At 42.9% G+C, this 71,096-nt stretch overlaps 4 protein-coding genes across 5 annotated transcripts; 1 reads left to right on the top strand and 3 right to left on the bottom strand.

The window, feature by feature from the left end:
* The first annotated feature begins 41,009 nt into the window (after positions 1–41,009).
* Positions 41,010–51,412, top strand: smarcad1a (SNF2 related chromatin remodeling ATPase with DExD box 1a). 2 transcript variants are annotated; one of them, XM_072681866.1, is made up of 23 exons: positions 41,010–41,425; positions 42,007–42,106; positions 42,258–42,384; positions 43,245–43,311; positions 43,449–43,525; positions 43,644–43,760; positions 43,842–43,923; positions 44,652–45,118; positions 45,907–46,103; positions 46,206–46,296; positions 46,746–46,845; positions 46,944–47,003; positions 47,182–47,257; positions 47,475–47,610; positions 47,716–47,847; positions 48,328–48,423; positions 48,550–48,667; positions 48,870–48,985; positions 49,240–49,428; positions 49,540–49,658; positions 49,747–49,929; positions 50,644–50,747; positions 50,877–51,412. In XM_072681866.1, the coding sequence occupies exons 1-23, from the start codon at positions 41,320–41,322 to the stop codon at positions 50,936–50,938; spliced, it is 2,922 nt and encodes a 973-aa protein (XP_072537967.1). In that variant the 5' UTR covers positions 41,010–41,319; the 3' UTR covers positions 50,939–51,412. The 2 variants fall into 2 exon arrangements, with proteins under 2 accessions (XP_072537967.1, XP_072537965.1); XM_072681864.1 differs by having other exon boundaries at positions 41,010–41,458.
* Positions 50,418–54,361, bottom strand: prf1.5 (perforin 1.5). Its single transcript, XM_072681867.1, has 3 exons — positions 54,174–54,361; positions 53,287–53,830; positions 50,418–53,048 (listed from the first exon to the last, which is right to left on the bottom strand). Exons 2-3 carry the CDS (start codon positions 53,820–53,822, stop codon positions 52,025–52,027), a joined length of 1,560 nt encoding a protein of 519 aa, XP_072537968.1. The 5' UTR covers positions 53,823–53,830; positions 54,174–54,361; the 3' UTR covers positions 50,418–52,024.
* A 1,368-nt stretch (positions 54,362–55,729) lies between these two features.
* On the bottom strand, positions 55,730–59,633 carry LOC140557087 (macrophage-expressed gene 1 protein-like). Its single transcript, XM_072681222.1, has 3 exons — positions 59,184–59,633; positions 56,437–57,292; positions 55,730–56,388 (listed from the first exon to the last, which is right to left on the bottom strand). Exons 1-3 carry the CDS (start codon positions 59,631–59,633, stop codon positions 55,730–55,732), a joined length of 1,965 nt encoding a protein of 654 aa, XP_072537323.1.
* Positions 59,634–66,261: 6,628 nt separating this feature from the next.
* On the bottom strand, positions 66,262–69,573 carry LOC140556854 (macrophage-expressed gene 1 protein-like). The gene is made up of 2 exons (XM_072680952.1): positions 69,056–69,573; positions 66,262–68,121 (listed from the first exon to the last, which is right to left on the bottom strand). Exons 1-2 carry the CDS (start codon positions 69,503–69,505, stop codon positions 66,412–66,414), a joined length of 2,160 nt encoding a protein of 719 aa, XP_072537053.1. The 5' UTR covers positions 69,506–69,573; the 3' UTR covers positions 66,262–66,411.
* Positions 69,574–71,096: the final 1,523 nt, after the last annotated feature.

The following is a 71,096-nucleotide window of genomic DNA, read 5'->3' as shown; positions in this document are numbered from 1 at the left end:
CGTCCTCCTAAGTCTAGTTTCCTCATGGCCTTTGACTCACATGGGAATGCCTCGTGTCTTTGTAGCGCATCGAAGGTCACCTGCTCCGCGTAGCGTCCGGCCGCTTCACCAAGCGCTCCACCCCCAAAACGTCTGGAGACGTTCAGGTAACTTTAGCACGTTCTAGTCAGAACTGATCTGCATGTTCTTGTAGAACGTACCTCAGAAAGCCAACATGCTACAGTTCTCCCCAGCTATGAGATGTGATGCATAGAGTGTGTGTTGTTTGTTTTACAGGAGCTCCACACGTATCAGGACCTGGTCATCGGCGATGACGGGTGGACCTCCTTTTCCAACACGTGGTCTGAGGACACCCCCTGCCAGCCAGAGCCTCAGCAGGAGTCCAGCACTTCTGACTGGCCTCAGTCCGGACCAGCTCCTGAGGTAAAACTAAACACGCTAGTGTTATGAGGCGTCGTCGTACCGTTCCCAATTCTGTTCAGCATTAATTAAAGTGGAATATTTGGTCTTACAGGCGACCGGATGCAGCGCTGCAGCGAGGGAGGTGCCCGCTTTGCAGTAAGTGTCACGGCCGCTTAAGTTCTGTACACTGTAAACGGAATTGAGGTGTTTGTGTTGATTCTGAAATGGGAGATTTGCTCCTTTTCCACAGCGCCTTCTCAACCATTCAGGGGATCAGGAACTTCCCCCTGAAGCTGAATGCCCTGCGTCTGGCCTTCACTGTAAGTGGCAACCCATGAAAGTACTTTTTTTACATCTTAAGGTCTTCAGTTTTGTCTCCAGTTCTTTCTTCTCTAACAACCCGTTCTCCATTCCTGTAGTTCCTCCTGAGCGACGCGGAGCGCCGAGAGTACGTCTGTGAGACCGGCAAGACAGTTCTTGGCGACCTGGCAGCTCTCAACGACAGGGTAACTAGATGACCACGATCTAAAACCCATGAAACACTTGAAACGCTGTGATGATGAATGAAAATGAATGAATGTGATTCTAAACATCTCTCTATTCTTCCTGCAGAATGTGGTCGTCTTCCTGCTGGCGTACGACCGACTGCTTGCGTTGGCTCAGGATCCTTCTTGCCATCGAGGGATTGAAGAGGAGCTGGCGCAGATTGGGGTGAGTTTCATTAACCAGGCTTGAGTCAAAACCTTTGTGCCTCTTAGAAAAATGGATCGTTCTTCTGACGCTGGCGTTTCCTCCTACTCTCAGATTCAGCACTTCAACTTCATAGACATCGTCTATGAGGTGGTGATGCTTGGTCTTCAGGGTGGAGGGAGACCTCCGATCTGTCCGGTAAGAGACGTTTTCAGTGTTCTAGATATTAGAGCCTACACAGAACTAAGCAGCCTTTCTCACATCTTGACCATTTCTCACACTGTTGCAGACGGCTGGGGGATTTCTGGATCATCTCATGGCCGTGATTTCCTCTTTCTCTGCTACCACCGAGCAGAGCAGTGCCGGGTCTCAGCATGTACCAGCTCCTGGTCCAGGTAACCCTCAGAATCCTTCACAACACAAGAGAGAACCTCACAGCTTCTCCTCCAGACATTCAAAGCAAAAATGGTGTATATTTACGGGGTTGTTTGCCTCCTTTAACGACAGCCTCTTCTTCTGTTTGCTTTCAGAACGCACTGATGCGCTTCCTGGGGGCCATCTTTGCTCTGGAGGAGTGTGTGTACGAGGACCCCGTGTCTGTGGCCGCAGCCGTGTGGGAGTTGGTCGGGAGCTACGTCAACCAGCTCCTGGACAGCCTGGAGGCTTTGGACTAAGTGACCGTTTTCTTTTATTTCCTTTAACCCCTCCCTTTCTTCCCTATTAAATCAATTGTACTGCTATTCATTATTTTAAATGAATTTACAGCTCATTTAACCCCCTTTTATCTTAGACCTCCCCCCTTTTAATATAGTTTTAATACAATAAATGTGTTTTATATTTTTTAGGAAATTTTTTTTGTATGGTTAATATTAATGTTTAATTAGTATAAGTGTATGTATTCATTAATAAATTCTCTAATATATGGTGATATATTAGATTAATATATAAGGTAGTGTTTGTGCGTTTAATTAAATAAGGTAAGGTTCTTTTTTTATTTATTTTCTATAATTCAGTGTTATTTGTAATTGTAGGATCCGTGAATTTGTACGTTTTGCTGTTTCTCTCCACTCTTTTTGTGTTTCTTTGCAGGTGCCCTGACTCTACGGGACTGACTGGCGTCCAGCGCATCCCCCCCAAAAAATACTGTGAGTCATTTTATTTAATTCATTTCCATGTATATTTGTTCTATTTATTTGTCAGTATTAGATAATTTTGTCTGTAGATGGTTAAATTCAGTCCTTCTGACCCCACGTTTCTGTTTCCTTCCTTTATATGACGTGCGTCTGCATTATGGAGCTTCAATCAGTCGGTCCAGTCTGACTCTGCAGGAATGAATGGCCTCCACCACACCCTCCCGTAAGTAAAGGGTCCATTTCTGTATCTGTTTATTGTCAGTATTAGAGAACTCTGTGTAGATAAGAAGGTCTAATACAGTACGTCTAACTCCACATTTCTTTCCCTTTTCTATTTGTATGTCGGTGTGATGGAGCCTCCATACTGCAGTACTGGGAAAGGAATCTTATTCCACAACGATTAGCTCAAACCAGTCAGTCCAGTAGTGCTTCAACTCTGCTGGACTGACTGGCCTCCTCCACACCCTCCCGTAAGTAAACGATTTATTTCTATGTCTGTTTATTTTCATTATTAGAGAACTCTGTGTAGATAAGAAGGTCTAATACAGTCCATCTAACCCCACATTTCTGTCTTTTCCTTTTCTATCTCTGTACATCGGTGTGATGGAGCCCCAGGACTGCAGCTGACACTGATCCAGACTGCAGGAAGGTTTTAGGATTACCACTTGTTCCACCATCTGTTAGCTGAGGCCAGTCAGTCCAGTAGTGCTTCAACTCTGCTGGACTAACTGGCCTCCACCCCACCTTCCCGTAAGTAAATAGTCCATTTCTGTGTCTGTTTATTGTCAGTATTAGAGAACTCTCTGTAGATTAGAACATACAATACAGTCCATCTAACCCCACATTTCTGTTTTCGTCCTCTATATGATGCGTGTCTGCATTATGGAGCCTCAATCGCCTCTGCTCGACTGACTGGCCTCCACCACTCCCTCCTGTAAGTAAATGATTAATTTGTGTAGAGAACTGTGTTTAGATGAGAAGGTTAAATCCAGTCCATCTAACCCCACATATATTTCTTTCACTTTTCTGTCTGTGTACATCCGTGTGACGGAGCCTCAACACTACAGCTGATTCTGGTCTAGGCTACTGGAAGGTTTTGAGACCACCACTGAGAGACAACACAACAGTAGGTCCACACTTCATTAACATGTTCTGATCAGAGTATTTGCAAGGATTTCCATTCACCATATGATCTCACACATTAGTGTTGATGATCTATTGTCCAGTGATGATGTCTATTGTATTGCACCATCTGTCAGTATTAGAGAAATGAAAGCTCTAGTGAAAGTTCTATGAGGAGACTCCAATGCAGTATCACCGTTCTTCAGCCAGTCATCAGTCGCCACTTGTGTTAAAAAGATCACTAATCACACTTTTTTTTTGCTGCTTTCAGAAGTGATGTCTCGTCTCTCTGTGTACATGGTGGCTTTGTCTTAGCTTGGTTTTTCCCCCGTCTCGGAATTCTGACTGATTCTGGTGACGATTGCGCTCCCCCTTCTCCTGCTCTGTCCGTCTGGCAAAGTTCTCGTCTGCTTGCCCAGGCCCCGCCTTGGTCCGCGTGGACGGCAAATCAGATCTTGGAGCTTCTGGCAGCTCGTGGCGTTCTGGTGTGCCCCGGATTGTCTCTCGAGGATCTGTGGCTCCTGGCGTCTAACGCTCTGGGTAGACTTCTTGCTCCGGACATTGCTGGGGCGCCCTCTGGTGCTGAACCTTCCACCTTAAATTTGATAATATAAAAAAAAATGTCCATCATTGTTGAGAACAGATGCTGCACCAAATAAATATTTAAAAGCAACTAATAAACATGGTCATCGTTGTTCATCTTGCACATGAATAAAACAATTACCTGGAATATTTGATATAAAAAAAAATGCATGTATTAATATTTAGAATTGATCTGGTATGAAATTAAAGGACTCGTGAACAATCCTTTGCAGTCCAGATCACAAAACTAACTGTGTGAGTCTTGAGCCAGTATGTCCACATGGGGGCGCTACTGCATTACAATTGCCTTACAGTTTGTTTCAAATTAAACCAGCTTTGAAACCACCTTTAGGATTTACCCGAAACCACGCGTACATGCATCATCACTGTCACACACAACACCCTCTCACCTTTCAATAGAAGCCAATGAAGTAAGACTTTATTCCAGGTCATTTTGGAGTGTTTCTATTGGTCCATTCATCATGAGAGTTTAGTTCAGAGTAAAAATCTAATGTTTTCTCCTATCTATTTTTCTCTTTTTGATAGAAAACAGGAAAATAGAAATGGTCAATTCTCTCATAACTTAATGAAATGTATTTGCGTTGACTTCCACTTACAGCTCGTCATGTCGTGCTAGGCCAGACACAGAGGGACGAACACTCCGAGATGGATTCACAGCAAATCGTTTATTAACAAAACTCAAGGAAACACAAACGGGCAAAACAAGGCAAATGAAGCAGCAGCTACAGGCACAGATGAGAACACAACACAAACGAACCTGAGACTGGGGGTTTAGCTGGGGGGCAGCTACTGAACAAAAACGGCTAGGCCGACCAAACCTGGAACCGCAGCGCGCTGCCGTGAGCGTGGGTCGCCAGTAAATCCTGGCCGTGAGCGAGCCTCGCTGAAGACTTGATAGGCAGGGTGACCTGCTCCTGAACGTGAACTCCGAGCAGAAGCTGACCTCAACAGTACGAGGAACCTCTCGTGAAACCTCGAGGACCCAAACGACACAATTCTCGGTGCCGAATGGCGGTGTCGAGGCCTCTTAAATCCCAGGTATAACTCATGCACATGAAACGAGACACACTGAATCAAACATGAACAAATGAACATGACTCATGAACCGATACCAAACAAATGAACGTAATCAAGGCGGAAGTCCTTATTTGGGCTTGTGGGCAGCGGCTCGGAAGCGTGGACGTCTCCATTCAACTTGTAATGAAGGAATTTGATGTTTTCAAGAGCGTTTCAGGGTTTAAGATGAACTGGTCTTAATGGCACTATATAAACAGTGTGAAAGTGCTGCTATCCCTTCAGTAATGTCAGTTAAGTATACATTCACCTATACATTGATATTTATCCTGTTCTCTATAAATCAGCCAGAGAAAACTATTGTACACTAAGTAGGATCTGGAAAGATGACCGTAGCTTCGTCTGCAAACTTCAGGAGTTTAACAGACGGGCCATTTGAGATGCAGTCATCGGTGTAGCGAGAGAAGAGCAGCGGGGAGAGAACGCATCCTCGAGGAGCACCAATGTTGACAGTCTGTGTGCAGAACATGACTTTCCCCCAACTGCACCTGCTGCTTCCTGGAAGCTGGTGATCCACCGACACGTGGCAGGTGAAACAGTGAGCTGGGAGAGTCTGGAAGACAGAATGTCCGGGACAATGGTGTTGAACGGCGAGCCGAAGAATTCTTGCATGTGTCCCCGGGCGGTCGAGATGTTGCAGGAAGTAACGCAGACCCATGTTGACCGCATCATCCGCTGACCTGTTTGCTCGACATGCAAACTGTAGGGGGTCCAGCAGGTGTCCTGTGACATCCTTTAAGTGGGACAGCACCAGGCGTTCAAAGGATTTCATGACCACAGATGTTAGAGCGACAGGCCTGTAGTCATTCAGTCCAGAGATGGAGGATTTCTCGGGGACTGGGATGATGGTGGAGCGCTTGAAGCAGGAAGAACCTTCACACGGCTCCACAGTGATCTGTTGAAAAGGTTTGTGAAGATTGGAGGCAGTTGTGCAGCCTGATGCTTTCCTGGTCTTTTGTCTCTGGAAGAGTCGGCTCACGTCTACTTCACATACCTTCAGAGCAGCTTGAGTGGTCGGGGGTGGGGGGGTTGATGGAGGTGTGATGCTGGTTGTAGATTCTGTTGCAGAGTTATGAAGAGGAGTAAATGTGTCCCTCTCAAACCTACAATAGAAGTCGTTCAGGTCGTCAGCCAGGCCTTTGTTTGCCACAGCAGGGGGGGGCGGGGGGGTCTTCTGTAATTAGTAAGGTGTTGAAGACCTCAATGATCCAGGGTCGTTGGCTGAAAGCTGTTTTTTCAGCTAGCCACTCTGATCTCCTCTGTCAGTGTGTTCCTGGCCTTTTTATCCGCTAGATGAACAGACGGGAGAGCGCTTCTGAATCCTCGCTGTCGGAGCTTTAGGTCCACTCGTCCCCCGCCTGCGTCTCCTGCGCGCTCTCCACAGAGCCGCCGCTCCTCCAACAGTTCTCTCCAAACAACTTTCTGCGTTCTCGAAAACTGGCGAAAACCTTTGAGATGTGGACGGTCTTATGTTAAGCAGTGGTTCTCTGGTGTAAAAAAAAGAGGGGTTCAGTTGCATAAAGTAAAAACATACACATTACTAGAGAGCTCCGTGCCGAGGCAGCCACTCGCGGCGCCATCTTGATGAAGTTCAACAATTCATCAAAACACGCTCCCACCTAAACAACAACAACAACAACAACAACAACGTGGATTTCTTCAATTTCTCCTTCAGCATCTTTTAGCTGTGTTTGCACAGGTTCAGGTCTGTACACAAGCAGAAGCTCCATGGACGCGCCGGTCATTAACAGTTGGGACGGTGCTGCAGAATCTGAGTCACAGTTTCATCCAGATCTTTGTCGCTCATTGGAGTTCATAGACTGTGGACTCTAATCTACACACAAACAGAGTCAACGTGACACACAAACATGACCACAGTACAAATCAACCACCATCACAAGAGGTCAGCTGCTCGATCACCAGCTGAACTGCAACGAGAGCTTCATGAGGACTTTAAATCTGTGCTGTCTGGAACAGAAAACAAATACTCTGCCTTTTTAAACCTCCTGCAAAACGGCTGTTGAGTCCTGCAGAAATGACACGAATCGAACAGGTCACCCTATCTGAGGTCTTCATATATGTGTACGTGTGAGCTTGAATCTGAACCTAAGCAAACAAGGTCTAAGAGTTTCAGCTCAAGTCAGTTTATGGCCCAACATCAAAACCCCACAAATCTCCCTCAACCGGCAAGACGATGTTCAGCAAGACAACAGCCTCTACCCCCAACTTTCAGGAAGAGCAACGCAGTCCAGTAGTTCAGCCCATTTGAGAACAGTGGTTTTGGAGGTGGTGAATCACACGTACATCTTCTACCAGCGGTGTTTCTGTCTCTACCTGTGATGTGGCGACCGTACCGGAACACCTGGAGACTGGAACACACTGTCCTCACTACCTGATCTAGAAAGAAGAGCTGCAGAGAGTTTGTTGAGTAGAAATGAACTTACTTATTCCGTACGGGCTCATCCTCCGGAGCACTGTTGTCTCGGACACTCCGAACGACTGCGCTCTGTCTCCAGCGGTGTGGCCCAAAAGGAGGTGAGCCTCGATTCTGTTCGGAGGGCAAATGGAGGATGGATGTCCAGCGTCGGCTTCGTGAGCTGAACTACAGCACCCATTACTCCTTCCAGACCAAACAGGAGGTAGTCGTTTGGCGCGTGAAAATCCTCGATCTTAAATCGTCCGCAGTGGCTCGTCAGAAACGGCATCGGTAACTCAGGACTGCTTCGAATGAAGGAACGTCCACAACTCGCCGCTTGTCGCTGGTTAAGGGCACCGCTAGCAATGCGCCAGCACGCAGCCGTTGTAGACTAAGTAGTAGTGGAGTGGAGACGATCGCAACTCCCTAACCAATCCTGCTTCAGAGTGAGTGTAGGACCGCCCACCTCGTTAACACAGAGACGCAGAAATCCATAAACGAACGAACGAATGAAGGAATGTGAAGATATAGAAATAAATACTGTATGTTGAAATTCACAAATTGATAAATCAAGATACGTGGAAATATGAATAAACAAATGTTGAAATGTGGAAATACAAAAATAAATAAATTCTAAAATGTGGAAAAGAAATAAATGTTGAAATAAATAAATAATTGTAGATAAACCGAAACAGCCCAAAGAAAAAGTAACGTATGGGCATATAAAAATAGGTTTAAGACATTTATTTAAATGCCAAAAATGTATTTATTTATTTGTTTTTTTATTGTTAATTATTTATTTGTGCATTTTGTAACCTTTTAAATGATGTATTAGTTTTTTTAATTTTATTTTTCACATTACTTAATTTAACGTTAAACATTTATTTATTAGAATATTTATTTGTTCATTTACTTATTTATCCCTTTAATTATTTATTTGAACATTTATTTATTTCTCCTTTAAAGGCTATTTCTCGTCCTCCGTATCGGTCTGCAATGGCAGGCAGGTGAAACGGGGGGAAGGAGCTATTATGACGTCGTCCGATTGAAAGTCTGTGAAACAGCAGTGCGCTGCTGTACAGCACGAGCGTCGGACGAGCTCGAGGAAGTGAAGAAGGAAAAGGACAGACCACGTCCTTTTCACACATCCTTCATCTTCCTCAGCGCGGATACGGAGACTCAGGGAAGTATTGGTGCTAATTTGGACACATTTCTGTTACGTGATAATGATTTTTTAATATTTTTTTTACAGGCAGGTGGAACGGAGGGAAGGAGCCATTATGGCTTCGTCCGATTGGAAGAACAGACCAAGTTCTTTTCAGTCTTCCTCAGTGCGGATACGGAGAGTCGGGGAGGTATTGGTGCTGATTTGAACACATTTCTGTTGTAGTGGTGGTGAGTATTTCATGTTTTTTACAGGCAGGTGGAACGGAGGGAGGGAGCCATTATGGCTTCGTCCCATTGGAAGTCTGTGAAACACAGCAGTGCACTGAAATCAGTTGGTGTGATAAGGTAGAGCAAGAGAGTAGGAAGACCTAGAGGAAGTGAAAAAGGAAAAGAACAGACCACGTTCTTTTCACACATCGCCAGTCTTCCTCAGTGCGGATACGGAGACTCAGGGAAGTATAGGTGCTGATTTGAACACATTTCTGTTGAAGTGATGATGAATATTTAATGTGTTTTACAGGCAGGTGGAACGGAGGGAAGGAGCTGTTATGGCATCGTCCCATTTGAAGCCTGTGAAACACATCGTTTATCTTCCTCAGTGCGGATACAGAGAGTCAGGGAAGTATTGGTGCTAATTTTGAACACATTTCTGTTGAAGTGATGATCTGTTTTTAATGTGCATTGTACAGAAGCGTCGTACCATGCAGGACAAGCCCACTGTCCCTCCCCTGTGTGGAAATCGGCAGAGAGGGGAGATGAAGAACCAAAAGGAAGTGGGACATTTTGGACCTTGCTGTCACTGATCCTGGTGAGAACCAAGCTGGTTAAGGTGGTCGGACAGCTTAGCTCTTGAAAAGCGTAGGGTATGTTTTTGTTTGAGTTTGATGGTTTAACTGCTCTACAAGCATGATCAACCCGACTGTGCTGCTTGACAACGCTGGTTGACCAGCATAACCAAGCTTATTTACAGCATGACCACGCTGCTTGTGTAGCATTTGGTCATGTGGGTCATGATGGACCAATATGGTCTAACAGCATGGCCAAACTGGTCGCCCAGCATTGCCAGTTTGACCAAGCTGGTTGACCAACATGTCCAAGCTGCAGTTTGCATTTGATTTTGGTCATGCTTGGCCACGATGGTCTGTTTGACCAGTAAGACCAATCTGGTCGACCAGCAGTCTGGCAATGCTTGGCCATGATGTTTATGCTAGTCAGCATGACCAGCCTGCCCAAGCTGGTCAAACAGCATTTTGGCAATGCTTGGCCATGATGTTCATGCTAGTCAGCAAGACCAAGCTGGTCAAAGGGCATGACCCGCATGAACAGTCTGGTCGACGAGAATGAGCACGCTCGTCGACCAGCATGACCAGCAAGACCAAACTGGTTGACCAGCATTTTGGCAATGCTTGGCCATGATGTTCATGCTAGTCAGCCTGCCCAAGCTGGTCAAACGGCATGACCCGCATGAACAGTCTGGTCGACGAGAATGAGCACGCTCGTCGACCAGCATGACCAGCAAGACCAAACTGGTCGACCAGCATTTTGGCAATGCTTGGCCATGATGTTCATGCAAGTCAGCAAGACCAAGCTGGTCAAATGGCATGACCCGTATGAACAGTCTGGTCGACGAGAATGAGCACGCTCGTCGACCAGCATGACCAGCACGACCAAACTGGTTGACCAGCATTTTGGCAATGCTTGGCCATGATGTTCATGCTAGTCAGCAAGACCAAGCTGGTCAAAGGGCATGACCCGCACGAACAGTCTGGTCGACGAGAATGAGCACGCTCGTCGACCAGCATGACCAGCAAGACCAAACTGGTTGACCAGCATTTTGGCAATGCTTGGCCATGATGTTCATGCTAGTCAGCCTGCCCAAGCTGGTCAAACGGCATGACCCGCATGAACAGTCTGGTCGACGAGAATGAGCACGCTCGTCGACCAGCATGACCAGCACGACCAAACTGGTTGACCAGCATTTTGGCAATGCTTGGCCATGATGTTCATGCTAGTCAGCAAGACCAAGCTGGTCAAATGGCATGACCCGCATGAACAGTCTGGTCGACGAGAATGAGCACGCTCGTCGACCAGCATGACCAGCAAGACCAAACTGGTTGACCAGCATTTTGGCAATGCTTGGCCATGATGTTCATGCTAGTCAGCCTGCCCAAGCTGGTCAAACAGCATGACCCGCATGAACAGTCTGGTCGACGAGAATGAGCACGCTCGTCGACCAGCATGACCAGCAAGACCAAACTGGTCGACCAGCATTTTGGCAATGCTTGGCCATGATGTTCATGCTAGTCAGCCTGACCAAGCCGGTCAAACAGCATGACCCGCATGAACAGTCTGGTCGACGAGAATGAGCACGCTCGTCGACCAGCATGACCAGCATTACAAAGCAGGTTGACCAGCATGACGAAGCTGTATGTCGCATTGGGTTTTGGTCATGCTTGGTCATGCAGCAAGACCAATCTGGACCATGCTGGTTTACTAGCATCACCAAACCATCCAAACCAGCATAACAAACTCTACCCTTATCAAGATCAAGGTCAAGGTTTTCTCAATCATTCATAAAAGATCTTGGCCAGAGGAGGATGGGTCCCCTCTTTTGAGTCTTGGTTCCTCCCAAGGTTTCTTCCTCCAGCATTGAGGGAGTTTTTCCTTGCCACTGTTGCCTTTGGCTTGCTCACTGGGGGTTTTATGTTTGATTTGAGGAGCTGGTTAACCAGCTAGCTTACAAGCATAGGGGATGCTTTCTCCTCGATGACCAGCTTTTCAACCACCTTGACCATCATCAGGAACTGCAGCAACTGTTCAGTCCCCCAGCGGTAGAAGATCGCCACCTAGCGGTTTGTTTTTAAGAAGGCAAAAATTAAAGCCCTTTGTCCTTAAGAGTAACTTTCTTCATTATTCATCATACAGAACTTTATCCATACATGAACTGTAGCATCAAATAGCCAAACACTGAGAAAACAGCACAGTGGAAGAGAAACAAGGAAGAGACAAGGGATTGTGACTAGAGACAAATATAATGTGGGAACAAAAAATAAATGAATAAAAATATCAAATTGAAAAAGTATGAAACATGTAAAATTGAAAGACGTGATGCTGCCTCTTCCTTCTGACACCAGTCTTATCAAATTAAATGATCTCCTCCACGAGGGGCAACTTTAATATTTTTTATTGAACTATTTGAAAAACTCAAAAGTCAGCAAGTAGTGATCCACATGCAGCAAACAATAAAAAGACGCAAGATGAAATGACAACGCAGACGGAGCCCTGAAGACCCTCATGGCTGTGTGTGGAGTTCTGCAAGTCGTTTACAGCTGTCTGACAATTTGGGCTCGTTACAAAACGGCGAGGTTCGTTCAGGTTTCTGTGTCAGATGGTGCAACTTCCAAAGTTCATGGATTACATTTGTAAAAATTTTATTTGAGGAAAGATTGCACTTTCATTTGTTGCTGGAAATTTCAATATTTCCACCCATTCACATACATTAGAAGTGGGATGGTGTCTGGTTACCATGTACATCAGAGGAAATAAGTCATTCTCCATGTAAATCTATTTCTAAAGGTGCTACTGACGTGAAACTCTCATCGGACGTCGGGCAACCACCCATCCAATCTAAACACGCAAATAAAGCCATAGCCATAGATGTCCATATATGAAATGAACACAGAGGAAGAGTATTGAACACGCTTACTGAAATGTATTTAGTACTCTGTACTAAAGCCACACCATGATGTTCCCACCGCCAACCTTCACTGTTGCTATGGTGTTTGTGGGGTGATATGCAGTGACCTTTGACCTCCAAACAAGGTTTGTATTATGTCATCCAAAGAGTTGAATTTTGGTCTCATCTGACCAGACTATGTCCTCCCAGTATGTCGCAGACTTGTCTAAATCTTGTTGAGCAAACTTTAAATGTGCTTCCACCTGCTTTCTCTTCACTCTTCTTCAGATCTCGCGCCCTGAGCGTGCACACAGGCCGTGGCGGTTGAGTGCGTTACTTATTGTTTTCTTTGAAACAGTTGTACCTGCTGATTCCAGGTCTTTCTGTAGCCCTGCACAGGTGGTCCTTGGACAACCCTTCTGATATGAATTCTTTTCAATCTGTCTGAAATCTTGCAGGGGATCACCAGGTCATAGCCGGTGAAATATAATAATCCACTCCTGGATTATGGCCCCAACAGTGCTGACTGGAATCTTCAATGGTTTAGACATTCTTCTGTAACCAATGTCATCTGTCTGTTTACAACAATGAGGTCTTGAGAGAGCTCACTGGTTTTCCCCATCAGATGAAACATCAGAGATGTTTCTTGTGTGGCAGGATTGCTCTCCAATTACTGATAGATTTCAGCTGCTGTCATCTCTTTCCTTATGTGTTCAATACTTTTTCCCTGGATCATTTCTTATCATTACACATATCTTAATTTATGGACAGCAATGTTTATATCAGCAGCACCTTTACAAATATATATATATGGTGTCCGATTACCATATACGTCAGTCACGTCAGATCTATAGGAAGTCGGACCGTGTCCAAATATCATATGTCTTAATTTATGTCAATTGGGTTTCAAGTGGGTTTGTAACCCAAATACAAAATATTAATGTCCAAGTCAGATCTATTACATATGAGATGGATTAAAATGAGCTGAAAATGTACGGGGGGGGGTTGGAGATTTGTTTTTAAAACAAAACTTTAGACATGCCACTTGCAATATATTTGACATAGGTAATATATATATTGGAAATGGTATGGTGTAAATCAGTATCTTTTGGCTGATGTCCATTTTTAATATAATGGTAATTTTGCTTTAATAGCAGCTTAGTCCTGCCCCCATTTTTTCCCAAACTCACACCCTGTGCTAAGGAGACTCAGACTTAGATAGGCCTGCTTTTAGTCTTTTCCTGTCTTGCACCAATGCAAAGATCATACAATCCTATTTTCAATATATTCCAGTCAAGAAAATAAGGGATTTGGGCTGTATAAATACATATATTGCTTACAAATATTGGAAACGGGATCCCTCTTCTGGCCACCAGAGGTCGTTCTCGCTCGTTCTGACTCAGAATAGTGTGCCAGTAGTGGCAGTATCCTAGTGTCTGGTTCATCAAGCATTACTGGGTTTCTCTTTTGCCTAAACTGTGGATTCTTTTGCCCTTTTTGATACTTTTGTCTTGGTTTTCTGTCTTTTTGGTGTTGGAACCTTTTTCTGTCCATCACTTTGGCCTTTGGATTTCTATGTTTTAATAAACTGCTTAAACTTGCACATGGATCCTTTTCAAGTCCCCGAGAACCGGTTGTCTCATATATTGGACATGGGATCTCACTTGTATTTTAAACAGATGTATTAAAGCTGGGTCAACAATATTAAGTGTAAGACGGTGCACAAAAGCCAGTACATGAAAGATCAATCATTCGATATGGAATGGTGTCCTACAGTAAATCTACTGCTGAATATATGGCGAAATATGATTATGAAGGCATAGAAATCTAAGAGGTTTTTGTCAATTTGTCAATTTAAGGGGTTCATTCAAGTCCTCTGATAGCCACCATGTAGCGTGCAACCTCATCATTTTCCCCACACACACACACGCGACGATGCCATCCACTTCGACGGCTCAGGACTTCAAGACTGCTGCTGCAAGATTGATGGTGGCCGACCTCAGATATGTGTATATGTACCAGAGCAGAGCTTATTACCATAAAAGGAAAACCAGCAGGTTATATATTATTATATATATTGTGATATAATGTGATACTGTGAGCAAGGTGATATATTGTGATTTTTAAACATAAAAAACACCATCATTTGCATAAATTTGAATAAAAGAATAAAAAAGTCAAAGAAAAACTTTACTATCAGAACAGCAGGATCTGAAGACGAGTACAACACTGTGGGCTGGTGATTCTCCAACATCCTGCCCTCACTAACAGTGACTCTTGTCGCTGAACGCAATCAAATCCTCAAAGCAATTTTCTTAAATCTAGTAGAAAGAGACAGTTACTCCAACAGAAGCAGGAAAACCTATTTTAATACCCTAGATGTCAGAAATAAACGACGAACGAGCAGGTGTCCCAATACTTTAGTCCATTCTTCAACCTTCTGAAAGGCGCCATTGTAAAAGCAGATGATCAACGTTATTGATTTCAGTGGTTTTAATGTTACGGCTGATTGTAAAGCTTTTGGAGATCATGATAAAATGGTAACTTTATATCTAGGTGGATTTTGTGTGTCCAGAGTTTAGAACAATGTCTAGAACAGATATAGGTACTTATAGCTACTTATTGGGGACAAACGTGGTTCTTGGCGCTACTGTGTGCAGAGCCTGAGGGTGGGGAACTCGGTCCTCAGTGTAAATGGAGAACCTCACTAGTCCCTGAACTCGTTTCTAGATAACCGTGTAATGTATCGCTCTCTGTCGCCATGGAGACACTGAACATGTTTCCCTTTAAAATGTAAGAGAACGTAGGTAGAACCCAGGTCACAATCTAGAACGGTAGAACGAACGTTGAGCCTCAGTCGTTTACCGACCCCCACAGCGCTCAGCTGCTCTTTCTGCTCCTCTGAGAACTTTTCAGCTTTTTCGTCGAGACCAACTCCTGCAGCAACAACAGCTCCATTTTGGACGAGCTCCACTCCTCCTTCCTCCACTAGAACCACCTCAACCACTTCGACGAGGACCCCTTCCATCTCTATCGACGAGGACCCCTCCACCTCCTTCAGCTGTTTCCACGATGCGCGGCGTCTTCGCTCTTCGCCCCCCGGCGGTGGAGCTCCGTTTGCGCCCCCTCCTGCTCGCAGCTGGGGTCGCAGCTGCCACTGCCGGAGTTTACTATGTCCTCTCTGCCCGCAGGTCCCGAGATCGACAGCGGACGCCGAGGACCGTCGATGCCGCTGTCCAGACCGCAGCAGAAGGTAGCTAGAGCTCTTTAAAGCGTTAAAGCCGAAAGACAGACTCGTGTAGAAATGTGCTCACTAGCTGTGTGTTTGTGTGTTTGTGTGTTGGAGAAGCTAAGCAGCGAAACAGAGGTCTGTCTGAAGCTAGCTAGCTAAGTTAGCTAGCCTGCTAGCCTGTTTACACCTCCGTTGGATGCACATTAAATGTTGACGTTTACAAGATGTAGGATGTGACTCACACTGTCCTGTATTGAAGATAGGAGGGGTGTCTTCACTATTTCTCTTTTTCAGACCCAGCGTTTCATCGGGTTGAGCCGAGCGTGGTGTTCTCCACCTACCAGAGCTACGGCAGACGCCGCGATGGAGCTCAGGCTGAGGTAGCTAGTTCTCCAGCTACACTTGGCTACATGGACAGGCTGAAAGTAGCCTGTTAATGTGTTCATATTTAATGACTCCAGCACCAGCTAACGTCTACCTCACGCCATCTTTTTTTTTTATTGCAGGTCATCACTGCGGAGGACGGGCGGCTTACCCTTAGCCCTCCTTTCGGATCGGTGCTTCCGTACCGGGTAAGAGAAATGATGCAGTCGGTTTAACTGGAATTTGAGATGTTCTAGATACTTTATACTGCAGAGATGATTTAATAGGATGCAGCTCACTGCAGTCTTTCTGCCGTGTCTCATTGCAGTGTCCCAGGCGCTTTCTGGAGCAGCTGGTCCTGGAGCATTGCCCCAAGGATGTGCTCGGTTCCGTCTGGACCCTTCGCTTCTCCTACCGGCGGTGGTACATCCGGGACAACCAGGTATGCACTTCCTCCTGTGGGGAAGAACCCCCATTTGGTACGGTAACTCATGTCTGAATGGTTCCTATGTGGTAGAGTTAGCACTTCTCCTACAGACTGTGGCTCAAGCCACACCAGCAGGTATGGACTCCTTTGGTATAGTTACTCGTATCTGGAGCTTTGCGTCTTACTTGCGTGTGTTTTTTTTTATTCTTATTATTCTGCAGAAGATCTGTGTGCGCCGACACTACGTGCTCCTGATGCGGGGGGACGTGACCCAGTCGTGGTGGATCCTCACCAACGACTTCTTCAACCTTGTTCTACCTTCTGAGGAGGTAGGAAAACTCTTCCACTTCCAGTTGTTTCTGTTACTCTATTATTTTTTTTTTATATGTAATTCTTCTTCACGTGATTCATATGAACCCTCTAACCTCTCTGCTACAGGCCCCCATCTGGTTCGCCTCGGCAGCACAGGTCACCTTTGCTGAGGTAAGACGTCTCAGCCACGTCCTCCTAAGTCTGGCTTCCTCATGGCCTTTGACTCACATTGGAATGCCTCGTGTCTTTGTAGCGCATCGAAGGTCACCTGCTCCGCGTAGCGTCCGGCCGCTTCACCAAGCGCTCCACCCCCAAAACGTCTGGAGGCGTTCAGGTAACTTTAGCACGTTCTAGTCAGAACTGATCTGCATGTTCTTGTAGAACGTACCTCAGAAAGCCAACACGCTACAGTTCTCCCCAGCTATGAGATGTGATGCATAGAGTGTGTGTTGTTTGTTTTACAGGAGCTCCACACGTATCAGGACCTGGTCATCGGCGATGACGGGTGGACCTCCTTTTCCAACACATGGTCTGAGGACACCCCCTGCCAGCCAGAGCCTCAGCAGGAGTCCAGCACTTCTGACTGGCCTCAGTCCAGACCAGGTCCTGAGGTAAAACTAAACACGCTAGTGTTATGAGGCGTCGTCGTGCCGTTCCCAATTCTGTTCAGCATTAATTAAAGTGGAATATTTGGTCTTACAGGCGACCGGATGCAGCGCTGCAGCGAGGGAGGTGCCCGCTTTGCAGTAAGTGTCACGGCCGCTTAAGTTCTGTACACTGTAAACGGAATTGAGGTGTTTGTGTTGATTCTGAAATGGGAGATTTGCTCCTTTTCCACAGCGCCTTCTCAACCATTCAGGGGATCAGGAACTTCCCCCTGAAGCTGAATGCCCTGCGTCTGGCCTTCACTGTAAGTGGCAACCCATGAAAGTACTTTTTTTTTTACATCTTAAGGTCTTCAGTTTTGTCTCCAGTTCTTTCTTCTCTAACAACCCGTTCTCCATTCCTGTAGTTCCTCCTGAGCGACGCGGAGCGCCGAGAGTACGTCTGTGAGACCGGCAAGACAGTTCTCGGCGACCTGGCAGCTCTCAACGACAGGGTAACTAGATGACCACGATCTAAAACCCATGAAACACTTGAAACGCTGTGATGATGAATGAAAATGAATGAATGTGATTCTAAACATCTCTCTATTCTTCCTGCAGAATGTGGTCGTCTTCCTGCTGGCGTACGACCGACTGCTTGCGTTGGCTCAGGATCCTTCTTGCCATCGAGGGATTGAAGAGGAGCTGGCGCAGATTGGGGTGAGTTTCATTAACCAGGCTTGAGTCAAAACCTTTGTGCCTCTTAGAAAAATGGATCGTTCTTCTGACGCTGGCGTTTCCTCCTACTCTCAGATTCAGCACTTCAACTTCATAGACATCGTCTATGAGGTGGTGATGCTTGGTCTTCAGGCTGGAGGGAGACCTCCGATCTGTCCGGTAAGAGACCTTTTCAGAGTTCTAGATATTAGAGCCTACACAGAACTAAGCAGCCTTTCTCACATCTTGACCATTTCTCACACTGTTGCAGACGGCTGGGGGATTTCTGGATCATCTCATGGCCGTGATTTCCTCTTTCTCTGCTACCACCGAGCAGAGCAGTGCCGGGGCTCAGCAGTACCAGCTCCTGGTCCAGGTAACCCTCAGAATCCTTCACAACACAAGAGAGAACCTCACAGCTTCTCCCCCAGACATTCAAAGCAAAAATGGTGTAGATTTACGGGTTTGTTTGCCTCCTTTAACGACAGCCTCTTCTTCTGTTTGCTTTCAGAACGCACTGATGCGCTTCCTGGGGGCCATCTTTGCTCTGGAGGAGTGTGTGTACGAGGACCCTGTGTCTGTGGCCGCAGCCGTGTGGGAGTTGGTCGGGAGCTACGTCAACCAGCTCCTGGACAGCCTGGAGGCTTTGGACTGAGTGACCGTTTTCTTTTATTTCCTTTAACCCCTCCCTTTCTTCCCTATTAAATCAACTGTACTTCTATTCATTATTTTAAATGAATTTACAGCTCATTTAACCCCTTTTATCTTAGACCTCCCCCCTTTTAATATAGTTTTAATACAATAAATGTGTTTTATATTTCTTAGGATTTTTTTTTGTATGGTTAATATTAATGTTTAATTAGTATAAGTGTATGTATTCATTAATAAATTCTCTAATATATGGTGATATAGGTAGTGTTTGTGCGTTTAATTAAATAAGGTAAGGTTCTTTTTTAATTTATTTTCTATAATTCAGTGTTATTTGTAATTGTAGGATCCGTGAATTTGTACGTTTTGCTGTTTCTCTCCACTCTTTTTGTGTTTCTTAGCAGGTGCCCTGACTCTACGGGACTGACTGCGCTGGACGCGCATCCCCCCCAAAAAATACTGTGAGTCATTTTATTTAATTCATTTCCATGTATATTTGTTCTATTTATTTGTCAGTATTAGATAATTTTGTCTGTAGATGGTTAAATTCAGTCCTTCTGACCCCACGTTTCTGTTTCCTTCCTTTATATGACGTGCGTCTGCATTATGGAGCTTCAATCAGTCGGTCCAGTCTGACTCTGCAGGAATGAATGGCCTCCACCACACCCTCCCGTAAGTAAAGGGTCCATTTCTGTATCTGTTTATTGTCAGTATTAGAGAACTGCTTATAAGTTAGAAGGTCTAATACAGTACGTCTAACTCCACATTTCTTTCTCTTTTCTGTTTGTATGTCGGCGTGATGGAGCCTCCATACTGCAGTCCTGGGAAAGGAATCTTATTCCACAATGATTAGCTCAAACCAGTCAGTCCAGTAGTGCTCTGCTGGACTGACTGGCCTCCACCACACCCTCCCGTAAGTAAACGACTTATTTCTGGATCTGTTTATTTTCAGTATTAGAGAACTCTGTGTAGATAAGACGGTCTAATACAGTCCATCTAACCCCACATTTGTCTTTTACTTTTCTATCTCTGTACATCGATGTGATGGAGCCCCTGGACTGCAGCTGACACTGATTCAGACTGCAGGAAGGTTTTAGGATTACCACTTGTTCCACCATCTGTTAGCTGAGGCCAGTCAGTCCAGCAGTGAATCGGCTTTGCTGGACTAACTGGCCTCCACCCCACCTTCCCGTAAGTAAATAGTCCATTTCTGTGTCTGTTTATTGTCAGTATTAGAGAACTCTGTGTAAATTAGAACATACAGTACAGTCCATCTAACCCCACCTTTCTGTTTTCTTCCTCTATATGATGCGTGTCTGCATTATGGAGCTTCAATCGCCTCTGCTGGACTGACTGGCCTCCACCACTCCCTCCTGTAAGTAAATGATTAATTTCTGTAAGTTTATTTTTGGTATTAGAGAACTGTGTTTAGATGAGAAGGTTAAATCCAGTCCATCTAACCCCACATATATTTCTTTCACTTTTCTGTCTCTGTACAGCCGTGTGATGGAGCCTCAACACTGCAGCTGATTCTGGTCGAGGCTACTGGAAGGTTTTGAGACCACCACTGAGAGACAACACAACAGTAGGTCCACACTTCATTAACATGTTCTGATCAGAGTATTTGCAGGGATTTCCATTCACCATATGATCTGTCAGTATTAGAGAAATGAAAGCTCTAGTGAAAGTTCTATGAGGAGACTCCAATGCAGTATCACCGTTCTTCAGCCAGTCATCAGCCGCCACTTGTGTTAAAAAGATCACTAATCATACTTTTTTTTTTTTTTTTTGCTGCTTTCAGAAGTGATGTCACATCTCTCTGTGTACATGGTGGCTTTGTCCCAGCTTGGTTTTTCCCCCGTCTCGGAATTCTGACTGATTCTGGTGACGATTGGGCTCCCCCTTCTCCTGCTCTGTCAGTCTGGCAAAGTTCTCATCTGCTTGCCCAGGCCCCGCCCTGGTCTGCGTGGACAGCAAATCAGATCTTGGAGCTTCTGGCAGCTGGTGGCAGCTGGTGGCGTTCTGGTGTGCCCCGGATTGTCTCTCGAGGATCTGTGGCTCCTGGCGTCTAACGCTCTGGGTAGACCTCTTGCTCCGGACATTGCTGGGGCGCCCTCTGGTGCTGAACCTTCCACCTTAAATTTGATAATATAAAAAAGTCCATCATTGTTGAGAACAGATGCTGCACCAAATAAATATTTAAAAGCAACTAAAACATGGTCATCGTTGTTCATCTTGCACATTAATAAAACAATTAACTGGAATATTTGCTATTTAAAAAAAAAAATGCATGTATTAATATTTAGAATTGATCTGGTATGAAATTAAAGGACTCGTGAACAATCCTTTGCAGTCCAGATCACAAAACTAACTGTGTGAGTCTTGAGCCAGTATGTCCACATGGGGGCGCTACTGCATTACAATTGCCTTACAGAGTTTGTTTCAAATTAAACCAGCTTTGAAACCACCTTTAGGATTTACCCGAAACCACACGTACATGCATCATCACTGTCACACACAACACCCTCTCACCTTTCAATAGAAGCCAATGTAGTGAGACTTTATTCCAGGTCATTTTGGAGTGTTTCTATTGGTCCATTCATCATGAGAGTTTAGTTCAGAGTAAAAATCTAATGTTTTCTCCTATCTATTTTTCTCTTTTTGATAGAAAACAGGAAAATAGAAATGGTCTATTCTCTCATAACTTAATGAAATGTATTTGCGTTGACTTCCACTTACAGCTCGTCATGTCGTGCTAGGCCAGACACAGAGGGACGAACACTCCGAGATGGATTCACAGCAAATCGTTTATTAACAAAACTCAAGGAAACACAAACGGGCAAAACAAGGCAAATGAAGCAGCAGCTACAGGCACAGATGAGAACACAACACAAACGAACCTGAGACTGGGGCTTTAGCTGGGGGGCAGCTACTGAACAAAAACGGCTAGGCCGACCAAACCTGGAACCGCAGCGCGCTGCCGTGAGCGTGGGTCGCCAGTAAATCCTGGCCGTGAGCGAGCCTCTCTGAAGACTTGATAGGCAGGGTGACCTGCTCCTGAACGTGAACTCCGAGCAGAAGCTGACCTCAACACACTTCTACAGTACGAGGAGCCGCTCGTGAAACCTCGAGGACCCAAACGACACGATTCTCGGTGCCGAATGGCGGCGTCGAGGCCTCTTAAATCCCAGGTATAACTCATGCACATGAAACGAGACACACTGAATCAAACATGAACAAATGAACATGACTCATGAACCGATACCAAACAAATGAACGTAAACAAGGCGGAAGTCCTTATTTGGGCCTGCGGGCAGCGGCTCGGAAGCGTGGACGTCTCCATTCAACTTGTAATGAAGGAATTTGATGTTTTCAAGAGCGTTTCAGGGTTTAAGATGAACTGGTCTTAATGGCACTATATAAACAGTGTGAAAGTGCTGCTATCCCTTCAGTAATGTCAGTTAAGTATACATTCACCTATACATTGATATTTATCCTGTTCTCTATAAACCAGCCAGAGAAAACTATTGTACACTAAGTAGGATCTGGAAAGATGACCGTAGCTTCGTCTGCAAGCTTCAGGAGTTCAACAGACGGGCCATTTGAGGTGCAGTCATCTGTGTAGGGAGAGAAGAGCAGCGGGGAGAGAACGCATCCTCGAGGAGCACCAATGTTGACAGTCTGTGTGCAGGACATGACTTTCCCCCAACTGCACCTGCTGCTTCCTGGAAGCTGGTGATCCACCGACACGTGGCAGGTGAAACAGTGAGCTGGGAGATTCTGGAAGACAGAATGTCCGGGACAATGGTGTTGAATGGCGAGCCGAAGAATTCTTGCATGTGTCCCCGGGCAGTCGAGATGTTGCAGGAAGTAATGCAGACCCATGTTGTCCGCATCATCCGCTGACTGTAGGGGGTCCAGCAGGTGTCCTGTGACATCCTTTAAGTGGGACAGCACCAGGCGTTCAAAGGATTTCATGACCACAGAGGTTTGGACTGAATGATTACAGGCCTGTCGCTCTGAGATGGAGGATTTCTCGGGGACTGGGATGATGGTGGAGCGCTTGAAGCAGGAAGAACCTTCACACGGCTCCACAGTGATCTGTTGAAAAGGTTTGTGAAGATTGGAGGCAGGTGTGCAGCCTGGTGCTTTCCTGGTCTTTTGTCTCTGGAAGAGTCGGCTCACGTCTACTTCACATACCTTCAGAGCAGCTTGAGTGGTCGGGGGTGGGGGGGTTGATGGAGGTGTGATGCTGGTTGTAGATTCTGTTGCAGAGTTATGAAGAGGAGTAAATGTGTCCCTCTCAAACCTACAATAGAAGTCGTTCAGGTCGTCAGCCAGGCCTTTGTTTGCCACAGCAGGGGGGCGGGGGGGGGTCTTCTGTAATTAGTAAGGTGTTGAAGACCTCAATGATCCAGGGTCGTTGGCTGAAAGCTGTTTTTTCAGCTAGCCACTCTGATCTCCTCTGTCAGTGTGTTCCTGGCCTTTTTATACAGATTCCCGTCTCCATTCCTGTGGGCTCCTGCTGTAGCCTGACGGAGCAGACTCAGTTTAGTTGTGAACCATGGCTCGTTATTGCGGGATGTGCGGAAGGTCTTGGTTGGCGTTCACAGCTGGCGTTCACAGTAAAATGTCAGGGTCAGTCTTTACGGCCAGGTTGGGAGTAGCAGCTTCGAAAACACTCCAACCAGTGCAGTCAAAACAGTCCTGCAGTTCTTGCTCTGCCTCTCTGGTCCACCTTTTCACGGTCTTCACTACAGGCTTTGCAGATTTAGGTTTCTGCTTGTAGGTTGGAATCAGACAGTGCTCAGAATCTCCCAAAGCTGCATGGGGGACAGAGCGATCCTTCTGTACAGTGTTAATATCCCCTGGCGGGACAATTACCGTGTTGCTTATATCTTGGAAGTACGTGCTTAAGTTTGGCTCTGTTAAAGTCCCCGAGAATAATGAAAAGTGAGTCTGGATATTTTGGCTCCAGACTAGTTCTTCGCTCTACGCTGGATTGAGGTGGGATGTAAACGCCGAGCAGAATGAATGAAGAAAACTCCCGCGGTGAATAAAAAGCTTTGCAGTTTATAAAGTGTGAGTCTGTAGGTTAGAGCTGCAGTGTTTATTCAGCACTGAGACATCTGTACACCAACCTTCGTTAACATGAGAGCAGATTCCTCCGCCTCTCGCTTTCCCCGACAGCTCCGTCACACGGTCTGCTCGGTGTAGACGAAAGCCCGGCAGATGTAGCGCGCTGTCCGGGATGGACTCGCTGAGCCAGGTCTCAGTGAAGCAGAGGGCAGCTGACCGGGCCAAACTCTTGTTAGTCCCGTTGAGGAGAAGAAGTTCATCCACTTTGTTGGGTAAAGAGCGGAGATCCGCTAGATGAACAGACGGGAGAGCGCTTCTGAATCCTCGCTGTCGGAGCTTTAGGTCCACTCGTCCCCCGCCTGCGTCTCCTGCGCGCTCTCCACAGAGCCGCCGCTCCTCCAACAGTTCTCTCCAAACAACTTTCTGCGTTCTCGAAAACTGGCGAAAACCTTTGAGATGTGGACGGTCTTATGTTAAGCAGTGGTTCTCTGGTGTAAAAAAAAGAGGGGTTCAGTTGCATAAAGTAAAAACATACACATTACTAGAGAGCTCCGTGCCGAGGCAGCCACTCGCGGCGCCATCTTGATGAAGTTCAACAATTCATCAAAACACGCTCCCACCTAAACAACAACAACAACAACAACAACAACAACAACAACAACAACGTGGATTTCTTCAATTTCTCCTTCAGCATCTTTTAGCTGTGTTTGCACAGGTTCAGGTCTGTACACAAGCAGAAGCTCCATGGACGCGCCGGTCATTAACAGTTGGGACGGTGCTGCAGAATCTGAGTCACAGTTTCATCCAGATCTTTGTCGCTCATTGGAGTTCATAGACTGTGGACTCTAATCTACACACAAACAGAGTCAACGTGACACACAAACATGACCACAGTACAAATCAACCACCATCACAAGAGGTCAGCTGCTCGATCACCAGCTGAACTGCAACGAGAGCTTCATGAGGACTTTAAATCTGTGCTGTCTGGAACAGAAAACAAATACTCTGCCTTTTTAAACCTCCTGCAAAACGGCTGTTGAGTCCTGCAGAAATGACACGAATCGAACAGGTCACCCTATCTGAGGTCTTCATATATGTGTACGTGTGAGCTTGAATCTGAACCTAAGCAAACAAGGTCTAAGAGTTTCAGCTCAAGTCAGTTTATGGCCCAACATCAAAACCCCACAAATCTCCCTCAACCGGCAAGACGATGTTCAGCAAGACAACAGCCTCTACCCCCAACTTTCAGGAAGAGCAACGCAGTCCAGTAGTTCAGCCCATTTGAGAACAGTGGTTTTGGAGGTGGTGAATCACACGTACATCTTCTACCAGCGGTGTTTCTGTCTCTACCTGTGATGTGGCGACCGTACCGGAACACCTGGAGACTGGAACACACTGTCCTCACTACCTGATCTAGAAAGAAGAGCTGCAGAGAGTTTGTTGAGTAGAAATGAACTTACTTATTCCGTACGGGCTCATCCTCCGGAGCACTGTTGTCTCGGACACTCCGAACGACTGCGCTCTGTCTCCAGCGGTGTGGCCCAAAAGGAGGTGAGCCTCGATTCTGTTCGGAGGGCAAATGGAGGATGGATGTCCAGCGTCGGCTTCGTGAGCTGAACTACAGCACCCATTACTCCTTCCAGACCAAACAGGAGGTAGTCGTTTGGCGCGTGAAAATCCTCGATCTTAAATCGTCCGCAGTGGCTCGTCAGAAACGGCATCGGTAACTCAGGACTGCTTCGAATGAAGGAACGTCCACAACTCGCCGCTTGTCGCTGGTTAAGGGCACCGCTAGCAATGCGCCAGCACGCAGCCGTTGTAGACTAAGTAGTAGTGGAGTGGAGACGATCGCAACTCCCTAACCAATCCTGCTTCAGAGTGAGTGTAGGACCGCCCACCTCGTTAACACAGAGACGCAGAAATCCATAAACGAACGAACGAATGAAGGAATGTGAAGATATAGAAATAAATACTGTATGTTGAAATTCACAAATTGATAAATCAAGATACGTGGAAATATGAATAAACAAATGTTGAAATGTGGAAATACAAAAATAAATAAATTCTAAAATGTGGAAAAGAAATAAATGTTGAAATAAATAAATAATTGTAGATAAACCGAAACAGCCCAAAGAAAAAGTAACGTATGGGCATATAAAAATAGGTTTAAGACATTTATTTAAATGCCAAAAATGTATTTATTTATTTGTTTTTTTATTGTTAATTATTTATTTGTGCATTTTGTAACCTTTTAAATGATGTATTAGTTTTTTTAATTTTATTTTTCACATTACTTAATTTAACGTTAAACATTTATTTATTAGAATATTTATTTGTTCATTTACTTATTTATCCCTTTAATTATTTATTTGAACATTTATTTATTTCTCCTTTAAAGGCTATTTCTCGTCCTCCGTATCGGTCTGCAATGGCAGGCAGGTGAAACGGGGGGAAGGAGCTATTATGACGTCGTCCGATTGAAAGTCTGTGAAACAGCAGTGCGCTGCTGTACAGCACGAGCGTCGGACGAGCTCGAGGAAGTGAAGAAGGAAAAGGACAGACCACGTCCTTTTCACACATCCTTCATCTTCCTCAGCGCGGATACGGAGACTCAGGGAAGTATTGGTGCTAATTTGGACACATTTCTGTTACGTGATAATGATTTTTTAATATTTTTTTTACAGGCAGGTGGAACGGAGGGAAGGAGCCATTATGGCTTCGTCCGATTGGAAGAACAGACCAAGTTCTTTTCAGTCTTCCTCAGTGCGGATACGGAGAGTCGGGGAGGTATTGGTGCTGATTTGAACACATTTCTGTTGTAGTGGTGGTGAGTATTTCATGTTTTTTACAGGCAGGTGGAACGGAGGGAGGGAGCCATTATGGCTTCGTCCCATTGGAAGTCTGTGAAACACAGCAGTGCACTGAAATCAGTTGGTGTGATAAGGTAGAGCAAGAGAGTAGGAAGACCTAGAGGAAGTGAAAAAGGACAAGAACAGACCACTTCTTTTCACACATCGCCAGTCTTCCTCAGTGCGGATACGGAGACTCAGGGAAGTATAGGTGCTGATTTGAACACATTTCTGTTGAAGTGATGATGAATATTTAATGTGTTTTACAGGCAGGTGGAACGGAGGGAAGGAGCTGTTATGGCATCGTCCCATTTGAAGCCTGTGAAACACATCGTTTATCTTCCTCAGTGCGGATACAGAGAGTCAGGGAAGTATTGGTGCTAATTTTGAACACATTTCTGTTGAAGTGATGATCTGTTTTTAATGTGCATTGTACAGAAGCGTCGTACCATGCAGGACAAGCCCACTGTCCCTCCCCTGTGTGGAAATCGGCAGAGAGGGGAGATGAAGAACCAAAAGGAAGTGGGACATTTTGGACCTTGCTGTCACTGATCCTGGTGAGAACCAAGCTGGTTAAGGTGGTCGGACAGCTTAGCTCTTGAAAAGCGTAGGGTATGTTTTTGTTTGAGTTTGATGGTTTAACTGCTCTACAAGCATGATCAACCCGACTGTGCTGCTTGACAACGCTGGTTGACCAGCATAACCAAGCTTATTTACAGCATGACCACGCTGCTTGTGTAGCATTTGGTCATGTGGGTCATGATGGACCAATATGGTCTAACAGCATGGCCAAACTGGTCGCCCAGCATTGCCAGTTTGACCAAGCTGGTTGACCAACATGTCCAAGCTGCAGTTTGCATTTGATTTTGGTCATGCTTGGCCACGATGGTCTGTTTGACCAGTAAGACCAATCTGGTCGACCAGCAGTCTGGCAATGCTTGGCCATGATGTTTATGCTAGTCAGCATGACCAGCCTGCCCAAGCTGGTCAAACAGCATTTTGGCAATGCTTGGCCATGATGTTCATGCTAGTCAGCAAGACCAAGCTGGTCAAAGGGCATGACCCGCATGAACAGTCTGGTCGACGAGAATGAGCACGCTCGTCGACCAGCATGACCAGCAAGACCAAACTGGTTGACCAGCATTTTGGCAATGCTTGGCCATGATGTTCATGCTAGTCAGCCTGCCCAAGCTGGTCAAACGGCATGACCCGCATGAACAGTCTGGTCGACGAGAATGAGCACGCTCGTCGACCAGCATGACCAGCAAGACCAAACTGGTCGACCAGCATTTTGGCAATGCTTGGCCATGATGTTCATGCAAGTCAGCAAGACCAAGCTGGTCAAATGGCATGACCCGTATGAACAGTCTGGTCGACGAGAATGAGCACGCTCGTCGACCAGCATGACCAGCACGACCAAACTGGTTGACCAGCATTTTGGCAATGCTTGGCCATGATGTTCATGCTAGTCAGCAAGACCAAGCTGGTCAAAGGGCATGACCCGCACGAACAGTCTGGTCGACGAGAATGAGCACGCTCGTCGACCAGCATGACCAGCAAGACCAAACTGGTTGACCAGCATTTTGGCAATGCTTGGCCATGATGTTCATGCTAGTCAGCCTGCCCAAGCTGGTCAAACGGCATGACCCGCATGAACAGTCTGGTCGACGAGAATGAGCACGCTCGTCGACCAGCATGACCAGCACGACCAAACTGGTTGACCAGCATTTTGGCAATGCTTGGCCATGATGTTCATGCTAGTCAGCAAGACCAAGCTGGTCAAATGGCATGACCCGCATGAACAGTCTGGTCGACGAGAATGAGCACGCTCGTCGACCAGCATGACCAGCAAGACCAAACTGGTTGACCAGCATTTTGGCAATGCTTGGCCATGATGTTCATGCTAGTCAGCCTGCCCAAGCTGGTCAAACAGCATGACCCGCATGAACAGTCTGGTCGACGAGAATGAGCACGCTCGTCGACCAGCATGACCAGCAAGACCAAACTGGTCGACCAGCATTTTGGCAATGCTTGGCCATGATGTTCATGCTAGTCAGCCTGACCAAGCCGGTCAAACAGCATGACCCGCATGAACAGTCTGGTCGACGAGAATGAGCACGCTCGTCGACCAGCATGACCAGCATTACAAAGCAGGTTGACCAGCATGACGAAGCTGTATGTCGCATTGGGTTTTGGTCATGCTTGGTCATGCAGCAAGACCAATCTGGACCATGCTGGTTTACTAGCATCACCAAACCATCCAAACCAGCATAACAAACTCTACCCTTATCAAGATCAAGGTCAAGGTTTTCTCAATCATTCATAAAAGATCTTGGCCAGAGGAGGATGGGTCCCCTCTTTTGAGTCTTGGTTCCTCCCAAGGTTTCTTCCTCCAGCATTGAGGGAGTTTTTCCTTGCCACTGTTGCCTTTGGCTTGCTCACTGGGGGTTTTATGTTTGATTTGAGGAGCTGGTTAACCAGCTAGCTTACAAGCATAGGGGATGCTTTCTCCTCGATGACCAGCTTTTCAACCACCTTGACCATCATCAGGAACTGCAGCAACTGTTCAGTCCCCCAGCGGTAGAAGATCGCCACCTAGCGGTTTGTTTTTAAGAAGGCAAAAATTAAAGCCCTTTGTCCTTAAGAGTAACTTTCTTCATTATTCATCATACAGAACTTTATCCATACATGAACTGTAGCATCAAATAGCCAAACACTGAGAAAACAGCACAGTGGAAGAGAAACAAGGAAGAGACAAGGGATTGTGACTAGAGACAAATATAATGTGGGAACAAAAAATAAATGAATAAAAATATCAAATTGAAAAAGTATGAAACATGTAAAATTGAAAGACGTGATGCTGCCTCTTCCTTCTGACACCAGTCTTATCAAATTAAATGATCTCCTCCACGAGGGGCAACTTTAATATTTTTTATTGAACTATTTGAAAAACTCAAAAGTCAGCAAGTAGTGATCCACATGCAGCAAACAATAAAAAGACGCAAGATGAAATGACAACGCAGACGGAGCCCTGAAGACCCTCATGGCTGTGTGTGGAGTTCTGCAAGTCGTTTACAGCTGTCTGACAATTTGGGCTCGTTACAAAACGGCGAGGTTCGTTCAGGTTTCTGTGTCAGATGGTGCAACTTCCAAAGTTCATGGATTACATTTGTAAAAATTTTATTTGAGGAAAGATTGCACTTTCATTTGTTGCTGGAAATTTCAATATTTCCACCCATTCACATACATTAGAAGTGGGATGGTGTCTGGTTACCATGTACATCAGAGGAAATAAGTCATTCTCCATGTAAATCTATTTCTAAAGGTGCTACTGACGTGAAACTCTCATCGGACGTCGGGCAACCACCCATCCAATCTAAACACGCAAATAAAGCCATAGCCATAGATGTCCATATATGAAATGAACACAGAGGAAGAGTATTGAACACGCTTACTGAAATGTATTTAGTACTCTGTACTAAAGCCACACCATGATGTTCCCACCGCCAACCTTCACTGTTGCTATGGTGTTTGTGGGGTGATATGCAGTGACCTTTGACCTCCAAACAAGGTTTGTATTATGTCATCCAAAGAGTTGAATTTTGGTCTCATCTGACCAGACTATGTCCTCCCAGTATGTCGCAGACTTGTCTAAATCTTGTTGAGCAAACTTTAAATGTGCTTCCACCTGCTTTCTCTTCACTCTTCTTCAGATCTCGCGCCCTGAGCGTGCACACAGGCCGTGGCGGTTGAGTGCGTTACTTATTGTTTTCTTTGAAACAGTTGTACCTGCTGATTCCAGGTCTTTCTGTAGCCCTGCACAGGTGGTCCTTGGACAACCCTTCTGATATGAATTCTTTTCAATCTGTCTGAAATCTTGCAGGGGATCACCAGGTCATAGCCGGTGAAATATAATAATCCACTCCTGGATTATGGCCCCAACAGTGCTGACTGGAATCTTCAATGGTTTAGACATTCTTCTGTAACCAATGTCATCTGTCTGTTTACAACAATGAGGTCTTGAGAGAGCTCACTGGTTTTCCCCATCAGATGAAACATCAGAGATGTTTCTTGTGTGGCAGGATTGCTCTCCAATTACTGATAGATTTCAGCTGCTGTCATCTCTTTCCTTATGTGTTCAATACTTTTTCCCTGGATCATTTCTTATCATTACACATATCTTAATTTATGGACAGCAATGTTTATATCAGCAGCACCTTTACAAATATATATATATGGTGTCCGATTACCATATACGTCAGTCACGTCAGATCTATAGGAAGTCGGACCGTGTCCAAATATCATATGTCTTAATTTATGTCAATTGGGTTTCAAGTGGGTTTGTAACCCAAATACAAAATATTAATGTCCAAGTCAGATCTATTACATATGAGATGGATTAAAATGAGCTGAAAATGTACGGGGGGGGGGTTGGAGATTTGTTTTTAAAACAAAACTTTAGACATGCCACTTGCAATATATTTGACATAGGTAATATATATATTGGAAATGGTATGGTGTAAATCAGTATCTTTTGGCTGATGTCCATTTTTAATATAATGGTAATTTTGCTTTAATAGCAGCTTAGTCCTGCCCCCATTTTTTCCCAAACTCACACCCTGTGCTAAGGAGACTCAGACTTAGATAGGCCTGCTTTTAGTCTTTTCCTGTCTTGCACCAATGCAAAGATCATACAATCCTATTTTCAATATATTCCAGTCAAGAAAATAAGGGATTTGGGCTGTATAAATACATATATTGCTTACAAATATTGGAAACGGGATCCCTCTTCTGGCCACCAGAGGTCGTTCTCGCTCGTTCTGACTCAGAATAGTGTGCCAGTAGTGGCAGTATCCTAGTGTCTGGTTCATCAAGCATTACTGGGTTTCTCTTTTGCCTAAACTGTGGATTCTTTTGCCCTTTTTGATACTTTTGTCTTGGTTTTCTGTCTTTTTGGTGTTGGAACCTTTTTCTGTCCATCACTTTGGCCTTTGGATTTCTATGTTTTAATAAACTGCTTAAACTTGCACATGGATCCTTTTCAAGTCCCCGAGAACCGGTTGTCTCATATATTGGACATGGGATCTCACTTGTATTTTAAACAGATGTATTAAAGCTGGGTCAACAATATTAAGTGTAAGACGGTGCACAAAAGCCAGTACATGAAAGATCAATCATTCGATATGGAATGGTGTCCTACAGTAAATCTACTGCTGAATATATGGCGAAATATGATTATGAAGGCATAGAAATCTAAGAGGTTTTTGTCAATTTGTCAATTTAAGGGGTTCATTCAAGTCCTCTGATAGCCACCATGTAGCGTGCAACCTCATCATTTTCCCCACACACACACACGCGACGATGCCATCCACTTCGACGGCTCAGGACTTCAAGACTGCTGCTGCAAGATTGATGGTGGCCGACCTCAGATATGTGTATATGTACCAGAGCAGAGCTTATTACCATAAAAGGAAAACCAGCAGGTTATATATTATTATATATATTGTGATATAATGTGATACTGTGAGCAAGGTGATATATTGTGATTTTTAAACATAAAAAACACCATCATTTGCATAAATTTGAATAAAAGAATAAAAAAGTCAAAGAAAAACTTTACTATCAGAACAGCAGGATCTGAAGACGAGTACAACACTGTGGGCTGGTGATTCTCCAACATCCTGCCCTCACTAACAGTGACTCTTGTCGCTGAACGCAATCAAATCCTCAAAGCAATTTTCTTAAATCTAGTAGAAAGAGACAGTTACTCCAACAGAAGCAGGAAAACCTATTTTAATACCCTAGATGTCAGAAATAAACGACGAACGAGCAGGTGTCCCAATACTTTAGTCCATTCTTCAACCTTCTGAAAGGCGCCATTGTAAAAGCAGATGATCAACGTTATTGATTTCAGTGGTTTTAATGTTACGGCTGATTGTAAAGCTTTTGGAGATCATGATAAAATGGTAACTTTATATCTAGGTGGATTTTGTGTGTCCAGAGTTTAGAACAATGTCTAGAACAGATATAGGTACTTATAGCTACTTATTGGGGACAAACGTGGTTCTTGGCGCTACTGTGTGCAGAGCCTGAGGGTGGGGAACTCGGTCCTCAGTGTAAATGGAGAACCTCACTAGTCCCTGAACTCGTTTCTAGATAACCGTGTAATGTATCGCTCTCTGTCGCCATGGAGACACTGAACATGTTTCCCTTTAAAATGTAAGAGAACGTAGGTAGAACCCAGGTCACAATCTAGAACGGTAGAACGAACGTTGAGCCTCAGTCGTTTACCGACCCCCACAGCGCTCAGCTGCTCTTTCTGCTCCTCTGAGAACTTTTCAGCTTTTTCGTCGAGACCAACTCCTGCAGCAACAACAGCTCCATTTTGGACGAGCTCCACTCCTCCTTCCTCCACTAGAACCACCTCAACCACTTCGACGAGGACCCCTTCCATCTCTATCGACGAGGACCCCTCCACCTCCTTCAGCTGTTTCCACGATGCGCGGCGTCTTCGCTCTTCGCCCCCCGGCGGTGGAGCTCCGTTTGCGCCCCCTCCTGCTCGCAGCTGGGGTCGCAGCTGCCACTGCCGGAGTTTACTATGTCCTCTCTGCCCGCAGGTCCCGAGATCGACAGCGGACGCCGAGGACCGTCGATGCCGCTGTCCAGACCGCAGCAGAAGGTAGCTAGAGCTCTTTAAAGCGTTAAAGCCGAAAGACAGACTCGTGTAGAAATGTGCTCACTAGCTGTGTGTTTGTGTGTTTGTGTGTTGGAGAAGCTAAGCAGCGAAACAGAGGTCTGTCTGAAGCTAGCTAGCTAAGTTAGCTAGCCTGCTAGCCTGTTTACACCTCCGTTGGATGCACATTAAATGTTGACGTTTACAAGATGTAGGATGTGACTCACACTGTCCTGTATTGAAGATAGGAGGGGTGTCTTCACTATTTCTCTTTTTCAGACCCAGCGTTTCATCGGGTTGAGCCGAGCGTGGTGTTCTCCACCTACCAGAGCTACGGCAGACGCCGCGATGGAGCTCAGGCTGAGGTAGCTAGTTCTCCAGCTACACTTGGCTACATGGACAGGCTGAAAGTAGCCTGTTAATGTGTTCATATTTAATGACTCCAGCACCAGCTAACGTCTACCTCACGCCATCTTTTTTTTTTATTGCAGGTCATCACTGCGGAGGACGGGCGGCTTACCCTTAGCCCTCCTTTCGGATCGGTGCTTCCGTACCGGGTAAGAGAAATGATGCAGTCGGTTTAACTGGAATTTGAGATGTTCTAGATACTTTATACTGCAGAGATGATTTAATAGGATGCAGCTCACTGCAGTCTTTCTGCCGTGTCTCATTGCAGTGTCCCAGGCGCTTTCTGGAGCAGCTGGTCCTGGAGCATTGCCCCAAGGATGTGCTCGGTTCCGTCTGGACCCTTCGCTTCTCCTACCGGCGGTGGTACATCCGGGACAACCAGGTATGCACTTCCTCCTGTGGGGAAGAACCCCCATTTGGTACGGTAACTCATGTCTGAATGGTTCCTATGTGGTAGAGTTAGCACTTCTCCTACAGACTGTGGCTCAAGCCACACCAGCAGGTATGGACTCCTTTGGTATAGTTACTCGTATCTGGAGCTTTGCGTCTTACTTGCGTGTGTTTTTTTTTATTCTTATTATTCTGCAGAAGATCTGTGTGCGCCGACACTACGTGCTCCTGATGCGGGGGGACGTGACCCAGTCGTGGTGGATCCTCACCAACGACTTCTTCAACCTTGTTCTACCTTCTGAGGAGGTAGGAAAACTCTTCCACTTCCAGTTGTTTCTGTTACTCTATTATTTTTTTTTTATATGTAATTCTTCTTCACGTGATTCATATGAACCCTCTAACCTCTCTGCTACAGGCCCCCATCTGGTTCGCATCGGCAGCACAGGTCACCTTTGCTGAGGTAAGACGTCTCAGCCGCGTCCTCCTAAGTCTAGTTTCCTCATGGCCTTTGACTCACATGGGAATGCCTCGTGTCTTTGTAGCGCATCGAAGGTCACCTGCTCCGCGTAGCGTCCGGCCGCTTCACCAAGCGCTCCACCCCCAAAACGTCTGGAGGCGTTCAGGTAACTTTAGCACGTTCTAGTCAGAACTGATCTGCATGTTCTTGTAGAACGTACCTCAGAAAGCCAACACGCTACAGTTCTCCCCAGCTATGAGATGTGATGCATAGAGTGTGTGTTGTTTGTTTTACAGGAGCTCCACACGTATCAGGACCTGGTCATCGGCGATGACGGGTGGACCTCCTTTTCCAACACATGGTCTGAGGACACCCCCTGCCAGCCAGAGCCTCAGCAGGAGTCCAGCGCTTCTGACTGGCCTCAGTCCGGACCAGCTCCTGAGGTAAAACTAAACACGCTAGTGTTATGAGGCGTCGTCGTGCCGTTCCCAATTCCGTTCAGCATTAATTAAAGTGGAATATTTGGACTTACAGGCGACCGGATGCAGCGCTGCAGCGAGGGAGGTGCCCGCTTTGCAGTAAGTGTCACGGCCGCTTAAGTTCTGTACACTGTAAACGGAATTGAGGTGTTTGTGTTGATTCTGAAATGGGAGATTTGCTCCTTTTCCACAGCGCCTTCTCAACCATTCAGGGGATCAGGAACTTCCCCCTGAAGCTGAATGCCCTGCGTCTGGCCTTCACTGTAAGTGGCAACCCATGAAAGTACTTTTTTTACATCTTAAGGTCTTCAGTTTTGTCTCCAGTTCTTTCTTCTCTAACAACCCGTTCTCCATTCCTGTAGTTCCTCCTGAGCGACGCGGAGCGCCGAGAGTACGTCTGTGAGACCGGCAAGACAGTTCTCGGCGACCTGGCAGCTCTCAACGACAGGGTAACTAGATGACCACGATCTAAAACACTTGAAACACTTGAAACGCTGTGATGATGAATGAAAATGAATGAATGTGATTCTAAACATCTCTCTATTCTTCCTGCAGAATGTGGTCGTCTTCCTGCTGGCGTACGACCGACTGCTTGCGTTGGCTCAGGATCCTTCTTGCCATCGAGGGATTGAAGAGGAGCTGGCGCAGATTGGGGTGAGTTTCATTAACCAGGCTTGAGTCAAAACCTTTGTGCCTCTTAGAAAAATGGATCGTTCTTCTGACGCTGGCGTTTCCTCCTACTCTCAGATTCAGCACTTCAACTTCATAGACATCGTCTATGAGGTGGTGATGCTTGGTCTTCAGGCTGGAGGGAGACCTCCGATCTGTCCGGTAAGAGACGTTTTCAGTGTTCTAGATGTTAGAGCCTACACAGAACTAAGCAGCCTTTCTCACATCTTGACCATTTCTCACACTGTTGCAGACGGCTGGGGGATTTCTGGATCATCTCATGGCCGTGATTTCCTCTTTCTCTGCTACCACCGAGCAGAGCAGTGCCGGGGCTCAGCAGTACCAGCTCCTGGTCCAGGTAACCCTCAGAATCCTTCACAACACAAGAGAGAACCTCACAGCTTCTCCTCCAGACATTCAAAGCCGAAATGGTGTAGATTTACGGGTTTGTTTGCCTCCTTTAACGACAGCCTCTTCTTCTGTTTGCTTTCAGAACGCACTGATGCGCTTCCTGGGGGCCATCTTTGCTCTGGAGGAGTGTGTGTACGAGGACCCGGTGTCTGTGGCCGCAGCCATGTGGGAGTTGGTCGGGAGCTACGTCAACCAGCTCCTGGACAGCCTGGAGGCTTTGGACTGAGTGACCGTTTTCTTTTATTTCCTTTAACCCCTCCCTTTCTTCCCTATTAAATCAATTGTACTTCTGTTCATTATTTTAAATGAATTTACAGCTCATTTAACCCCTTTTATCTTAGACCTCCCCCCTTTTAATATAGTTTTAATACAATAAATGTGTTTTATATTTCTTAGGATTTTTTTTTGTATGGTTATTATTAATGTTTAATTATTATATTTATTCATTAATACATTCTCTAATATATGGTGATATAGGTAGTGTTTGTGCGTTTAATTAAATAAGGTAAGGTTCTTTTTTTATTTATTTTCTATAATTCAGTGTTATTTGTAATTGTAGGATCCGTGAATTTGTACGTTTTGCTGTTCCTCTCCACTCTTTTTGTGTTTCTTTGCAGGTGCCCTGACTCTACGGGACTGACTGGCGTCCAGCGCATTCCCCCCAAAAATACTGTGAGTCATTTATTTAATTCATTTCCATGTATATTTGTTCTATTTATTTGTCAGTATTGGATAATTTTGTCTGTAGATGGTTAAATTCAGTCCTTCTGACCCCACGTTTCTGTTTCCTTCCTTTATATGACGTGCGTCTGCATTATGGAGCTTCAGTCAGTCGGTCCAGTCTGACTCTGCAGGAATGAATGGCCTCCACCACACCCTCCCGTAAGTAAAGGGTCCATTTCTGTATCTGTTTATTGTCAGTATTAGAGAACTGCTTATAAGTTAGAAGGTCTAATACAGTACGTCTAACTCCACATTTCTTTCCCTTTTCTATTTGTATGTTGGTGTGATGGAGCCTCCATACTGCAGTCCTGGGAAAGAATCTTATTCTACAATGATTAGCTCAAACCAGTCAGTCCAGTAGTGCTTCAACTCTGCTGGACTGACTGGCCTCCACCACACCCTCCCGTAAGTAAACGATTTATTTCTATATCTGTTTATTTTCAGTATTAGAGAACGCTGTGTAGATAAGAAGGTCTAATACAGTCCATCTAACCCCACATTTCTGTCTTTTACTTTTCTATCTCTGTACATCGGTGTGATGGAGCCTCAGGACTGCAGCTGACACTGATCCAGACTACAGGAAGGTTATGGGATCACCACTTGTTCCACCATCTGTTAGCTGAGGCCAGTCAGTCCAGCAGTGCATCGGCTTTGCTGGACTAACTGGCCTCCACCCCACCTTCCCGTAAGTAGTCTATTTCTGTGTCTGTTTATTGTCAGTATTAGAGAACTGTGTAGATTAGAACATACAATACAGTCCATCTAACCCCACATTTCTGTTTTCTTCCTCTATATGATGTGTGTCTGCATTATGGAGCCTCAATCGCCTCTGCTGGACTGACTGGCCTCCACCACTCCCTCCTGTAAGTAAATGATTAATTTCTGTAAGTTTATTTTTGGTATTAGAGAACTGTGTTTAGATGAGAAGGTTAAATCCAGTCCATCTAACCCCACATATATTTCTTTCACTTTTCTGTCTCTGTACATCCGTGTGATGGAGCCTCAACACTGCAGCTGATTCTGGTCGAGGCTACTGAGTACCACTGAGAGAACACAACAGTAGGTCCACACTACATTAACATGTTCTGATCAGAGTATTTGCAGGGATTTCCATTGACCATATGATCTCACACATTAGGGAAACCCTTCCAGTGATGATGTCTATTGTATTCCACCATCTGTCAGTATTAGAGAAATGAAAGCTCTAGTGAAAGTTCTATGAGGAGACTCCAATGCAGTGTCACCGTTCTTCAGCCAGTCATCAGCCGCCACTTGTGTTAAAAAGATCACTAATCACACTTTTTTTTTTTTTTTTTTTTTTTTTTTTTGCTGCTTTCAGAAGTGATGTCTCGTCTCTCTGTGTACATGGCGGCTTTGTCTCAGCTTGGTTTTTCCCCCGTCTCGGAATTCTGACTGATTCTGGTGACAATTGTGCTCCCCCTTCTCCTGCTCTGTCCGTCTGGCAAAGTTCTCGTCTGATTGCCCAGGCCCCGCCCTGGTCTGCGTGGACGGCAAATCAGATCTTGGAGCTTCTGGCAGCTCGTGGCGTTCTGGTGTGCCCCGGATTGTCTCTCGAGGATCTGTGGCTCCTGGCGTCTATCGCTCTGGGTAGACCTCTTGCTCCGGACATTGCTGGGGCACCTTCCGCGCTCGTGAAACCGGGTGGCTTTGGGTAGGCCTTTTGTCCCTCCTGCCGCTGCGGCGGTTTGCTCCAGGTTGAGATCTGACATCATTCAAGGTTATGAGTATCATAAGTCATTCTCCACAAAGTCAGCGTCTTTTATTGCACTGTTTAACTCTCGTCTGGATTGGTCTGTTGTGGACACGGAGCTGTTGGTCATCAAGTGCTCGCCTGTTCCGTGAGTGGGTCTCACAAACACGCGTCTGCCCTCTGCCCCTGGACTTGCCTTGGTGTCGTCCCGGGTGCTCTCCCTGGTGCTAAATCTTTAAGTGCTTCTCTGGACAGGCATGGCCGCCTGTACCTTTTCCACGGGGGTATTACTCTGTGTAAAAAATTAACAACTCTGTTTGTACGTTTGCTAATTGTACGTTTTTGCATGTGTGTAGTTTTTGCAGGGACCCCCACCCCAAGTCTGTGTGCCCTCGGCGCCTTCGTCCCGCAAGACGCGGCAAAGTTCTTCTTTCAAATACCTTTGGAGTGGTTATCCTTCCACCCCTATGGCCATTCCTGTCCTTTTTTCTTTCCTGATCGTTGTTTTGATGCTTATTTACTCACGGGGCCTTCTCAGGGCTTTCAGGTTGGGGTCCTGTCCCCTCTGTCCTCTTCCTATCTCTTCCTATCTCTCTTCAGTCCACTTTCTCTAAACCTAACGTTGTTACTGCACTCCTCGTCCGCAAGGTGTTTGCTTCTTTTCAGGTTAATTCCTGAAAAGAATACTCGCAAATATTCAGGTGTGAAACATTTGATTTTTGATCATCCACTCCCTCTTGCAAATAAATCATTAATTTCTGTACGTTTATTACCAGCATTAGAGATAGATGAGATGATAGTGTAGATGAGAAAATCTAATGTGGTCCATCTAACCTCACATTTCTGTCTTTTCCTTTTCTCTCTGTACATTCGGTGTCATGGAGCCTCAACACTGCAGCTGACACTGGTCCAGACTACAGGAAGGTTTCGATCTCTAACATTAGGGAACACCGTCCAGTGATGTCGTCCATCGTATTCCACCATCTGTTAGCTGAGGCCGGCCAGTCCAGTAGTGCATCAACTGTGCTGGAACAGACTGGCCTCCACCACACCACACAAAGTTAACTGTGTGTAACAGAGAGGTAGAAAAATTAATAACAGCACATTTTTTATTTATATTTAAATTTGATAATATAAAAAATGTCCATTATTGTTCATAACAGATGCTGCACCAAATAAATATTTAAAAGCAACTAATAAACATGGTCATCGTTGTTCATCTTGCACATGAATAAAACAATTAACTGGAATATTTGCTATAAAAAATGCATGTATTAATATTTAGAATTGATCTGGTATGAAATTAAAGGACTCGTGAACAATCCTTTGCAGTCCAGATCACAAAACTAACTGTGTGAGTCTTGAGCCAGTATGTCCACATGGGGGCGCTACTGCATTACAATTGCCTTACAGTTTGTTTCAAATTAAACCAGCTTTGAAACCACCTTTAGGATTTACCCGAAACCACGCGTACATGCATCATCACTGTCACACAAAACACCCTCTCACCTTTCAATAGAAGCCAATGTAGTGAGACTTTATTCCAGGTCATTTTGGAGTGTTTCTATTGGTCCATTCATCATGAGAGTTTAGTTCAGGGTAAAAAAAAGTCATTTGAAAATAATAAATTACATTATACAAATATTTTTTACTTTTTGATAGAAAACGCCATCGGTAACACAGGTGAGTTATTACAGAGAAAGAAGGCTCCCCCCTTTTGAGTCTTGGTTCCTCCCTAGGTTTCTTCCTCCAGCATTGAGGGAGTTTTTCCTTGCCACTGTTGTCTTTGGCTTGGTCACTGGGGGTTTTATGTTTGATTTGAGGAGCTGGTTAACCAGCTAGCTTACAAGCATAGGGGATGCTTTCTCCTCGATGACCAGCTTTTTTTAAGCACCTTGACCATCATCAGAAACTGCAGCAACTGTTCAGTCCCCCAGCGGTAGAAGATCGCCACCTAGCGGTTTGTTTTTAAGAAGGCAAAAATTAAAGCCCTTTGTCCTGAAGAGTAACTTTCTTCATTATTCATCATACAGAACTTTATCCATACATGAACTGTAGCATCAAATAGCCAAACACTGAAAAAACAGCACAGTGGAAGAGAAACAAGGAAGAGACAACGGATTGTGACTAGAGGCAAATATAATGTGGGAATAAAAATAAAAGAAGTCTCCTCATCTCCATGAGGGGCACCTTTTTATTTTCTACACTAAGTAAGTTATTAGATGGATGATATTCTTCCAAATAATATTTCTTAACTAGTCTGGGTGATTGCTGGTATTATTTTTAAAACAATTGAAGATATTTAGCTTTTAGCTTTTTTAAGTAGTGATCAAAATGCAGAAAGCCCGTTTTGTTAGAATGCAGCAAAAAAAAAACTAAAAACGAAAGATTAAGCAGGACACAGCTGACCAAGGAAACTTAAAACACGTACGAATCACGACATCATTTCACATGCAAGAATCAACACACATTCTCGGTGTATAAATGGGTGATCTGGCAACCCGTCTAGAAGCCCTAGGTTAGCGCTGATCTGGGATCAGGTTCTCCTGAATGCCGTGTTTCTATTGGCTCGCAGGTTGTGACGTAGGCTTGCTTGTGGCGGGAATGAGCTTCACTGATGTAGTGCAGCGTCGTTTATAGTCCATATAGCTCTGAATTAGCAGCGTTTTTACCAGCTGAAAGAACTGCAGTTTGCGGTCGGGTCTGGTTGTGTTAGTGGTGTATTAATGAAGCGCTGACACAGGAGAAGTGGTATTTACGAGGTTCTGTTACTGACGCTGAAGGGTTTCAGCTGTTTTCTTCGAACCCGGCAGAGCCGTTAGCTGGCTAAGCCGCTGTGTGAAGTGTCTCTGGGCTGTGTAATAACGCTGGCTAGCTGGTGAAGGCGTCTTAATACGCAGAGCCATGAGTTTGTTCAATCTCGATAGATTCCGTTTCCAAAAAGAGAAAACGGGTGAAAGTGTCTCCTCGCCGGTCCAGTTGTCCAAGCAGGAGCAGCGCAGAGTGTTGAGTAAGTCCAGCTCGGATAAAGAGAATTACCTGGGTAAGATTTTACAGGTGTCGTTTTTTCACTAGACAAAGAAAGAAAGCGAGAGAGAGGACTAGCTAGCTAGCTAGCTAGCTCGCAAGCTAGCTTTTAAACGGGTAGCTAGCGCTAACTGACAAATTCAACACAGCGGCTGAGAGTGATGAAGGCCATCCGGGTAGCTGTCGTTGCAGTTCCTTTGTTTGGCCGGTTAGGCCTTTGAGTCATGTCAGGGCTGTTGGGTTGGTGAATACACTAGCTAGCTAGCACCATGCAAGTCAACGCTTTCTGTAAATCACTTGTAAATCAGAAGCTTCAGCGCCGTATTCAGCTCTTCAGGCTCGAGTAGAGGGCCATACTGGTTTGACTGGCTGTATGATAGCTAGCATAGCTCTAATTCTACAGATGTTCCACAGCTCGTCCGCCATTCACCGGTTTAAAGGACTGGAGACATTCCCCATTCATTCATTCACCTTTTCAGTCGCCGTGCCTTTATGCTGATGACTTGGTGTAGCTGTAGTTTCTGTAAGGTCTAAAAAAAAAAAACCCTGGTCCTGTGTCTACAGCACACCTGGTAAAACCAGATGGCCGACGAGGGCCAGGCAAAATTCCACGGCATGCACTGGAAGATGTGTCCTCTGATGATGAGGTGGTCAAGAAAGTCAAGTAAGTGAAATGAGGTCTTTTCATGTTGTTGTGCACTAGTCTGTTGCCTATGCTGGCATCAGTTGGCACAGAGTGCATGAACTAGTTTTGTGGCCGCAGAGGAAAAGTGATTGTTTGCATGTTGTTCAAGCTAACAAATAAATTCTCCCAGGCCTGCTGTGCAGCCACCAACAAAGAAAACATCAGAGTCAAGAAAGCAGATCAATGGGGAGTTGGAGGATAAACTTGACAAGCTTATGGAAATGTTTCCTCAGAGGAGCAGAAGTGAGCTGCTAGAGGTAATCACATTTTCTTACTATTGGTAGGCTAAAGCTTTAGTACAGGGGTTAATGCTGACTTCAGACATAGCCTGATGGATCGTTTTTACAAGATGAGCACATGTGAACGTAGGGCTGGGTGATGTATGTAAAAATACATCATGAATTTTTATAAACATTTTTCCACAATATTTTTGCAGTACATATTATCCCAGACTTTTAGGAATAGATTCTTAAACTACTCTTTATATTCTCTTCTGTACTGAATACAGTGATTTTTCTTCCAAATCGGCAGCACTTCATCAAATTAAACCAGTGTAATTACGTTATTGGTTATGAAACTTCCAGTTGATCTGTGTTTATTAAGTACTAACCTTATGCTGGATATGCTTAGAAAAGCATATTGTGTATCACGATAACAAAATGAATCACAATACGATAAAGTATTAGCACATTGCCCAGCTCTATGTGAACGCCATTCACTACTGGGGAACTCTGCTTTCTTTGACGAGCTTTCCAAAGTTAAATTGGTTGTATTTTGTTAAGCAGCAGCACGTGAACACTGCAGTGTAATCTTTTTTTCATTGATTTTTCTCTCATCTCATTGTTTTGGTGCAGTAATGCCAAACATACTTGAATAGAAATAAGAAAGGGAGGGTGGCGGGGGAGAGGGCGGTCATGTTTCTGACCAAAAAACAAAGAAAATCATGTTGTGCTTAAATATTCTACGGAGCTCCTGAAGGCAGAAATTCGTTAAGTGGTATCAAAATGCAGTGTCTGTTAAAATAAAAGGAATTTATTGGTAAATGATTATTTTACATTGCAAGATAACTTGTATTGAGATCTGTCTGTGTGTATCCATCTTTTGATCCAACACACAGGTTCTTGAGAATACCAGCACACTAGAGGGAGCTGTTGCACATTGTTTGGTGGTTTATGGAGACAAAGGTATACTTCAACCACTTGCTACCAGCCATTTGTCATTGTAATCCATCTTAGGCCAGATGTCTTTCTGTTTATAATCTATTCACAATGCCTATGAAGTTTTATACCTCATTGTTACTGTCTGTGCTTTGTGATTACAGGTTCATGCAAAGTGGAAAGAACATCCCCGCACAATGATCATCATACGATGCAGCCGAAGAAGCGAAGGAAAACTGTGGTACAGATTTTCTTATTTTGCTAGTTTCATGTATTTGAGTAAATCCTGTAAAGCCCCTGGTATTGTTGAAGAATGCATTGTAAAATAATGTGATGCCATGCATGTGGTCGTCTTTTAGGAGTCTGATTCTGAGTCTGAGTCAGAGTCTGAGGAGGAGAGTCAGGAGCCAAGCAATAAGCAACAAGAGGCTCTCCTGCGCAAACTGAAAAAGAAACTTCCTGAGTTTGAAAATGAGGTGTGGTAAAGCTGTTGCATAGCTTCTGGTGAATAATGGTGTGTATTTATGTGCTGATTGGAATAAGTTGTGTTTTTACAGGTGCTAAGGGATGTTCTGAGAGAACATGACTGGGATATTGAAAATGCCTTGGGTTCGCTACTCTTGTTTTCTTCAGAATCCGGTGAGTAGAGCCTTATTCTGACGTTTTACATGGGGAGGTGGAGAAGTGTAGTTTTAGCACAGGTCGTCTGTGAAATGTATGACTGATTTACACAGGATAAGAAATCTCTGCATAAATGACTGAGATGGGAGTGACCACTTGGTTTACGCACTGCCAAAAAGTGGTAACCAATCTTATAACCCACTTATAATAATTATGAAATTTGTTTAAAAATTAGCAGCTGCATGTTCATAACACATGTAGTATGTATGCTATGCTACACAGTGAATTGTATATAGACGTCTCACCTCTGGGGAGTCCGTCCGTTGGTTGGTCATCTGGATTTTGCCACAGACTTGAACGGCCTCAGGTATCTGTGCCATTTACAACAAACTAAATGCATCCTCAAGCATAACCATATCACATGTCGACTTGCACAGAATTAATATAACCTGAGGTGATTTTTTTTTTTATTTTTATTTATTTTTTTTATGGTTCATTTTATTGAAGGTAAAAGGTGCTGGAATCTTTACTGATGCGGCAGCAAGTGCATTTGGATGGGACTAAAATCACTAAGAAATGCTGGAAATAATTGCTTTACCTCCCCATGTAAAACTAAACCCGTCCAAATAGAGCTTAAGGCTGAAAATGTTTTGGACCAGATTACTTCTCCACAGTTAAGCAGAATGTACACAGTTGCAAATATTGTAATATTGATGTGGTTAATTAATTTCTTTCCTTTGCTGAAGACTCCAGCTTTGAAGTAGCTCAGAAGAAAAAGTCAAAAGCTTCAGAAAACTCGAAGCCGGCAAGTAATGTCCAAGAAAAAGGTAAAGAGAAGCAAAAGTCTGATTCTAGTCTTTCAAGATGGCTTTCAGCTGCGTCAACCAAATCCCCTCAAAAAATGAAAAAGAACAGCGTGAATGGGATCACTTCCACAGAGACCAAAATGCAGAGTCGAGCAAAAGCAGAAAAGTTGGAACTGCCGCAAAACAGTGACTCAGATGGTGAAGAAGCGCTTGAGAGTGAAGTCGAGAGTGCTTCTGATTTTGATTCGGAAGGTGATGACGATAGCTTTGATGACAAATCCAAGGACCAGATATTACAGTTTTTCCGAGAGGCGTCTTTGGATGAACTGACTTTAATATCTGGGTGCTCGCAGAAGAAGGCCCAGAAGATCATTCTTCTGAGGCCATTTAACAGATGGGAAGATGTGGTAAGGACACGTGCTCTCAATTATTTTATATTTGTCTGTTTTGTGCCTTGAAGCTTTGAAATCCCCTCCTCTACCCTCTCCTTTCTTGTTTACTTTGACACCTTGTTGAGTTCCTTATGGAATTGGCTATTAGTTTTGACTAGTACTGCACAATGTCATCTCGGCATTGTTATCGCAATCTGCACATCTGCAAAAGTCACATTGCAAGGTGTGCAATTTGTTGTCTCTGTCGGGGGGTGGTGGTGGTATCGTGCAGCCCTAGTTTTGACACTAAGGAAGCAGGCATGTTACAGGTCACTTAATTCTGTGGTAGAGTATTTTTGCAGGTGTGTCCTCTGATGCCATTGGTATTCTCATTGTTGATCTAGATACTGTCTAAATATTTTTTTTTATATATACATATAGTGAACTATGGTTAGATATTGTGTTGACTTAAAATATATATATAAAGTGTGTGTGTGTGTGTGTATGTATGTGTGTATATATATGTGTATGTATATATGTGTGTGTGTGTGTGTGTGTGTGTATATATACATAAGATATATAATTACATAAGATATATAAAATTACACATATATACACACACAATATTATTTATATATGTGTGTGTGTTTTTTCCAGAGGGGGGCTTGGGGTCTTTACAATTCAGAACTTTACAACTCACTTTTGTAAAATAGATGTTAACAGTATACTTTCTGATCTGAAACACTGCTTCATTAATATGTGCTTTCTTTATTTGACAATGGATTTGCATACAAGCTTATATCTCTCACTGTGCGCTTCCTCAGAATGAGCAGTTCTGTAAGGATAACAGCCTGTCTATGGAGTTGGTTCATGGATGTAAGATGGTGCTGAAAGAGAGACAGGTGCTGAAGCAGCTCATGAGCAGATGTGAAAGCATAGCCAGGAAGATGACCAAAGATGTCACCCAGGTCATTAACCATGGTATGGGCTCCATGAAGCAACCAGCTGTTCTTAACCCAAAGTAAGGATGTCACTTTATTTTTATATTAATTTTGATACTTAATATTTGATGTGTAATTACTTGATTTAGGAAGTAATTATTTTTTACTTTGCATTCCTTCAGATTTAAATTGCAGCAGTACCAGTTGATAGGCCTGAAATGGCTTATTCTCCTTCACCAGCACAAGCTCAGTGGAATTCTAGCTGATGAGATGGTGAGCGTGTTCTTTATTAATTCTGTTCTTCTAGAGTAGGAATGGACGTTATGCAGGCGTTTGTGCTAGAGATGTGTTTCTGGTCACACAATGCTTTGGTGTTGGATGTACTTCTACAACACTGACTAAATACATATGTAGTTATAAATGCAGTTATTCCTGGTTAATTGATTTAGTGTAGTGTGGGATGTTGAACAAATCATTTGTACTTCAACAGAGGGCATATTTTGTAACATTTAATATAGCTGTGTTTCTGCTTCTGCATTGCACTTAATTTATACTTTTTTGTAATACTAGAAATTCTGAATTTGAGCTTCTGTTAGTTTTTTTTTGTTTTTTTTTTAATGGTCTTTATAATTAAAGGTGCTGAAATCAGTGTTTCGTCCCATTTCTTGAATGTTGCTTTTACCTGTATTGATGCCAGTTATTATTTTCTGTTTTCCTTTCAGGGTTTGGGAAAGACAATTCAGGCCATTTCTTTTCTAGCTCATCTCTATCAGAAAGGGAATAAGGGACCTCATCTAATCACTGTACCTTCTTCCACAGTAGGTAAGGCATAAAATGGTATGGACCCCATACTGTAAATTCATCAGTGAATGTCACCCTTTTTTTTCTGTACATTTGAATTCTCATCTCTCTGATTTCAGATAACTGGGTAAGAGAGTTAGAGTTGTGGTGCCCAAGTCTCAAAGTGATTGTTTACTATGGTGAGTGAGTTCTGTCATTCAGAATAGTGGTGCTTCAGTATGATTAAGTTCTTGGGTAGTTAAATATATTCTTAAAATTGACATCCTAGATATAAATGATTCTATGTGGAAAGGGATTCATAAATAGCTTGTAAGATGTAACAGGCCTGCTATTAATTTATTTCATGGATCTTTGCAGGCTCTGTGGAGGACCGTAAATACCTCCGGCATGACATTCTGAACAATCAAGTAGAGTTCAATGTCATAGTGTCCACGTAAGTTTAGGGTGGGACTTGGTGGTTTAGCTTCTTGCGATGCGGTTGCGTTGTTGACTTTGATGCTGAGGCCTTAAACCCTTTCGGAAATTGCCTTCTGCTATGTAGCTCTGTTGCAATGTTTGTGTACAGTGTTGCAGAGATACTTACCATGCACCTGAAGCGCATTTGTTTTTTTGTTTTTTTGTAATATTTCTCATTGTCCCTTCCTTTGTAGATATAACCTGACAATAGGGAATGAAAATGACCGCAGTCTCTTTCGCAAGTTGAAGCTGAAGTATGCCGTGTTTGATGAGGGTCACATGCTGAAGAACATGAACTCTCTGCGCTACCGCCATCTAATGGGCATTAATGTTAGTGCATTCTAATTTTGCATGAAAAGCAGTGCTGGTGTGAATTGGTCTTGAAACCACAGACATTGCAATTATATCTAAACATCTTACGTTATTTGCTTGTAGGCCGAGCACAGATTGCTGCTGACTGGAACGCCTCTGCAGAACAACTTGCTGGAACTTATATCTCTACTCAACTTCATCATGCCGTCCATGTTTTCTAGCAGCACCTCCCAGATCTCAAAGATGTTCTCCACGGTAGGGCTGTTGTGGTCAAATAAGAGTTAGAAGTGGTGACATTAGTTGAATTTCATTTTGAGCTGCAGCTGTGTTAAGGCACCACAATTGGAGAACTAGTGTCCTGGCTCTTGGAGTTTTTTAAAGGTTTTTGTGGTTTCTCAGAGGAAGAAACATTGCTTTCATGACGTGATCTTGGTGAAATGAAAAGTGACTAACTTGCTGTGTTTCTGTAAATAGGATCTGAGAACTCCATTAGTTAATTAAATTTAAAAAAACACTGACTTGGGAAGTGTATGCTAATATTGGGTAGGGTGGCCTTTTGCAGTCCAAATCGCTTTACCAGCCTGTACCATTTACACAAAGCAGGTTGGGTCCATTTATTTGTACTGTTTGTGCCAAATTCTGACCCGGCTGTCTGCGTGCGTCAGCAGAAATGTAATTAATCTTTGTCTGTTTTCTGCCCTTTTTTCTACAATGTCTGTTTTGTCATACCATTAGAAATCATCAGAAGAGGAGAGTAGTTTCCATAAGGAGCGAATTGCACAAGCCAAGCTCATCATGAAGCCCTTTATCTTAAGACGAGTCAAGAGTGAGGTAATTCCTGCCTCTTTCGTAGAACAAGCCTTCACTTATTCTCTTGACTCCTCTTTAAGAGCGTTCTGACTGGACGAAGCTGCTCCTGTTACGTGTAAGGTAGATTACTTTCTTGTGTCCTTATAGGTGCTGAAACAACTACCACCAAAGTTGGAGAAGATAGAAATGTGTCACATGAGCGACGCTCAGCAGGAGCTCTACGACAAACTCTTGAAAAAGCTCAAGAACACTGTCGCTGGAGAGAGTATGTAATCAAATCATATGTGCCTACATGCAGATGTCAACTGCAGAGTAGATGGATCTCGCCATTGTCTGTGACGGGCATATTTTGTTGGTCATGTTTTAGTCAGCACTCATCTGCCCTCTCTGGGAAGGTGTAGACCAGTACCTGATGCTCCTCTAATTGACCATCTTTGTTGTTCTCCTTGTCATTTTTGCACCTTCAGAGCGTGAGCTTTGTAACGTGATGATGCAACTCAGGAAAATGGCCAATCACCCACTGCTGCATCGGCAATACTACTCCACTGAAAAACTTGCAGCTATGAGTCGAGCCATGCTGAAGGTCAGGACTGGGCTATTGCAGTGTGTTGTATTTAGAGTATTGCACATTTTGTACATAGTGTTTTATAGATAGCAAGTCCAAATGTGTATTGAATTATATCAGGAATTAATTGCTACTCACCAGTGGTGTTGAGCATGGAGTGTGTTATTTCAGGGTAGAACATCAGTGATGTATAATTATACACACACAGACATGTTGTTCCTAGTTGCTGTTTTGAAAGGTTTTTTTTTTTTTTTCCTTCCCTCCCCTTTTAGGAACCAACACATTTTGATGCAAATCCTGCACGGATCCAGGAAGATATGGAGGTCATGTCAGACTTTGAACTGCATAACCTATGTAAGGAGTATAGCTCCATCAGCAGCTACCAGCTGGACAAACAGCTCCTCCTGGACTCTGGAAAGTTCTCCTTGCTCACCAAGCTGTTGGCCAAGCTCAAAGAGAAAGTAATGAGAGACTTCGAGATTTGTCTTTTTGACCTTACTTTTCTGTTGGATTGGTTTAGTCTGACTCGTCAACTGCCTACTTTTTGGTGACTAACTTGCATATGCTCTTAGGGTGACCGGGTTGTACTCTTCAGTCAGTTTACTATGATGCTGGACATTGTGGAAGTTCTGCTGAAACACCTTGGTCACGAGTATGTTCGACTAGATGGCTCGACACCTATGGCAGAAAGGTTAGCGAGCAGATCACTCTCCATAGCAATGTACTGGGCTCATTGTTAGTGCTCTGCTTTGATCTAACTTATTCTCCTTGTCTTTTAGAATTGGCCTAATAGACAAATATAACACTGACCCTGAGGTATTTGTCTTCCTTCTGTCGACTCGAGCGGGAGGCCAGGGAATCAACCTTGCCTCTGCCAACACTGTGATCCTCCATGATATTGATTGCAATCCTTTCAATGACAAACAAGCAGAAGACCGCTGTCATCGAATGGGGCAGACCAGGTTAGTAAAGTGAATGATCAAGCAGGATCACAAAGTAAATCTAACTCTGGCAGGGTTTCTGACTTAACCAAACTTTGGGTTGGCTAGTTAAGCAAGAATTTCAACCAGTTTCACAAAGCAGAAGTCTGTTTATAAGACCTTTTCCAAAATCTGATTTATGGATTATCTTGATTTATTAATCTTTTCATTAATTGTAAATTAATATCACTGTAAAGCACTATAAATCTCAATGCTTGTGGACTATAGGAATGATTTCTTGGGTATTTTTCCTTATAACTTCTAAAGATAAACCGCCTCATTATTTGACTAATCCAGACCTTGGTGCCGGAGTCATGGTTGGGGTTGGTATGGGAAACAGCTGCAGATGCATTTGTGTAAAATATTAGATGAAAGTTATTTACTGTGAAAACATGTTGTAGTACAGCAATTAGAGACTTAAAGATGCCAAACAGTCATTTTACTTGTTTGACAGTTTAGCCTGGCTTGTTCCCTCCTTTCTCCGTATGTATCCAGTCTTTATGATTTTAAATCATACAAATTTACTATTCACCCTCCAACAAATCCCCATTGAACTGTGGTCACCATTTTACTCAGACAATGCCCAGAAGGAAACCAAGACTCCCCAGCTATCCTCCAAACTTGAGCAAAAAAGTCTAATAGCATGGGAGACAAGAGATATATAAAGATTGCTAAATGAATACTCTCTACTTACAGAACTGTGCAGGTTATCAAACTGGTTAGCAAAGACACCATAGAGGCCTGTATGCTTCGTGCGGGACAAGAAAAACTCAAGCTTGAGCAAGACATGACTACTGAAGGTGAGAAAAAAACATAGATAAACAAATCCACAACCTATGTTTGCCGTACTGAGTTGCTCACATTCTTTTCACTTATTCAATATGTAGCACCAATTATATATGATTTGTTTGGTTTTTTCCCCCTTGCAGATGATGAGGGTTCTATGTCTGAGGACATGGCAGAGCTCCTTAAGGTATCACTGGGTCTTTGACACATCAAATCTAAGGATTAGAGTGTGGTGATGGTCCTGCCTAGAAATAACCTTGTCTCAATCCAGGTATCCGATATGAGTGGTTAATACTAATTTAAGCAACCCGGCTGATGGGCTGACCTAACCAGCCCAGTAACTAGGAAAATTATTGTTTACTGTAAATCAGTGTTAAACTGTGCACAACTTTTGGAACAAAATAGTGCTGCATAATATGGCCAATAATGAACAGCTTCGCAGCTCATAATTTGAGTTTTCAGAGACACTCGTGTTTTTAAAGGTTCTGCCGCGGGTACTGTAACGTTTACCTCATTTTTCATACCCATAATCCCTGCTCAGACCGAAAGACTGCCACAATGAAATGCAACTTCGTTTTATACAGGATTTGTGCCACTTGCTTATTAGTCTTTTGAATGTATTGTAGATATGTTCTTGTTGTATTTATATAAATGTGTTCTTGTCAAATAAAGACGTCTTATAGCCTATATTGAGTTCTGTTCTTAACTAAGAGGTAAGCCTAAATGTATGCAGTTATATAGTACTGTCTTAAGCTATGCTTAAGTCATCGTTTTTACATGTTCTCTACTTTAATTGTGTAAAATGTTTACACACTGCAACGACTGCCTTTCCCAGACTCCTATGCTTCTATAACCGACTTTCTGAAGGCTTTTGTGAGCTTGTCATTGTGATACCACTTAGGTCAACGTAAGTGCAAACCAAACTAAATGGTTAAGGTTTAAATAAGACGGCCTCTTCCAAAATCCCCACTGACCATGTTCTAATCATCTGTAGATTATTTTAATAAGCATTAAGTTGTAATACATGTGGCGATGTCCTAACTTTTTCTTTTCTAATAAAAAATGTATTAATCACTTAATACTGCACAAATGTAACTACCTTAAGATGCTTAATTTTATCGTTTTATTTTTCTGAAATTGGAATTCAGAACAGATATAAAAATAGTGCTGTAAAATCAATAATCTATTGCAGTATTTTTAACTTTATTATTATGTGTTTCAATAATCTATATAATACATTTTCTATGTTTTAAGAGCTGTTTAAATTTGTTGAGTGCTTCTTAGGGGAAACCTATGCTTTTGGGGAGTATCTTCCACACCTGTGGCCAGTCAGGTGAGCATCACATGTGGCGATGTAGGTAAAATAGAACACGCCTTTCTTTAGTTTACAGCTGTGTGAGTGAATCCCACGTTCAGGATAGACCACACACCGTCCCACCATGTCATTGTACAACACATCACTGTCCCACACTTCAAACGTTAGCTCATGTCCAAAGTCTATGGAACCAAAATTGTAACTAATGTTCCATTCTGGATTGTTGTCATCCATCACTACTTCAGTCTCTTCATACATGTTATCGTACCATACTTTCACGTAGCCGTCCGTCCGAGTGAACAAGTCCGCCCTTAGACCGGCAGCCCGCTGCACTGCTACTCTTAATGTGCCACGACCTGCTCTCAGAGGACAGCAGTTGTGGTCCAGGTTTGGCACTGGGGTGCAATCTTGGTTCTGCGTCTGCTCCACAGGAAGCATGTTCTCTTCGATGTACTCGGTCACCGCCCTCCTCAGACTGGCACTTAGCTCTGGGTCAGTTACCAGATGATGGAGCGGGAGGATGGTATATGAAATAACGTCTGGGTTGTCGCGCAAGCTGTTCATCCAGCTTGTGTATGCCTCCAATGGACTTTGAAGAAGTGCTAGGTCTGGAAAGTATTTCTCACCACCCAACACCTCTGTCTTGTGCGTCATGAAGCCCTGGTAGAAGCCCATGCTCATGTTGTCCTTCAGGATATCCGAGCATTTATTAGAAAGGGAAGCATTTGCAGGCATAAACCCTAGACTCATTTTTAACTCTATGTTCAAACAGTTCTTTATCTCAGATTCCGAGAAGCCCTTTAGGGTTGCAAGGCAGGTTCGAAAAGCTGTGACTCGTCTCACGCGGCCTCCTAGATGGACGTGACTGATGTAATGGGTGCCATATGTATTGATAGTCTTGCGGTAGAAAGGTTTGGTTTTCTCCTCGTAGCTTCTAGGTAGTCGAAGTACATGTTTAGAGAATTCAGCACTGAGCTCTGGATGATCGGTTACCCTGTAACTGCGGAAGAAAGAGAAAACCTCATTGTTTAGCTGTCTTTGACATTCATACCTAAATGTAGCTTATGACTCATATTCTCTGGACTATGTGTGGCTACCCGAGTCAGGCAACCTCTCATTACAGAGTGCAGGATGTCAATCATGAACATGTTTCAAAGCTGCTTTGGATAATTTCTGGTTATTGGATGACCCTTTGCTTTTCAGGTCAAGTTTGTTTAGCTTGGATGTCATGCACTTACCTGTAATATGTGCAGCTGATCTCATGGAGAGCAAAGGTTGCCTTGTCCATTGTGTTCTGCGATTGAGAAAACTTTGCTATATCTGAATGGCTTCCTCCTAAAATCACCTTGCCTAGGTCTTCTAGGCTAAGGGCTGTTCCCCAGTTATTGTTGATGAGGGATGTTGAGCTCTTGACAAGGGAGTCAATGGAATGGTGAAGAGCGCTTGATAGCTGTTTGCTGCAGCGGCTGAAGGGACGCCAGTCCAGCATGGATGAGGCCAGTTTCTGCACCTGCCCCCCCTGGAAGCGGTTCTTGCACAGAGTGCAGGTAGCATTGTCAACCATGTGGGCTTTGACGTTTATCACATAAGCCCCTTTACGCTGCATTCTGACCACGTCAAAGCCCTCTCCTGCCAGGTTGTGGCCAGGGACAAAGGGAGCTTTCTCGCATTCGGACTGTGTTCCGGTGCGGCAGGCGGAACTTGCGTGCCAGACAGTCAGTATTATAGTAATACAGAGTAAGGATTGGAGACCGGTGCATTTTTCATGGCCCATAATTGCTTCTAAAGAAAGAGAAAACAAGGTTGACACACAGGCATCATGAACTGCATTAGAACATTTAATAAAATACTCAACACAATTTCCACAGAAAGCTACATTAGGTCTTATGGCAATGCCAGCTGAAATGCCACTTTGTCCCTTTTGTGATCAGCTGTTCGTCCATCTAATGCGAAAATGCTCTTCGCAGCATAAGTTGGACATGCCGAGTCTGCAGTGCTCAGAAAGGTTTCCACCCCAGGAAGTCTAACCACAAGCTGGTTTCAGTTCTGCCCGTTCATATATAGTGCAGCTAAAAGACAATCTCTGCTCAAAATAGCTTTCCTTTATCAGTGCATGCTCACTTACCGTTACTGTTTTGTCTGGCTTTGACCTTTGTTCTAGGAACGCTATACTTGAAAAGTCTTCTGCTGTGAAAGGCATTTGAAGCAAGGAGTGTCTTCTTTTCAGGCTGTTTTTTTTTCCAGCAGCAGACAGATTTTATCCGCTGACTGGTTTTGTTTTGATGTCCAGTGCCTCCCAGCTGCAGAGTGGGGGAGGGTGCTCACGAGAGTTTCTAAAGCCTGAGAGGGTGTGCATGGACAGACGCTGGATTATGCAGAAGGGAAGAGGCATGTTGACATAATGACACTTTTTCTTTTTTTGTGGTACTTTCACAGACAGGAAAGGGTAATAGATAAGCCATGGTGTTTTCCCTTTCCAGTGCTAGGACATTTTACTCATACTCTTCTTGCTTCAACAGGAAGAAATACTCCTATTTTGAAATTCTAAGTAAGAGTACTACTTCTATTGCTGCAGTTGTCGTCTTTGCTGTGTAATAAACATCAGGTCCGCAAGTACAGGCCAAATGCTGCATAATAAATCACAGAATACAAATAGGCACTGCCTGACTGGCAGTATTATGATGGTCGAATAAGGAATAAGGACATGCGACTGCACATGCTAAATGTGTAGTTAAGTTTATTTAATAGAAAACGTTTACTTCAGATTGTGTACATGTATGAGTAGTTCCCTTTTATGTTTCTACACAATCCAGTACTGTGTTGTGGGCTACCTATCAGAACAGTAAATTGATTGTAGAAGATGCTGGTGGGCGGAAATGTTGAAATCCAAAGACTGTTGAGGCCGGTGTTGCGTTAGTGCAGAGGTGGGCAACAGAGCCTAGCGGTTTGCTGATTTCCCTGCTTTCTAACAGACCCACTAAACCTGTGCAGGAACCTGGCCCAAGACTAGATGCATCCTAGTTCTGCTATCAGGACAAGAGTTTTGCTACTCATGAGTGTTTACAGTTGATTGCATTTTTGAACAGGAAAGCACGGTCCCAAAGTGTGTGTGTGTGTGTGTGTGTGTGTGTGTGTGTGTGTGTGTGTGTGTGTGTGTGTGTGTGTGTGTGTGTGTGTGTGTGTGTGTGTGTGTGTGTGTGTGTGTGTGTGTGTGTAATATGGCCACTGCCCTCTAAATATATTTTGTGCTATTTTCCACTTATTGTTTTTATCAACTTTAAATGAAGACTAAGTACCCCCCCCTAAAACGTGTGTGTGTGGTTCTTTTAATATATTACATTATTTGTGACAAACTCTATTCTTTAATGAGAACCGGTAAGAACAGAATGGGTGGCGTACATGAGTAATGTACATAGAATGACATTTCGTCTAGACATTGCATGTATATATTTATTATGGTGAAAACAGGTTGCACAGACAAACATAGGACATTTGTTTAGGATCTTGATTGTTTTAGCAGACAAATCATAAATATGAAGAGAAAAAATAGTTATATATATATTGTTATATAGGCATTATTCTAGAGAGTTAGAACTTTAACACTACAGCTCTGCTGGACGCTATACACATTATGCTTTTCTTTAAAGTGACCTCTTCTGAGCCCAGATGTTTGCCTTATTTTTACACTAATACTGCTACTGCCATTGCAACAGCAAACAAGGCTACAACACCAGAGGCAACACTAGCCTTTCCCCCTGCTGACCGAGTGGACTCATCAAGCGTTTGGGACATCATGGCGATGTCCTCAGGGGTTGCTGCTCTCCACATATTTGTGTCTTTGGCTCTCACCAAAGTCTGGTTGCCTTCAATTATCACAGCCACAGTGTTCGTGGGGATCATACTGATCACTGGAGGTCTTGTGAAAGGTGGCAGCACGATAGGGTTTAACTCTCCTCCAGTGAAAATGCCTGACTGAACACAGAACAGGATTTGGCATCCATCGCTTATATCAGCAAGGTGTTGACTGAACTGAGGGGGGCAGCGAGACTGGCCCCCTGCAAGTAGGTTGGTTGACTGGCAGCTAAAGAAACCTCCAAAAGGTACAGAGAATCTGGTTGCTGTCTCATAGTTATTGCTTAGACAGACCACAAAACCGTTAGACAGAAATTTCTGAGCAAAGAAATTTGGAGGACAAGATCTGGATTTGGTTAATGGGTTTTGGAAAGAAGGGCCATATAGACCTCCAAAGAGGTATCCAGAGAATTGTGGAGTTGTCTTGTTAGTTGAGCACCAGTAAGTGTCAACCTGTGCACGTTGAACATAGTACACGTTTTCACAGACTTGATCACAGCAGGTGGAAAGCCAAAGAAATCCACAAGAGCGACAACGATTGTTGCACACATATTTATCATATGGTCTTTCCTGCGTTTCAGAGCGCAGTAGAGTAGCAGTGTATTGTTGCTGACAGGTATATGAGCCAGTGGCTGGATTTATTGAAGCGATCTCTTGACAGATTGCGCCTGCATCGGAAGTCAGGGCAGTGCACTTAAGGTAAGCTCCACCAAAGCTAAGGTTGGTGCTTGGACCTTCACAGGAAGCGTCGTCTACATTGGCTTGGAAGTTGAAATTTTTGGAATCTGGTTTTACACATCCAGGGCGGGTGTTAACCTTATAGTAGCGTTCTATGGCCTGACTCACCATCGAAGCTAGTTTATTTACTGTTGAAAGTGGGAGGTCTGGAAACACTGATGGGTTGAGGAAATAGTGGAGTGGTAGTCCATCACGGTCTATAGCTACCAGATTGTTGAGTGTGCTCTCCTGCCATTTCTGTAGAGTGATGCCAGGATAAAACAAAGCCCCACCTTGACTCAGCATTATGGAGTATGTAATGTTACTTTGGTAGTTACGAGTTTCAGATGTTTCCTGCGAATTGTTACCACCAATATCAAACTTCACTTTGCTGAAAAAATGGCCCCCAGCTGCTGCTGAGACTGAAGACTGTGAGGACTGCGTGATCAAAACATAAGATGATTTTAAATAGTCCTCCTCTAACAAAGTGGCACCAGCATCAACACTCGTGATGACGTGGGTGCCATAGTCCAGCACCATCTTCTCTGACAGGTATTCTGCCTGGCGGGTTTGATTGTTCTCAATGGCGTCTGCGATCTCCTCTGCCTGGCGGGCAAAGCCTGAGTCCAAAACAAAGTCAGGATAAGCCTTAACAGTGTAGAGATGGTTGCGCACCTGAGGAAAGGAAAGAAGAGAAGTTCAAATTTCATTAGTTTTTCTACTGCTGTTTGTGCCATGTTTGTAATGCAGTTACAGTTAGTTTTGGGTTCTAGCAGAACCAGTAATGACATTCTGTAATCTGGACACTAATACTGTAATCCCTTACAGGGGAAGAAGTAAGTGATTAGGTTACAGGTACATTCTAAAAATCACTTTTTTATAGTGATTCTACTAGGATTACATTACAGCTTAAAAATCACTACTCTTACCGTGTTTGTTTCTAATTGAGTGAGTGAGTAAAAATGCATTCACTAATGGAAGTTTTGGAAAATGGAAGTGAATAGGAAAATATTATCAATGGGAATTCTGTCTGGGAATTCAGCAGCCAATATTCTCTCATCTTCAAAAGACTGAGAGTGCCATTGAGGTCAGGATATTGGATAATCACCACCCTACCTCATCCCAAAATCCCTCAGCTCATCACAGAAGAATTTGGTGGAGCACCATCATACCAGAGAATGCAGTTCCACTACTTCACAGCTCAGTGCCCATGCCTGGACCATGCCTACTCCAGAAAGTCTTGTTCTACTGGTGATGCGTCTCTACTGGAACTAGACAAGTATTTGTGCTTTTTCACATCTTTGTCATCAACGGGTGTAGCTCAAAATAGCTGAATGCATTCATTGGAAGTTGTGTCCATAAACTTTTGGACATAATGTACATAATACTATTGTTTTTAGTAGTATGATGAATAATTAGCATTACTTTTATTTTGAGAATGAGATTGTGTGTGAGTTTTTTTACAAGCTGGGGACATCCTTCAAATTTACAATATTTTTTTTTTTATTGTAGTAATAGGTGCATTCGAGTGGAATTAATATTTTGTGGGAGGAGTCACTAAAGATGTTAAGTTAAGATGTTTGTTAAGTTTGCAATATTTAGGAATCCCTCACTCCTCTTTTCTCATGGCTGTTTTTCACTGCGTAAAATTGTGAACTGGTCATTTTTCTGGGTTGTCTGCTTCTCTTTAGATTAATTGTAATGTGGCTTAAAGTTTGAAGTAAACATTGTCCCGAAACGCACCAGCATAACACCAGTTTGTTCAGTTGGTGCTTTGGCTTTCTTTTTTAATTAAATATCACATAGTATTCAAAAATATATCTTTTTTAATTTAAAAAAAGAGCTGGGTAATATTTTATCACATTGTGAATAAATTTTGTTATTTAATTGAATGTTTCACTGGCCCTCAAAACACATCTCTTAAGATCTCAACTCAAACAAACCCACTGAAATAAATATGTGCACTAAGTTGCCTTATAGGGTATCATTGTAAAACTAACTATGCAGATGACTTGCCTGGTTAATAATGATCAAATATAACAGACAATGTTGACATAAAGTAGTTAAATGCAGTACCCCACTGAATTCAGGTAGTATTAAATAATCACTGATGAACCTCTTGAATATTCAGCCAGAGGAAGCTGGTAAAGAATTGCTTTGCTAGGGAAATGTTTGCTGTTGTCTCATTTTGCCTCCTTGCTTGATAATTCTTTGCATCTTTGGTTTATTATTTCCTGACAGGCAACCCAGGTTAAGACATTTTCAAAGACCTGTAGAGCTGTGTTTGAACAGATGGCTTAATACATACGTATTGTTTTACATAAGCTATTAAATTAGTTTAAAATTAAATTGGAAACTATAGATTTAGGTTATTTACAGTTATGGATATTGCAGTATTATACACAGATGTAAAAAGATTTACAATACATTGACTCTATTACAGTTTAAATGATTTTAATAGCTTTTTGAATATTTAAAATAGCTACTTGCATAATTCCAAAAAACATACAATGTTGATTTCAATTACCATTTATTTTAGCGCAAATATTGTTTTATTTGGTCTTACCTGCATCCGTGCCATGACAGAATTGCCTTTGACTTGATTGGTTTTCATGCGTTGGTTCTCAGTGGAGTACTTGCCGTTGATCACAGAGAAGAAGGACGCATCGGCATTAATGGATCTTGAATTGGAGCTTTTCTGTTCAAGCCATGAACTGATGATCTCAGAGTTCATCTCTACTCTGCTCATCTTCTGTGGGATGACAAAGACCTCATCTGGGATAAAGTAGACCCCATCCTCTGTGGTCTGGCACTGGGAATAGTTTGTGCTCATCACCCGTCCCATGTCCATGTTGCGCAGGTTATCCCAGCCTCCCCCCGGGAGGACCTCCAGGGCTGGTGTATTGCTGTTTTTACGGCATTCGCTAAGTCCATTGCTAGGACGACTGACAGGATGAAGATCACAGATGCTGATGAGTGCAGTGACACTCAAGAGAAACAGACCTATTGAGCCCATGACTGCCAGGAAGAGATTTCGTTTCAGCGGTGTGTTTAGACTTTATATACTTTATGTAATGGCTGGCTGCCAGACATATTAATCCAACTACTTGAATTTCACTTTCATTTTATGGTAGATACAGGTGTGCCTCTTAAACATGCTTGAAAGGCATGTGACTTATTCATGCTGGTAATTGTCTGGACAAATCCGAAAGTAGAGGTAAACAATAGCATTGTGTCTTGTTTTCTGGCATTTCCATTTTCAACATCCTATTGTCTTTCTAAGTACAGACAGTATAACATCCATCCCCTCCGTGTACAAACTCTTCAGTATTATAACACTCTCCATAGCAGTGGCAAATATATTTCTCTACTTTGCCACATTTGTCACAAGTTACAAATCAGTGTTTTTCTACATTATGGATGAAGAAATGTGACTACATTTTAGAACTCGAAAACAATGGTGTTGCATTTTAGCGTGGACAAGACGGTGTAAACATCAGATGTAAATGTCATGACAAGAAAACTTGTTAAACGGGATTAGCAATGGAAAATGATTATAATTAAGTGTCTGAACTTCCTTCAGGGAAATATGTACATAAATACTGGTTCCTTGCAGCTAACAATGGTTACCTTCTAACATAGGTAGTTACAAAAATCTCTACACAAAGAACTATCGGACAACAAACAATACTGTTCTCATAGCAGCAAACTGTTAACAGACAAAAGTGTTTAGGTTTTTAATTTTGCTATCAACAAAGCTAAATGTTATTGTGGGCAGCACCACATATAAAGGATAAAATGCTAACACCATTATGCCTCTTAGACCCCAGAGTTTGATGGCCCCTCTGATGAGCATCACTACTATACCAAGAAGACTGTACTCTGAAACAGAATTAGAGTGTGTGTGTAGCATGCTTTGTAGATAAGTCTCAAAAGAGATTTTAGAGGTGTGCTTTGTGTTTGTGGCTGGGAACAAAAGGCGGAACTATAGGGGAAACAATCATTCCAATGTTGTGTTTACCACACTGTGTACAAAAAAAAAAAAAAAAACATAACAAAACCAAATACCTGTAAAAAAAGGGGTAACTATCTGGCAGAGGGGGTACAAGGCTACAGATTAGGTGTACCAGCAGCTGAGGCTGTTTGAGTGTGTTTTTTTGTAGTCTGTGAGGCTTTACCATGCTGGTCAGAACTGGTAAGAAGTAATTGCCAGATATTAGCCAGGGGGCTAGTAGAATCAATGGAATCCACATTTTACTGCTTTTAATTACAAGCTGGAAGTGTAAACTTCCCCTTTTGTTACCTACTTTGTCTGCTTGAACAAAAGAAGAAGTGCCCTGGGAATGTATCTTGTGAGCACAACATCCTTTTTGTATTGGACCCACACTTCAGAAACCTCAAGACCATCTGGCTAAAAAACATGTTCATTTCCACTCTTCTTAATATAACCTAATTGCACCTAAAATCTTTCATTGGGGTAAAACTTCAACAGATTGAAAAATAAAATTGTGACATTACAGCTCTACTTGTCTGGATTGCAATGGCAGTGTTAGGTACTTGACTTAAGGTTGACAATAAATGGCAATAAATACACTACTTAGCTGTAACTTTAAAAACACCTGTTATTATTGTGTTTGTTCCCCTAGTTAAAAGAACTCGTCAATACACGGACACCGCAAGATCACTGAAGGCTTCCTGTGGTGTTTGGCACCAAGATATTAGCAGCAGATGCTTTAAGTCCTTTAGGTTGTGAGGTGGGGCCTTCATGGATCGCATCAGTGAGCCCTAGGTGTCCAATTTTTTCCTGCTTTCAACACATTACATTCAAGAACTGACTGTTCACTTGCTGCCTAATCTATCCACTTCTTGACAGATGCCATTCATCAATGTTATACACTTCGTCTGTCAGTGGTTTTAATGTTATAGCTGATTGGGGTGTGTGTGTGAGCAAATATGTCTTGCATCTACTAGCATTATTTATGAACTTTTTTATTCTCAATGAATACTTTATTTAAACCGATGCAAGGATGATCTTATGTTTCAAGATTTTGTGCCCTTATACTTACAGGAACATGCCCCAGGTCAGTCTTTTTAATGTTATGTTGAATGTTTTGAATATGTTGTGTTCAGACGTCAAAACGTGTTTGCATCCAGATCATTTACATCTTACATTTTATTTTCATTTACTGATGAATATGTAAATAAAAGATCATTAGGTGTACGTGTTTTAACACAATACACGTTTTAGTTTTCTTCAGTGTTTGTTTGCTTACATCCTGATCAGAACCTGTCCAGAAGTCCAAATTTAATTACCTACAGTTTCTCCTCCTCACCCACAGAGAGCATGTGGCAGTAGTAGCAGTGTATGTTTACACTGTGTCTGAGCTAGAGTCAGAGTTGATGATGGGACTGTAAAAACAATTATCCACTCTCTAGAATTAATGTGCACAAATTTCTATTTCTTAATATGACATAAAATGGAAAAGATACTTTTTTTTAGAGATCTTGTTTAGATTCTTCAGCCTGTGAGAGGAACACACTTAATTTGAATGTTTTACTTTACTTAGCACATGCCCTTGAACTTACAGGAACACACCCCAGGTCAGGCTAATAAAATGTGTGAAATGCTGTGTTCAGACGTCAAAATGTGTTTGTGGCCAGATCATTTACATATTACATTTCATTTTCATTTACTGATGAATACAGTGGAAAGTATGTCAACCCTTTGGAATCTTACGGTGTTCTGCATTCATTTGTCATAAAATGTGATCTGATCCTCATCTAAGTCAAGCATATTTACAAATTTAATGTGCTTAAAATAATAATAACAACAACAAAAAAGGCTCATTCATGTCGTCATTGATAACAGCCATGAAAATCTCATCGTGCTAGTGGATAAAGTAGGTGAAAAAAGCAAATTGAATTCCTGGAGTCTTCTAAAGAAAACGAGTTTGGAGGTGTGGACTAGAGCTACTTTGCCTGATAACAAAAGTTTGAGTGGTTTTTATGTGGACAGACAAAACTAAGATTGAACTATTTGGAAAGAACACACATTATCTTGCAACTGTATGTAAATAAAACAAACATAATGTGTAAGTTTTAACACTTAAATACACTTTTTAGTTTTCCTTTCCTTAAATATGTTGGGATTTGCAGTTAATAAAACACACAGAGAACAGAGGAATTCCAAACAGAAGAGCTCACCGAGGACAGTAACTGTCTGTTAATGTCCAACTGATGCATCTGAAAAATAATCTTTCTGAAGTCATAATTTAATCACAAATTTCTGTGATTTGTGATTAAACTTAAGTGAATGAAATATCATTTTTGAAGGACTACTGTTTCACAATATATTTATCATACAATTACAGTTCACTTTAAAAATGTTTCACATCAACTTTTAAATGACTTAGAGGTCTGAATCAGTTGTTATTCAATTGATTGCCATAGCCTTTGACTCGCTAGTCAAGCAGGACTCCTCTGGAGTGCTTAGGAGTGCTGTGGAACCAGTGGCAACAAATGTAAGATACATCAAATAGAATGTGAATTCCTGCTTCCTGGAAAATGTTATGAAATTTGGGGATAGTTATAGTTAGTTGAGTAATATTACTTGTTTAGTTCTAGAGTTGTTGAGAGAAAGACAACACTTGAGTGTCCTGTAGTGCATAGTGTATTCAGAAATTTAAGATCCATTGGACTGTAGCCAACCTCCCTGGATGTGGCTGCAGAAGGAAAATTTAGGACAAATCAAAGAGATGGATAATATGAATGGTAAAAAATGAGCCCAGAAAAACTTCCAAAGAGATTAAACAATCCGTCATTTTTGAGCCAAAGTGGACTTCATGGGAGATGACCAAGTAGGACACCGTTGTTGAAAACAAATCATAAAAAAGCCAGACTGGAATTTGCCAAACTACATGATGACAAGCCCCAAGCTTCTGGGAGAAAGTCCTATGGACAGATGAGACAAAAAGATGAGCCAAGGCACATCAGCTCTATGTTCACAGTCAGAAAAATGAAGCATATCAGGAAAAGAACACTGTCCGTACTGTGAAACATGGAGGAGGCTCTGTTATGTTCTGGGGCTGCTTTGCTGCATCTGACACAGGGTGTCTTGAATCTGTGCAGGGTACAATAAAATCTCAAGACTATCAAGGGATTCTAGAGAGAAATGTGCTGGCCAGTGTCAGAAAGCTTGGTCTAGGTTGCAGGTCTTGCAACAGGATAATGCTAAAACACACAAAGCTAAAAACACACAAGAATGGCTAAGAGGAAAACATTGGAATATTCTGAAGTGGCCTTCTATGAGCCCTGACCTAAATCCTATTGAGCATCTTTAGAAGGAGCTGAAACATGCCGTCTGGAAAAGGCACCCTTCAAACCTGAGACAACTGGAGCAGTTTGCTCATGTGGAGTGGGCCAAAATACCTGCTGAGAGGTGCAGAAGTCTCATTGACAGTTACAGGAATCATTTGGTTGCAGTGATTGCCTCAAAAGGTTTGTGCAACAAAATATTAAGTTAAGGATACTATCATTTTTGTCCAGGCCTGTTTCATGAGTTTGGCCGGGGTGCTTCAAGTAGAATATATAAAAACACATGAATAAAATGAACTTATGTAACAAACTTAGCACTTTCTCCAAATTGAACACAAAATGTCCTTTTTAATGACTACTCAGTTTCACAATTATTTAACCCCTTCACAACAAACAGCTTTACTACTTAGTAGAGTAAACTTCTGCATGACCCTTCAGCTAAACACCCGCCAGTGTTCCTGAGATATCTTAGTCCAATCCTGATGGGCAGTGGCCTCCAGTTCACTAATATTAATTGGTTTACGTCCTGCAACTGTCTTCGTTAAGTCCCACTTAGTTTAGCTAACCTTGATCAGTTTTGCTGGACGAACCATGTTGTCACAGGCTCTGCGGGGGAAAATACTTTTCAGAACCAGTGTTTTGCATGTTAATTTAGTACATATTTCATGAAGATATTGTGTTAAGATGTGTGTGTGTGTTTTGTTTTACAGTCATCACAGTTTTTACAGTTATTTACATAAATGTGGTAGTAATGTTTGTTTGCTTACACCCTGATTAGAACCTGTCCAGAAGTGCAGATTTAATTACCCATAGCTTCTCCTCATCACCCACGGAGAGCATGTGGCAGTAGTAGTAGTATATGTTTATGCAGTGTTTCTAAACTACAGTCACAGTGGATGATGGGACTGCGAGCTGAGCAGTGGTGTACAGCAGAATTGATGTGCACAGAATTATATTATATTTATATTTAACATAAAATGGAAAAGACACTTTTTATTAGAGATCTTGCTAAGCTTCCTTTGCCTGTGAGAGGAACACACTTAATTTGAATGTTTTACTTTACACTCATCTTTCTCAGTTTACCTTTTTAAACAGTTTACCAGTTTATCAGCCTTAACTGTCTAATTTCCAAGTTATACTTCAATTTCTTGGAGCAGATATCTTTTAAAGAGCTTATGAATGTGAATTGTATGTATACCTTTGACTGACAGACACTTTGTTGTTAACTACAGATCTTGCTGTGGTGTGAGTATAAGTGTGGAGGGATTTGTATCTTTTATTTTCTTATACTTCCTGCACTCATTAATGGGTATTTATTTAAATGAATGCTGCTGTTTTAGATTTCACCCATTAAAATTAAAACATATATGTACATATTGTAATGTTTTCATTCTAAATATGAATTATTATACTCCAGTATAAGTCTAGATATATTTGTATTGTTTTATTTAGCTTATATGTTATATGTTAATGTTATATGTTTTAATAATAAAAAAAAAAACTAAAAATAAACTGGAGACCAACGTTTACATGTGACTGTACATCTGTTGTTGTACAGTTTGCAGGTGATATGGTACGCTTCAGAATCTTCAATCCAGTCTAATATGGTCTTTGTGTTCTTGAGTGTTACTGGTAGTTTGCATTGAAGGTAAACCTCTGTATTTACATTCATGAAGGTGTGTATTGTAGAATTTGACAGTGATATGCCAACCTCTTCAAGGGTGCTCCAGACTTCCTTGGTTATTGAAAAATAACTGATCTGATTCTGTTTACATTACTATTATACTACCTTTCTATTTAATTTATCTTTTCAATATATCAGTACAGCTAAACTATCCTTATTCTGTTTAACTATAATGCAGGATTGCTGAAATGTGTTCAATCAAATCTTTATCACAAAGTCTTCTGCACAAGTTATGATTCTTTAGAACCATTATATATGCTTTAGTTGATTTACAGTCTGTTAGTGCCATGGATGATCTGTGTTTTGTTGGGAATTTACAAGTACTTGTACACATTCTAGTCTGCTGAATTGTTGAACCTGGTGTTTGTTGGTTTGTTTGGTGAGTCCTTATTACCTTGCATAGTGTACACTGGGGAGCGTAGAACCCGAGCGTTGACCGGGTTTATAGCATTTTTGTTTTCATGGTGTTTGTATTTTTTTTGTTTTGTGGTTATAACTTTATTATTTTAATGGTGATAATGTTTTAGGTTACATTGAAATGTTCCTCTGTGATTATTTCTGTACCAGCAAAAGAAAGCAAAAATTCTGTTGGATGGAGTTGTATAGGCAGTACATGTGTAATACATATAAAATGACATGCTCAGAGTAACCATGTTGTTTATACCTTTAATATTGTGGGGGGGAAAGCAAAGGATGAGATGAAACAATCATTTTCATAAAAAAGAAAACAAAACATTAGAAAATGTAACAAAATTGATTTAAATTGTTAAAAACGCATTTCACAGTGAAAGAGACATTATGCTAAGAGAGTTTGGGTTGGGCTTTCACTCTGATCCTCGGACTCCTGCTCTGCTGGGCACTCCACACTACTCTCACCTTGTCCTGTACTTTGAATCTCCTCGTAGTTGCGGCCTCTTCTGAGCGCAGAAACCTGTTTCCTCTTTTTCACCACCAGCACTGCTACTGCCACCAAAAGTGCAATCAAAGCTAGAACACCAAAGGCAATGCCAGTCTTTTTCCCTGCTGACTGAGGGGAGTCATCAAAAATTTGGGACATTTTGGCGATGTCCTCGGGCTTCGCGGTCCTCCACATTTTTGTGTCTTTGACTCTCACCCAGGCCCGGTCGCCTTCAGTCATCACAGCCACAGTGTTTGTGGCTATCATGCTGATCACTGGAGGTCTTGTGAACGGTGGCAGGTGGATGGGCAGTAACTCTCCTCCAGTGAAAATGCCTGACTGAACACAGAACAGTATTTGGCATCCATCATTTATGGTGACAAGGTGTTGACTGAACTGAGGGGGGCAGCGAGACTGCCCCCCTGCAAGTAGGTTGGTTGACTGGCAGCTAAAGAATCCACCAAAAGGTACTGAGAATCTGGTTGCTGTCTCATAGTCGTTGCTCAGACAGATCTTGAAACCACTGGACAAAAATGTCTGAGCAAAGAAATTTGGGGGACAAGATCTGGATTTGGTTAATGGGTTTTGCAAAGAAGGGCCATATAGACCTCCAAAGAGGTATCCAGAGAATTGTGGCGTTGCCCCATTAGTGGAGCACCAGTAAGTGTCAACCTGTGCACGTTGAACATAGTACACGTTTCCACAGACTTGATCACAGCAGGTGGAAAGCCAAAGAAATCCACAAGAGTGACAACGTGTGTTGCACATATATTTATCATATGGTCTTTCCTGTGTTTCAGAGCGCAGTAGAGTAGCAGTGTATGGCTGCTGACAGGAATATGAGCCAGTGGCTGGATTTTTCGAAGCAAGCTCTTGGCAGATTGTATCTCCACCAGCCAAGGGAGTGCACTGTTGGTAAACTCCACCAAAGCTAAGGTTGGTGCTTGGACCTTCACAGGAAGCATCGTCTACATTGGCTTGGAAGTTGAAATTTTTGGAATCTGGTTTTACACATCCAGGGTAAGTGTTGACCTTGTAGTAGCGTTTTACAGCCTGACTTACCAACAGAGCTAGTTTATTCACTGTTGGAAGTGGGAGGTCTGGGAACACTGATGGGTTGAGGAAATAGTGGAGTGGCAGTCCATTACGGTCTATAGCTACCAGATTGTTGAGTGTGCTCTCCTGCCATTTCTGTAGTGTGATGCCAGGATAAAACAAAGCCCCACCGTGACTTAGTGTTATGGAGTATGTAATGTTACCCTGATAGCCACGAGTTTCAGATGTTTCCTGCGAATCCTTACTACCGATATCAAACTTTACTTTATTGAAAAAATTGGCCCCGGCTGATGCCGAGACTGAAGACTGAGAGGACTGAGCATCAGAAACATATGATGATTTTAAATAGTCCTCCTCTAACAAAGTGGCACCAGCATCAACACTCGTGATGACGTGGGTGCCGTAGTCCAGCACCATCTTCTCTGACAGGTATTCTGCCTGGCGGGTTTGATTGTTCTCGATGGCATCTGAGATCTCCTCTGCCTGGCGGGCAAAGCGTGAGTCCAAAGTGAAGTCAGGATAAGCCTTAACAGTGTAGAGATGGTTGCGCACCTGAGGAAACAAAAGTGAAGAAGTTGACTCCTCACAATGACTCCTTTTTTACACAGGTCTTTAGATATTGTAACGCATTTAAAACTATACCTTTAATGGTAAAAAAAAGACACTTTGAGGCATTTTGTAACCTTACAATTAAGAAATCTGTGTTTTTAGTCTTTTTAGGGATCCCTGTTATTTACTTAAAAGTAATGTCACATAATGTCAGTTTTTCCTTACATTATGTGAAAAGATAATGAAGAGTGGATCAAAGAGAAATGCTTCAAAATGACTTAACATTCTTTCTTTTCCTTCCCCCTTTTAAAGTTTCAAGCTTTTTGCATAACGTTTTGGGTCCTCAGAAATAAACTTAAATTAAAAATATACACATATAAAAGGACCACATATCTTTTAGGTAGCTAATAAAAAATATGAAATGTAACTCTTAGCATTATGTATATTCATTAGCCAGTAAAAAAAAAACAGATGAAATGTTCAATGTGGAGTTTAGAATCAGTGCTCTAGGTTTTTCCGTGCAATATTATGGGCCACTGTTAGACAGTAAAGAGAAAATGTGGTTATCGTATATATATATATTGATATTCAGGTCGTGTTTATACCTTAGTGTAAAATAATTAAACTATGAAACCAGGTTAAAATTAGAATGTCAAGGACTTGTCTAATGTTTTACTTTTTTTTACTTTTAATAACTTATTTTATGACTATCAAATAATGAACACAATAAAAAATGTTTACTGAGCCATTATTGAGTATTGTTTAAAATAAAGAATTTTTAAATAGTTCTTGCTCTATTAAGCTGCAGACCTGAAAAAAAATCCATTGTTGGGCTGCCTTTTTCTGCTGCAGCCATAATACAATATAGTTCATCTCAAAATTACAGTTCTAATACAAACAGGATTGATTTTGTTTCATTCTTTTAAATAGGTCTTACCTGCACCCGTGCTGTCACAGAATTGCCTTTCACTTGATGTGTTTTCATGCGTTGGTTCTCAGTGGAGAACTTGGCATTGAGCACAGAGAAGAAAGACACATCGGCATTGATGGAGCCTGAGGTGGAGCTTTTCTGTTCGAGCCATGAACTGATGATCTCAGAGTTCATCTCTACTCCGGAGACCTTCTGTGGAATGACAAAGACCTCATCTGGAATGAGGTAGACCCCGTCCTCTGTGGTCTGGCACTGGGAATAGCTTATGTTCATCACTCGTCCCATGTCCAGGTTGCGCAGGTTGTCCCAGCCTCCCCCCGGGAGGACCTCCAGGGCTGGTGCATTGCTGTTTTTACGGCACTCGCGAAGTCCATTGCTAGGACGACTGAGAGGATGAAGATCACATATACTGATGAGTACAAAGAGAGTCAACAGAGAGAGACTCATTGAGCCCATGACTGTCGAAATGAACTGCTGTGAGTCAAAGGTGCGTTAGGATCATACTCTCTTTCTCACGTGACTGGCTAGCGGTCTGTGACCATAGCCTGGAAAGTTTCAGATCCCGTCTATATCAGTTTCACTTCAGTGTAGACACATATAAGGTTATATGACCTTTAATCACTTCCTCTTTATTACGGAAGTTGTTCGGTGGGTTCAGAAATTCCCGTCGTCAAAAGGTTAATGCTTTTCAATTAATACATTCAAAAGCTGAATAGCTTGAATATCAAAAATAAAAGGAAAGGGTGGGGGGAGCTCAAATAAGTACATTAAGAAGGTGCTAGTCTGTTTGTGGGCTTAATCCACAGTTTTTGTAAACTGTGTGGTGTTTTAAATGGATTAACAAAGTCAAATTGAGCAGAATTGCTTATTGAACCATAACTTAATGTATGCACAGTGTCATGCAAAAGTCAGAGCAACCTTGGACAAAGTATGTGTCAAAATTAGTGACCAAATCCACCTTTTCACATTTTTAAGCAGTATTATTGACTTCATTAACATTGAATCCATGTTTCATATCTAAATATTGAAACTAAATATTTTCTACTCGAGAGAGAACTTTTTAATCATTTTCACATAAAATATCAACAAAACATTTTGACTTCTGCATACCACAGTGTGCTGTGACACTATTTGCAGAAGCATCAGAAAAACAGAGGGGAAATGTTCATATCTACAGTTCAAAGTGTTTATCTGTGTTTGCTAAAACTGCCTTAGCTATTGATCTGCTAAGAGACGATAAGGTTCGCCAACAGTGAGGTTTTACTTCCTTGTTTCTTTGCACTCATCATTGTTTTTCAGGTCCGTAAAACGAGAACATGCTAACTCTTGTAGGAAGAAGGTGTCCTACTTTCTGTCAGCTTGGTATAGCCAACAAAGTAGACATCACCACCAACTTTGTATGTAGAGTCAAACCCAAACCTGGAATATCTCATGACGGCCCAAAGATGTGTCTTAAATTGTCTATTTAGGAAGCACATGGTGTTGTATGTTGAAGCTGAACAAAAAAGAAACTTTTATACATTATAAAATTTTCAGGAAAATATTCTCCCCACCTAAACAGAACTATAAGTATATGTTTTTGTACCTTTCCATTGCATAAAAGATTAAATGATCTCTTTCAGTATAATCAAACAAGTTTTACATGATTTTTGTTAATAAAATAATAATAATAATTATTATTATAATTATAATAAACAAACAGAACTAGGTGTAATGGGCCCCTGAAACGTTATGAGGTTTGTGTGTTCCTAATAAGCCCACTCTTCCATTTTCTCTCATGAAGCAAAGCCATTGTTTTATTTAAAAAGAATGTTTAATTTGTCATAATCTGTCATGCTGGCTAGGCGAGACAAGGGAACACTCGCAGGGACAGAGCAATGCAAGAATATGGTCTTTAATGATGAAACCAAAACAAACAAACACAACAAAACGAGGCAGCAAAGTACAGGGTCCAAAAAAACGGAAACAGAAAACAAACAGGTGACAACAGAATTGGGGCTAAACCTGGGAAGACTACCTGAGGCTGGAACGTAGCCCGGGAGCAAAG

Source organism: Salminus brasiliensis, chromosome 6 (genome assembly GCF_030463535.1).
Source record: "Salminus brasiliensis chromosome 6, fSalBra1.hap2, whole genome shotgun sequence".
Lineage (NCBI taxonomy): Eukaryota > Metazoa > Chordata > Actinopteri > Characiformes > Bryconidae > Salminus > Salminus brasiliensis.
Note: the sequence above shows the minus strand (reverse complement) of the source record. Positions and strands in the feature narration are given on the sequence as shown.

Coding starts and splice junctions, on each gene's coding strand:
- smarcad1a (XM_072681864.1), top strand. CDS start 41,320: ATGAGTTTGTTCAATCTCGATAGATTCCGTTTCCAAAAAGAGAAAACG. Junction 46,846..46,943: donor TGTACCTTCTTCCACAGTAG/GTAAGGCATAAA, acceptor CTCTGATTTCAG/ATAACTGGGTAAGAGAGTTA. Junction 48,986..49,239: donor TGAGTCGAGCCATGCTGAAG/GTCAGGACTGGG, acceptor CTCCCCTTTTAG/GAACCAACACATTTTGATGC.
- prf1.5 (XM_072681867.1), bottom strand. CDS start 53,822: ATGGGCCATGAAAAATGCACCGGTCTCCAATCCTTACTCTGTATTACT. Junction 53,049..53,286: donor ATCAGCTGCACATATTACAG/GTAAGTGCATGA, acceptor TTTCTTCCGCAG/TTACAGGGTAACCGATCATC.
- LOC140557087 (XM_072681222.1), bottom strand. CDS start 59,633: ATGGGCTCAATAGGTCTGTTTCTCTTGAGTGTCACTGCACTCATCAGC. Junction 57,293..59,183: donor CTGTCATGGCACGGATGCAG/GTAAGACCAAAT, acceptor TCCTTTCCTCAG/GTGCGCAACCATCTCTACAC. Junction 56,389..56,436: donor TAAATATGTGTGCAACAATC/GTTGTCGCTCTT, acceptor GCTGTGATCAAG/TCTGTGAAAACGTGTACTAT.
- LOC140556854 (XM_072680952.1), bottom strand. CDS start 69,505: ATGGGCTCAATGAGTCTCTCTCTGTTGACTCTCTTTGTACTCATCAGT. Junction 68,122..69,055: donor CTGTGACAGCACGGGTGCAG/GTAAGACCTATT, acceptor TTGTTTCCTCAG/GTGCGCAACCATCTCTACAC.